The 72,089-nt window shown below is 42.2% G+C and overlaps 1 long non-coding RNA gene across 1 annotated transcript; it reads right to left on the bottom strand.

Moving 5' to 3' along the window:
- Positions 1 to 44,245: 44,245 nt before the first annotated feature.
- LOC143998318 (uncharacterized) lies at positions 44,246 to 46,279 on the bottom strand. The gene is made up of 2 exons (XR_013277847.1): positions 44,867 to 46,279; positions 44,246 to 44,725 (listed from the first exon to the last, which is right to left on the bottom strand). It is a non-coding gene; the product is annotated as an uncharacterized LOC143998318 (long non-coding RNA).
- Between the last annotated feature and the right edge of the window lie 25,810 nt (positions 46,280 to 72,089).

Below are 72,089 nucleotides of genomic sequence, written 5' to 3'. Positions count from 1 at the left end.
TCCCTAATATGGATTTATGATCAAAAAAGGTTGAATTGGCTGTTTTTGCATAAAAAATTTATACATTTTTTGTGTGCTTGCTTAATAATGCAGTGTCTACTTGCTGTGAACTTACAACTTTATTTTTTGTTAATGTCAATGATATCTTTATTATTTGTCTAATTGTAAAACTTTTACCTACAACCTTAAAAGGCTTGCTGCTATATACTATCTTATCTTGTTATTGTGATCTATTTAAAAAAAGGGGGAGGGGATATTTACAATAAATAAAAATAAAGAATAAAACTGGCTTTACACTGGTAGATTGTCGAATGAAAAAATTTTCTATGCATTCGAGGGCTTGACAAATATCATTTGAAAGTAGCTCAAATTTTTGTTTGCTGTTATCATTCAATTGTGGCGTGATTGGAATTTACTGAACAATAACCACATACACTATTTGAAATTTTTTCTTCATGAAAAAATTTCCATCCTGCTCCTTTGACCCCCACTAAGAATGAGAAATGCAAATTAATGTTCATAAAATGAAAAATTAATAAACGAGTGGAGATATTGTAAAGATGTATTTTTATAAATATGTAAAACTGTCAGAATTTATATTTCTGATGAAAAAAAATATTTAATAAATAATGCTTTAAAAGAGAATTGTGGGTTTTTAAAAAAAAAAAACATTCATACTCAGGTAGATTGTGACTGTCACCAGCTCTCTGCTTTGCCCTCCGGTGCTTACTGCAGCACTGGGCTTGGGAGAGGGTGGGAGCAGCTGGCTCGGGCTCTCAAAGGTGCGCTGAGAGGTTGAGACAGCTGCTGGTCATGCATCTGGGCAAATCCTGAGATTATTGTCGGGATCCCTGCAGAGCCTTAACTGGCTCTGTGACATCAGGTCACTTTCAGCTGTATCTGGGTCACAGAGTTGCAGAACTAAGTACACTCCTGTGACCCACAGGAGACATATGGCCAAAAGAGCTTTGGCCATACTTCTCCTTTAATTTACTGATTGTTCATATTTTCTATATGTATAAAAGAGCTGTGACGGTGTAAATAATGACAGTTAGAATGGACAGATGACATCTCCTGGGCCACACAATATGACTGTATAATCTCTGTACAATCATCTTTAAATATAGCTACAGTATAGTCATATAATGTGAGGATCATTTTAATGATGATTCAGTGATTCAATGATTCAGAAAAGCCTTTGTACTACACAATTTAAGGTAAATCTAAATTAGATTGCACAGCCAAACTATATTGTGTGTGGCCAGTGCTGAGAATGGCTATTATACTCAGCCACCATGTGACCCTGGAGCATGTGTGTTATTGCTCTACTTCACTTTTCTTCACTTAAAGTGGTTGGAAACCCACTTTAGCATTTTCAGGCAATCCCTTCTGTTAGATAATGCAATGTCTCCAGTGTGTGCTTTATTAAAAAAAATGCCTCTGTATACCTTATTTCTGAGCACCGTTCGGAGATCACGTTACCGGCCGCCTCTCCCCTCTCCAGATCTGACAGCTACAGTGAGAGGGGCTGAGCATCCCCCACTGACGTCAGTCAGGAAGAGGAGAGGAGAGAAGAGACGACCGGTTGCGTAAGCGTCAAGCGACGCTCAGAAATAAAGTATACAGAGGCATTTGTTTAATAGAGCACACATGCTGGAGACATGGCATTATCTAAACACAGGGGCTTTCCAAGTTATTTCTGCAGCAGGAGGGGAGGGGGAGATGAGAACAGAGTAGAGCTGCAGATGTCAGAGGCATGTAAACTGACCCCGGTGTCAGGCCTCAGCAGCCACGATGAACCGTGGTCAGTTTACAGGGGGAAAGCAGAACCAGACAGAATCAGCCAGGTATTTCAGGTGATACAAAGGGCCAAATGGTGAAATTACACAGTACAAGCACTGCTTCTTTTTTTTTTTTTTTTTTTTTTTTTTTTTTAGGGTAACACTTTAAAGCAGCTCTGTTGTCTGTTTTCAATGATGCAACATACTTACTTGTCCACTAGGTGATGGCTCCTGACCTCACTCTATTGCTGAGTTACAGAACCCAAAGGCTCTTACATATTATAAGGTGGGATAAATTCCTGGTCCCATACTGAACACTATGGTACCCCCATCAGCTTCTATGTCACTATTATGTCCTGCAGTGATGCAACAGTTTGGGAAGGGAACTACAATACACAAAAGAGTGACAATTTTGAAAAAAAAAAACACAATATTTTTTTCTTTTAGCTATAATAAATATCCCCAAATTTTAAAAAAATGAATTTAATTTAGGCCAATATATAATCTTCGACACATTTAAAAAAAAAAAAATCGCAATAAGCGTATATTGATTGGTTTGCGCAAACGATATAGCGTCCCTCAGTGTGTTCTAACTGTCGGGGGGCGGGACTGCCTGGGGGAGGAGACTGATATATACTAGGAACAGACAATCTGTTTCCTATCTCATCAGAATGTGGATTTGTGTGTTGCGGCTGCTGGGCAGGCGCATCGGCTCCTCAGTACCGTGGCAGGCACACATGCCCCCTATACCCCTTAAAGCACCCACTACAGTATAGCTACGGCGATTCTCACAGGGGAGCCATTCTGCCGCCATCAAACAGCAGCCAGTACGCAAGCAGTTAAAAAGAATGAAAAAAAAAAACATTTGCTGAATTGATAACAGATAATAGGTTACAGGAATAGCAGTCCCAGGTCTCATTCCAAGATTCTGTCCATCTCATCGAGTGGTTCAAACCTGCAAACATCACTGTGATCTGCTGAGTTTCAGTGATCATGACTGAGATTTTCCCATTACAGCTCTCTTCCCAGCACACTTTTGTGTCTTGAGGTTTGATTTACTATAGGCAAATAGACTGTTCACTTTGTAAGTGAAGTTGCACCCTGCAAGGGAATTTTTTCCCTAAGCTTAATGAAACTTCACTTTACAAAAAATACCCAATAACGTGCAAGGAAAACAAAAAATGCTTGCACATGATTGGTTAATGGAAGTCAGCAGAGCTTCACTTCGTTCACTAAGCTGGCCATACATTAAACAATTTTCTTTCCTTCAGCTCACTCATTTATTAAGCTTCTGAACTGCTCAGAGTTCAGAAGCTTAATATATCAGTATTAGGGATGGGTGAATGGTTCGGCCTGAGCATGAGTTTGGGCCGAACTTTGGCTGTTTCTTTGAACATCCGAATTATTAGGTCATTCAACCATTTGTTTGGCCCGCTGAACAAACCACAATGCACTGCGCCGCTGCACAGTGCATTGAAAGCCCCAATTGGCTGAAGCAATGAAAGCTTTGCCCAATCAGGGCACAGAGCACTGTCAGAGCCATGATTGGACGCTGTCAGGATGACTGTATTCAATCATGGCTCATTGCTCTTAATCCCGCCCCACACTATAAAAGTATTCTTTTCATAGCAGCCATTTGTAGTGTGATAGCGATGTGGAGAGAGCTAGAACAGGGCTCTATTCAGTGCTATTAGACAGTTAGTGTGCTATAATGTTCTATTCTGATTCTATTGTCAGTGTAGATTATCAGTTTAGTGTGTATCTAGGGATAGTCCAGTGTGAGTGTAGTGCGACCATTCATCTTTACATTAGTGTGAATGTAGGGATTGTTCAGTCAGTGTGAGTGTAGGGACTTTTTAACACAGTATATTTTGTTGTGTTACTGCAAGTTTAACGCCATATATTTCAGTGTGCTACGTGGAATTTATGCAGTACATTTCCATGCGTTACTGCACGCTTAACACAGTATATTTCAGTGGCATTACTGCAATTTAACGCTGTACATTTCAGTGCATTACGTGCCATTTAACGCAGTACATTTCGGGGCGTTACTGCACTCTTAACGCTGTACAGTTCAATGCATTACTGCAAGTTTAACGCCATATAGTTCTGTGCATTATTGTAAATTTAACGCCGTATATTTACTTGCATTACTGCAAGTTTATTGCCATATAGTTCTTGCGTTACTGCAAGTTTAACGCCATATAGTTCTGTGCATTACTGCAAGTTTAACGCCATATATTTCATTGTGTTGCTGCAAGTTTATCTCCATATAGTTATGTGAGTTACTGCAAGTTTAATGCTGTATATTTCATTGAGTTACTGCGCGGTTAACGCCATATATTTCATTGCATTACTGCAAGTTTAACACTGTGCTGTCCTACTATCCCTTTGCTTACAGCCAGTTAACAAAACAGACAGAAATAGCATTGTGTTTTATTTCAAAACTGAATTTACTTCTATCAATAGTTCTGTAAAAGGCGTTCATGTATCTAGAGGCAAGTTTGAAGACCTTCAGTTATCGGCATCAGAACTAAAATGGCTTCTGTAACTGAGGTAAAAGCTTTATGTTGTTCAATAAGAAACTTTATTAATAAAGGCAAGACTTCCTGTTTCTTTCCTGTGAGGAACTGAACTGCAATTTCAACAGGCAACCACCAGGTGTCCTCAAAATTACAATCCTATAGACAAGTCTATAAAAGACAGCACACTCCCTGCCTGGTATAAATATATACCACTACTATATAATCTACGAATTACTGTACTTTTCAAACAGGTGACCCTATCTTTTGGACAAGAACAATCAAATCTGAGATAGGCCTGAGATATACTTTAGCAATTCCTTGTTTATTGATTTTGACCTCTACTTTGCGAATTCTACTGTCATTGCTGGAAATGGTTTTCATGACAAGACTCACTGGCCAATCATTGCGCTTTGCTTGAGGGTCTTTCAACAACACAAGATCTCTCTCTTCAACATTTGGTTTCTCCTCTTTCCAGTTTGTTCTTGTTTGGAGTGATGATAAATACTCTTGCCTCCAATGTTTCCAAAAGGTGTCAGCAAGGTTCCAAACTTGCTTTCACTGACATTTGTAAAGATCTTTTAAGTTGAGCTCACCAGGCTTAGATGATATTCCACAAGTTTTTTGTGGCATAATAATTTCAAGTCTCTCAGGGTCTGTTGAAATGGAAACCAATGGTCTAGAGTTGACTCCAGATAAAAGTATGTATAACGGCACTCTGAGTAAAAACCAAGCCGATATCAGTCTATGTAGAAATAGAAGAGGATCTTCATGCACTTTCAACAGCACGTGAAGAGAGAGCAAACTCTGGAAGTAAAATGAAAAGAAAAAAGGGCACCTCTAAGTGCAGAAGTAAAACTTTATAGCTCCCAAAAGGGTTAAAAACACTTACAAACGGGTGGATGGGTAGAAGCACATCATATTAGTAATATGGCAGGTGGTCCGGCATTCTGGTAGTCCCAAGGAGTGTCAGTGATATCCGCAGGTGTAATTCTATGCAGCATATTCTGAAGTGGCCGACAGATGGAAGCCACAACTGTCCTGCATACTGGGAAGACACCTAGGCTGTCTGAGACAGCATGGAAGTCGAATCTTCAAGCAATGACTAATTGCTTGAAGAAGGAACCAATCAGCAGTTCTGAACACACATCACATGTTGATGACATCACTTCCGGCTTGCTGTCCACGCTGGTTCCTTCCTGCTGACGTCACTTCCTGGATTCGGCTTCCATGCTGTCTCACATAGCCTAGCTGTCTTCCCAGTATCCAGGAGAGTTGTGGCTTCCAACGCCGGACCACCTGCCATATTACTAATATGATGTACTTCTACTCATCCACCCTTTTGTAAGTGTTTTTAACCCTTTTGGGAAATATAAGGTTTTACTTCTGCACTTAGAGGTGCCTTTTTTTCTTTTCAATGGTCTAGAGATCATTATAGCTGTAACTTCAGCCATCAGGGTAGGAAGCACATCATGTGACAGTCAAGTGTTTTTATTTTGCATCAACATTGAGTCTAGAATACACCTAGCCAATACCAATACCAATAGCAATACCAATTTTTCTCTTCCACACTCCTCCCATAAGAGATTAGTGGGGAGCATTGAAGGTCCAAGTGCATCCCTGACAGGGGCGGGCTGGGCCGGGGGGCATGGTGGAAATTTCCCCCCAGGCTGGCGTCTAAATTATGTTTAAACGGCTGCTGGCTGTTTGTTCTTTTTTTTTTTTTTAAATGCCTTGACTGGAGCAGCCTGGGTCACAGAGTTCTTTAAACAGCCTCCCCCGCAGCCGCCGCCGATTGGCTGGCTCGAAGCTGCTGCCCAGCCTGCGCTGCATTGTGGGAGTTGTAGTCCAGCTGCGCTAAAGCTCCTGGAGGTGTGAGTGCAGCAGACTACAACTCCCACCTCCCAGGAGACCCAGAGGCAGGCCAGGTGTGTGTGGCACGTCAGGGGAGGGGACGCCCGGCGTCAAGAACGTCACGTCGCACGTGACCTGCTGGGAGGCGTGGCTAGCTGCAGTCGGCTTAGAAGACAAGACCTGCTTCATCACCCCCACCCCCGAAGAGTGGCAAGGACCTGGCGCAGTGCTCCCAATCAACGCTCCCCAGCCTAAAGTAAGGTATTTCTAAGGGGAGAAGTTAGTCATCATTACAATTAAACATTTTGGCAGTGGCAGCGTGTTTTTTTTTCTAACACCCCCCACCAGCGGACTTAACATCCCCCTCCCCCCACCAGCAGACTTAACACCCCCCCACCAGCGGACTTAACACCCCCCCCATCAGCGGACTTAACACCCCCCTCCCCCCCACCAGCGGACTTAACACCCCCCCTCCCTCCCAACAGCGAACTTAACACCCCCCTCCCCCCACCAGCGGACTTAACACCCTCCCCCTCCCCCCACCAGCAGACTTAACACCCCCCCTCCCCCCCACCAGCGGACTTAACAACCAGCGGACTTAACACCCCCCCACCAGCGAACTTAACACCCCCCCACCAGCGGACTTAACACCCTCCCCCCCACCAGCGGACTTAACACCCTCCCCCCCACCAGCGGACTTAACACCCCCCACCAGCAGATTTAACACCCTCCCCCCCACCAGCGGACTTAACACCCTCCCCCTGCCCCCCACCAGCGGACTTAACACCCTCCCCCCCACCAGTGGACTTAACACCCCCCCCACCAGCGGACTTAACACCCCCCACCAGCGGGCTTAACACCCCCCACCAGCGGACTTAACACCCTCTCCCCTCCCCCCACCAGCGGACTTAACACCCTCCCCCCACCAGCGGACTTAACACCCTCCCCCCACCAGCGGACTTAACACCCTCCCCCTCCCCCCCACCAGCGGACTTAACACTCTCCCCCCACCAGTGGACTTAACACTCTCCCCCCACCAGTGGACTTAACACCCTCCCCCCCACCAGCGGACTTAACACCCTCCCCCCCACCAATAGACTTAACACCCTCCCCCCACCAGTGGACTTAACACCCTCCCCCCCACCAGCAGACTTAACACCCTCCCCCCCACCAGCAGACTTAACACCCCCCACCAGTGGACTTAACACCCTCCCCCTCCCCCCCACCAGCGGACTTAACACCCTCCCCCCCACCAGCGGACTTAACACCCCCCCCACCAGCAGACTTAACATCCTCCCCCTCCCCCCCACCAGCGGACTTAACACCCCCCACCAGCGGACTTAATACCCCCCACCAGCGGACTTAACACCTCTGACCAGCGGACTTAACACCCTCCCCCCACCAGAAGACTTAACACCCTCCCCCCCACCAGCGGACTTAACACCCTCCCCCCACCAGCGGACTTAACACCCTCCCCCTCCCCCCACCAGCGGACTTAACACCCTCCCCTCCCACCCACCAGCAGACTTAACACCCTCCCCCCCACCAGTGGACTTAACACCCTCCCCCCCACCAGCAGACTTAACACCCCCCACCAGTGGACTTAACACCCCCCCACCAGTGGACTTAAACCCCCCTCCCCCCCACCAGCGGACTTAACAAAAAAAAAAATCTGTTAAAATCCAGTATATTTTTCTAGAAAATTATTTATATATATATATATATATATATATTGTGGCAGCACGCAGGTAAAATCACCTGGTTGTATTCAGGATGGGAAATATGTGTGTCCTAGATTCAGGCTTTATGCAGACTTTTACAATTAGAGGGGAAGAGTTAATGAGCCTAGCTGTAGTAAGTGGGCTCATTAAGACCTCTACAAAAAAAAAACAGCATGCATAGGGAGATGCTCCATCCTGGAACCAGTTTTGTGTGTATAGACTGGGGAGTCTGAGATCTGTTCTGTGCGGTGAGTTAACGCCTGTGTGGCAAACCCCTACAATAGAGACAGAACTGGGGCAGCACAAGGCTGCACCCAGTTGTTAGACAGGGAGTCTACGTGTGTAGTTAGAGGTCAAGCTGACCAGGATTTATTTTCTTGTTTTATTTTGTTTGGCTGTTATATGTATCACTGCATGTAGCCTAAATAAACCGGATCTTTTGTTTTTTTGCACCTATACCGCTGTCTGCTGTGCCTGACTTTGTGTTGTGAACCCATCCAGGGGGTCACACACACCCGCTACCGAGCTAACCCCCTCACAGTTGGTGGAGAATTTTGGCAGTTTTTTTTTTTCAATTTTCTTTTAAAAGGCCAGCATGGAGGAGATACTGAGACAGCTGGCTCTAGCAAATGCAAATCAGCAGCAAGCAAATGCAAATCAGCAGCAAACAAATGCGGCTTTACAAAAGAGCCTTGCAGCTCAACAACAAGCCCAGCAGCAGGCAAATGCAAATCAGCAGCAGACAAATGCAACTTTGCAGCAGAGTTTGGAAGCTCAGCAACAAGCCCAGCAGCAGACAAATGCAACTTTGCAGCAGAGTTTGGAAGCTCAGCAACAAGCCCAGCAGCGATCTGAAGCCCGCTTCATAGACCTGTTGCAGAAGCAAGAGCAGAATTTTCAACAGCAAATAGAGACATTGATACAGCAACGTCCGCAGACCAATGAAGCAAGTGGGTACAATAATACCGCATCCTTTGGTGTGAGCCGTTTACTGACAAAAATGACTGGAGAGGATGATCCGGAGGTGTTTTTGACCACATTTGAAAGGACTGCTGAAAGGGAAAAGTGGCCTAAGGAGCAATGGGCTGGACTGGTGGCCCCTCTGTTAACTGGGGAATCGCAGAAAGCTTATTATGACCTAGAGCCTGACCAAGCAAAAGACTATGTGGTGCTAAAAGCAGAAATATTGGCACGGCTGGGTGTCACCCTGGCAGTCCGGGCTCAGCGTGTGCATAACTGGACTTTTCAGGTTGGAAAACCTCCCAGATCTCAAATGTATGATCTCATTCACCTGAGCAGGAAGTGGCTGCAGCCAGAGATTTTGACCGCACCAAACATTGTGGAATGTGTGGTTATGGATCGTTTCCTGAGAGCTCTTCCTACTGCCATCCAAAAATGGGTAAGCCATGGAGACCCAGAAAATGCAGATAAACTTGTGGATCTGGTTGAGAGGTACTTGGCTACAGAGAACTTGACCACCTCTTCCAGGGACTCACGGACTTTCCCCCCTAAGACCAGATCATCCCCAGTGGCGGGTAAGATGACTCCAAGGGGTGAGGGTGGAGAGAGTGAGAGGGTGGGAGTTCTACCTAAGGTCTGGCGGGAGCAGCCCAGGAAGCCCATGCTGCAAGAGGCAGCGAAAAAAATTATTTGCTACCGCTGCCGGCAAGAGGGACATATTGCAGCCAATTGCCCCGTTGTGGATGAGCCTATGCAATGTGACTTTATAAGGGAGAGACGTCAGTCGCTTTCCCATCACAGTTGCATGCACGGCCATTCGGGGACCTGAGAAACATTTATGTAAAATGTGTATTAATGGTAGACATGTTGATGTGTTGCTAGATTCAGGTAGCTTGGTAACATTGATAAAAGCTGAATTAGTTACTACAGAGGTCTCTGGGAAGAGCAGAGTGGCTGTTATTTGTGTGCATGGGGACACCCGAGAGTATCCTGTAACTTCAGTGTTTTTTGAGACCCCCAAAGGTAACCTCTCTCATCAGGTGGGGTTAGTGTCTCAGTTACCACATGATGCTATTGTGGGAAGGGATTTTCCAAAATTCTGGGAACTCTGGGATTGTCCTGAGGCCCCCATTGGTGCCCCTATAGACCAGGAAGATGACCAGAATTCCTCTGGGAGTGGTGAGGACTCTCCTGAATTTCCCTTGTCGGTATTGGCGGGGGAAACTCGAGAAACTGGGGAGGAGCCAACATCCTCAGATGAAAACATGCCGTCTGTGGAGTTTTCGGATCTTGAGGTTCACAGGGAAAATTTTGCCACAGAACAGTTAAAAGACCCCACCCTAATAAAGGCACGGGAAAATGTGGTGAAAGTAGATGGCGAGTTAGTGAACCCAGATAAGACTTGCCCTTATCCTTACTTCACTATGGAAAGGGACCTGCTGTATCGAGTGGCTCAAAGGGCAGAAGAAACCATTGAGCAACTTGTAGTACCCAAACCTTACAGGAAGTTGGTGTTAGAATTGGCTCATGGACACATTCTGGGAGGTCATCTGGGGACAGAGAAAACCAGAGAGAGGGTATTGCAGAGATTCTATTGGCCTGGGGTCATGAAGGAAATAGAAAAGTATTGTTCCTCCTGCTCTGTGTGTCAGAAGTCGGCACCTATGCCACATTTCCGTAACCCACTGGTACCTCTTCCTATCATTGAGGTCCCCTTTGAGAGGATCGCAATGGATTTGGTAGGTCCGATAATGAAGTCCGCTAGGGGGCATCAGTACATTTTGGTTATATTGGACTATGCCACCCGTTATCCGGAAGCAATTCCTCTCCGAAATACCTCGGCCAAAACCATAGCCAAAGAGCTATCCCTTGTTTTTAGCCACGTGGGTATTTGTAAGGAACTGCTTACGGACCAAGGTACACCCTTTATGTCCCGGGTTATGAACGAATTATGCAAGTTGTACAAAGTGAAGCAATTGCGTACATCTGTGTATCACCCCCAAACAGATGGGTTGGTTGAAAGATTCAACAAAACCCTAAAACAAATGTTAAAGAAGGTGGTGGATAGAGATGGAAAGAATTGGGATTGTCTAATACCCTATCTGATGTTTGCCATTAGGGAGGTACCCCAATCCTCTACGGGTTTCTCACCCTTCGAGTTGCTCTATGGGAGACACCCATGCTGCTGGATATCGCCAAGGAAACTTGGGAAAATGAGAGTTCTCCTCACAGGAGTGTGATTGAGCACGTCGCCCTCATGCAAGATAGAATTGCACAGGTAATGCCAATTGTAAAGGAACATTTAACCCAAGCGCAGTTAGCACAGCAGAGAGTGTACAACCGTGGGGCCAAGGCCCGTACTTTTTCCCCGGGGGATAGGGTCTTGGTGCTAGTCCCTACGGTTGAAAGCAAATTTCTGGCCAAATGGCAAGGTCCATATGAAGTAATTGAAAAAATTAGTGAGGTGAACTACAGGGTTAGACAGCCAGGAAGGCGAAAGCCGGAGCAGATCTATCACGTCAATCTGCTGAAAGCCTGGAGGGATAGGGAATCCCTAGTCGCAGAGACTTTGTCACAAGTACAGCCTGATTGCTTAGTTCCTGAGGTTGGCATAGCAGACACCTTATCGAAACCCCAACAACAGGAGGTTAAAGAGTTTGTACTTCGTAACAAAGAGATTTTCTCTGAGCTTCCGGGACAAACATCTGGCGTAGAGCATGACATTATCACCCCGCCAGGAGAAAGGGTAAAACTAAAACCTTATAGAATACCAGAGGCCCGACGGGAGGCAATACGTGGGGAGGTTCAAAGGATGCTGGAATTGGGTGTGATAGAGGAGTCCCAGAGTGACTGGTCCAGTCCTATCGTACTAGTGCCCAAACCTGATGGGAGCTGGCGGTTTTGTAACGATTTTAGACAATTAAATAAAGTTACAAAATTTGACACCTACCCCATGCCACGTATAGATGAGTTGGTTGACCGGCTGGGAACAGCCCGATATATGACAACTCTTGATCTCACCAAAGGGTATTGGCAAATTCCCCTGGCCGAGTCGGCCAAGGAGAAAACTGCGTTTGTAACCCCAGATGGGGCATTCCAATATAAGAGAATGCCGTTTGGGTTACAGAATGCACCGGCAACATTCCAGCGGAAAATGGATAAGATTCTGAGGCCCCATCAGAAATATGCTGCAGCTTACCTGGATGATGTGATTATCCATAGCACAGACTGGGTCTCACATTTGCCGAAAGTACAAGCAGTCCTAGACTCTATCCGGGAAGCTGGGTTTACGGCCAATCCAAAGAAGTGTACCATTGGACAGGAGGAGGCCAAATATCTTGGGTACACTATTGGGAGGGGGGTGATAAAACCCCAAGTCAATAAAGTCGAGGCCATACAGAGTTGGCCACGTCCCAACAGCAAGAAACAGGTACGAGCCTTTCTGGGAATCGCTGGCTATTATCGACGATTCCTTCCCCAATTTGCTTCTCAGGCTGTGCCCCTCACCAACCTGACAAAAGGGAAAGAGTCGGTTATGGTTAAATGGTCCCCAGAGGCTGAAGAAGCATTTCAGTCCTTAAAAACAGCCTTATGTAGCCAGCCAGTGTTGTACTCACCAGACTTCTCTAAGGACTTCGTGGTACAAACTGATACATCAGACGTTGGGTTAGGAGCAGTGTTATCCCAGGTCTGGAACGGGGAAGAGCACCCAGTCATTTACCTCAGCAGGAAGTTGAAGTCCCATGAGGTAAATTACTCCACGATTGAGAAGGAATGTTTAGCAGTGAAGTGGGCTCTAGATTCCCTTCGGTACTATCTGCTAGGTAGGCACTTTGACCTGGTGACTGATCACGCTCCTTTAAAGTGGATGGCTCAAAACAAGGAGACCAATAGAAGGGTAAATAGGTGGTTCCTGGCCCTACAGGAATTTAACTTTACAGTTAAGCATCGCCCTGGTGTTAAAATGGGGAATGTGGATGCTTTGTCTCGGATACATGCGTGTCTGGCTGCTTGTGTTACAACCCCAAGGTTGAAACAAGAGAGGGGGGGGGTATGTGGCAGCACGCAGGTAAAATCACCTGGTTGTATTCAGGATGGGAAATATGTGTGTCCTAGATTCAGGCTTTATGCAGACTTTTACAATTAGAGGGGAAGAGTTAATGAGCCCAGCTGTAGTAAGTGGGCTCATTAAGACCTCTACAAAAAAAACCAGCATGCATAGGGAGATGCTCCATCCTGGAACCAGTTTTGTGTGTATAGACTGGGGAGTCTGAGATCTGTTCTGTGCGGTGAGTTAACGCCTGTGTGGCAAACCCCTACAATAGAGACAGGGACTGGGGCAGCACAAGGCTGCACCCAGTTGTTAGACAGGGAGTCTACGTGTGTAGTTAGAGGTCAAGCTGACCAGGATTTATTTTCTTGTTTTATTTTGTTTGGCTGTTATATGTATCACTGCATGTAGCCTAAATAAACCGGATCTTTTGTTTTTTTGCACCTATACCGCTGTCTGCCGTGCCTGACTTTGTGTTGTGAACCCATCCAGGGGGTCACACACACCCGCTACCGAGCTAACCCTCTCACATATATATATATATATATATATATATATATATATATATATATAATCATTTTTTTTATTTTATTTTTATTTATTTTTTCAGAGACCCTAGGAAATAAAATGGTAGTTGTTGCATTATTTTATGTCACTCTGTATTTGCGCAGCAGTCTTTTAAAAGTAATTAAAAAAAAAAGAAAATACACTGTGGTGAATTAAAAAAAATAAACAGTTTTTTTGTATAATGTGAAAGATGATGTTACGCCGCAATAATCGTGATCTTTATTCTAAGCAAAAAAATTGTGATTCTCATTTTGGCCAGAATCGTGCAACTCTAATGTGCATGATGAAGTTTTACATTTAAAGTGTTACTAAACCCACAACAGTAAAATCAGTCTGTATATGTAGTAATGCATGCGTGTTACACTCTATGTGAACCTAAGGGTTTAAACCTGCGCATTGTGGAAAAAGGCTGTTTGATCCTGTCTTTTCTGATCCTCCCCTTCTTTTACTGTCTCCAATCCCTCTCCTGATAGAACAGAGCATTGGGGGCACTCTGTACATGCTCAGTTTGGTGTGCATTGCTGGAGAGCTTTTTTTTCCTTGGGAGGGTGTATGTGAATGGCACTGGGCCAATCAGCACTGTCCAGACAGAGGATCGATGAAGAATGAAAACTCCTCATAAGCTTTTACCAGACACTGAGGCCCCTTTCACACTGGGGCGGTGCGGGCGTCAGCGGTAAAGTGCCGCTATTTGTAGCGGCGCTTTACCGTCGTTTTAGCGGCGGTCTGCGGGCGCTAGCGGGGTGGTTTTAACCCCCGCTAGCGGCCGAAAAAGGGTTAAAACCGCCCGCATAGCACTGCTGCAGCGGCGCTATGCCGGCGGTATTGCCGCGCTGTCCCATTGATTTCAATGCACCGCTCCTTCACCGCTCCAAAGATGCAGCTAGCAGGACTTTTTTCGCTGTCCTGCCAGCGCACCGCTCCAGTGGGAAAGCCCTCCGGCTTTCACACTGGAGTGAAAGGGGCCGGTTTTTTTCAGGCGCCACACAGGCGCTATTTGTAGCGCTGTAACGCCTGAATACCGCCCCAGTGTGAAAGCAGCCTTATAGAAGTCACAAGATTGCTATATACTGCTGATAAGAAAAGGTATTTAGCAGTTTATATTTACTTTAATAATTGCATTTCCATGTTCTATGCACTGTGGGAGTACAAATATAGTGAATGCAAGTTCTTGGTTTAGTAACACTTTAAAATTCAAGATGGATGATCAAGGAGTGTGCATACTTGACTTTCCTTGATGATCACAGTTTTTTAATTTAATATACGTTTGTAATTATTTTAAATCTCATAAAATCTTACATATAAGGTAAGTATCAATTATATCATTTTCTTCCATGTTTTTTTTTTTTTTTGAAAAGCATTTTTTTCAGTATATGCATTGCCTTTTCTGATTCCTCTTCCTCATTCACTAGTGGTTGTACTAATTTTCGGCATTGCTATCAGGCAGCAAATAAGCATGAAGCTTCTAAAAGCCATTGTGATGCTGTTAGTGCTTATTTCACCATGAAAAAGAATAGAAGCATTGACACATTAATAAATCAGGCTCATACCTTCAAAAGAAAAATGGAGATACTTCAAAATATTGAGGTATTAAACAGAATATTTGATATAGTAAAATTGCTTGGAAAACAGGGTTTGCCATTTCGTGCCCATGGCACTAATGAATCACTGTACAATTTATATAACAGTGAAATAAACCATGGGAACTTTCTAGAAATTGTCCTACTTCTATCGCAGTATGATGTTCCCCTAAAAAATCACCTTGATAAATGCTTTCAGGAAAGTGAAAAAAGAAAACAGCGATTGAAAGACAGAAAAACATCAGGGAAACAGACATCTGGACGTGGATCTCTTATAACATTTTTGTCCAGTAAGACAGTAAAAAAAGTATTTTCAGCAATAGTTCGATGCATGAAAACCTTAATTGTGTCTGAAATAGGAGAGAAACGTTTCAGTATATAGGTTGACTCCACACAGGATGTTGGAATCGTAGATCAAGCAACAGTGATTGTGAGATATGTAAAAGGTGAAGAAATTAAAGAACGGCTTGTGGCGATTCTCCCTGTTAAAGATGCTACTGGGAAAGGATTTTATGAACTTCTGATGTCCTGTTTTGATGTACTTGGTTTAAATTTCCAAAAAATTGCTGGCGAATCATTTGATGCCCCTGTCGAAGACATATATGTCGAAACGCGCCGGGCTAGCTGTTGGCACCCTACATTGCTTTTATTTTCATTTTTATCTAATCTCTTTGTGATCACTAAGTCATAAAATATTTTATATAATTTTTTGACTTTTAAATAAATTTGCCGTTTTATACCGTCTGACCCGCACCATGTGGAGCTCTCTTTTTCCTTTTTCTTTTTTGGCCTAAAACCCTTAACATCTTTCACCCTATTTTGGGGTAACCGGGGTATCGGTGTTGATTGTGCTACGTTCGAGCTGGATAAGAAATCATCCTGATGTTCCATCCGTGAAACACCTCCCTTGGCACACAGTTGGTTGGAGTTTCCTCACCAGTTTGACGGACCCTCATCGATCCACCCTCTGGTCCTAGGTTGGGACCCCAAGCCTTACAGACTCAACCGTCATATGACCGTATGAGTCCAACACAGTTGGTAAGAGTATTTATCTACTTTTCTAATGTCTACAGACAAGCTGTTTTACATGGGCATATCTGTTTAGCAAGACCCTTCTCTTTCCTTGAAACGGCTTAACCATCTCTGCACCAGTTACATCACGGAGGTGCATACCCATTCCAATTGGACTTTGTTTTTTTATTTATATTGATTTTTTCATGTGACCATTTATTTGGAATTTTTTGTGTATGTGTTGATCACATTCACTATTATTGAAGCGCTAAACTATTTTTTACCTTTTGAATCATTTGATGGTGCAGCAAATATGAGGAGTAAGTATGTGGGACTACGTGCACAGATCGCAAAGGTAGTGCCAGATGCAGTCTATATTTGGTGCTATTGTCATATCCTCAACCTGTGTGTCTCAGATTGCTGTCAAGTATTGGAAGCCAAAAAATTTTTTGGTCTCCTAAATCGCTTGGCAACCTTTATTGGAGACTCCTACAAGAGAATGAATATCTGGAAAGATCAACTGGATAAAAGACATGGACAGGAAAAACTTTTAAAGTTACAAAAACTTGGAGAGACAAGATGGTGGGCAAAAGAAAAGGCCCTTAACTGGATTGTTGGTGAGAAACATTCTCTTTTTCTAGACACCATTGAAGTTTTATATGTAATTTCCCACTTGTTTGATTCAAAAACCACTTCTGAGGCCTCATCCCTTTTTCACAATCTTTGTCAGTTTAGGACTATCTTAACAGCAAACATATTTTTGCAGGTTTTTGATGTTATAGGTCCAGTGTCAAAATATCTACAAACCAGTGGCCTTGATTTCATGGTAGCATGGCAAATGATCGACAGTGCAGTTGAGCAACTGAAAAAAATTGATTTCAGCCATCTTAAACAAAAGGCTGAACACTTTTCAAAAAAAACGAATGAATTGATGGATGAAAGTGACGTTCTCAGCTCCTTGGAAGTTGAGACTATGCTTCCAGTTTGAAGAGTGTCACGAAAAAAAACGCTTGGCTGGAGAATCTTCATATGATGAACGACCTAAGGATGAAATACAATACTTTCGAGCTAGTGTGTTTAGACCAATTCTGGACCAAATCATACAAAGCTTAACTGAGCGATTTTCAGAAAATAAGCAATTGATCATGGATTCCAAATGCTTGGATCCTCACACTTTTCAGAAAATTAGGACAGATCCCAAAATTCTAGATGGAGGGGCACTAGAGAGAATTTCTAAGTTAGCCAGAGTAAATGAATGTTCTCTCAAAACTGAATTAATAAGTTTTGCCAACCTATTTCCTAGTCTTACAGGATGTCTTTCTGAAGATGAGACACAGAATGTGGAAATAATTCTTGATGATGAGGAGGATCATGATGATGGTGATGACAGGATTTCCCCTACAGACAAACTAGTTGGGGTACAAAAGGAATCAAAGTGTGGTTCTTGCAAGCAGTGCTTTTTTTGCTGTCATAGGTTGTTGCTAAAATACAACCTTTATTCTGCAGCTTATGAAAATATTTCAATCACCTATGAGTACCTGTTGACCCTTTCTTTTACACAAGTATCATGTGAGCGAGCATTCAGCAAGTTGAAAATCATCAAGAACCGACTTCGAGCCACAATGGGACAAGAACTGCTTGATGCCCTAATGCTCATGTCAGTGGAGAGAGATCTTCTAGAATTGGTCCAGTTTCCTGATGTATTGGAAATTATTCGTCAGAGTTCTTCCTTAATGAGGTCTTTGCTAACTGTTTGAACAAGTATTTAGTTTAAACGTTTTATATAGATATTTCTTTGGCTTCTATATTTTTTTGAAAAAGTTAAGTGGGAAGGTTTATCCATAAGGATTGGCTTCGCCTGCAGCGCAGATGCCCTGTTTAAGGAACACCCTGTTCGTGTGGGGATTCTCTGCCTGTTTCTTACCCCTGACACTGTTTGTGGGGTTCTCGGTTGGATGTCAGTCTAGCGATGGGCCTAGGTGGCTCCTCTACTCTCCTACACTGCTGGAATATGCTGCACAGTCCCCTGGCACGCTCTAATGTGTTTTCTTGTTCTTATTTCTTTTAGGCTGCCGGAGCAGTTGCACAAAAGGTTTATTACATGCCAAATACCATCTTTATCTTTTGCTGAATATGATCCTCCTGAATGTACGGCTACTCATGTGACTATGCACATTGGTTGAACAGTCTGGAACAACTTGGTGACAAGCCAAATGGTAATCAGCACAGAGCACTCCACCATGTTGCCATGCAGTTTTGGTTCTAGGACAGAACTATTCAATGGCTAATTTCCATCTGAAGTGGATTTCTCTGCCATACTCGCAACACAGAGTTAAAGAGGCTATTTTTCCTATGGATGGTCTTTATATATGCCATTGCACTATGACGACAATGCCCTATTGACGGACTTGTTTTCCTTACAGTTTCATGTTTTTAGTTTTGTGACATTTTAAACCCGAGTGTTCTCTGTTAACTTGCACAACGCATTGTCGGTCTAGTTTATGCAATATTACTTGCTCCTGTACTTTGTTTACTTTTGCATTAAAAAGTATTTAAAATTGAATTACCACATTGTATCATATTTTTCTTGCTTCATAATATCAATCATCCGTTATAAAACCAGGTGGGCATGGATGGTGAGCTGATTCGGTGGTTCAATGGGCCACTTGACTGGACTTGCCCCCCAGGCCTAAGGCTGCCAGCCCTCCCCTGATCCCTGAACCAGTAGGTACTTTTGGATCTTGGGATCGAGTCAATTTGTAGTTCCTTGCAGACTCTTACAAAGTTTGTCCCTTGGTCAGATTGGAATTGCATGACAGTATTTTGGAATAGGCCTGGTTTCTCCACCTCCATGGGCACTGGTGTTGTTTATGTGACGTAAGTGTATCAGAAGATACTACTGCATCAGCTTCAGAGACAGAGTCAGATGTATTTTGGCAAGGAATCACTTCTTGTGAAGATGTACCAGCAGTTTCTTCAGAAGATCCACTTCCAGGTATAAGAAAGCCAGTAATTCTTGGTATTCTGCATAGTTTTTCCTCCAACTCCTGCTCCTTCTTTTGTTTCTGTGCGCCACTCAGGGATTTTGACATATTGAGGGCTTACAGGCTCTTCTAAAAATAGATATGACTGACACCTGCATTATAAAAATAAATTATGTTCTGTGCAGTCTCTTATTACCTTATAATAAATGCTTATATGTTGTAGCATTTAGTAGTAAAATGCCCGACTCTCAAACCTCTCCTTTTTCCTCTCATGTTAGCAACAGTCATGTGCAAAATACACATCCAATAGTCCATCTAAAGAGTGAGCAAAAGAGGGTGGCTACATTCCTTCATATAGTACAGTAGGACCATGAAGTAGGAACTTATACACCCTCTAACAGAAAGTCAGATCACAGCACCCACAAAAGGTAGATTTGGAGGAAGCTGAGAGCAAGAGAATTTTTTTTTTTATAGCTAAGAATATAATGTATATACCAGGGGTCTTGAATTAATATTTATGAAGGTCCGCTTGGTAAAACATTCATCCGTCAAAGGTCTGAATATCATGTTTGCACTATAAAACATCTCAGCAGTGTTTACATCGCATTTTCAGACCCCTTCACAGCAGTCCCACGTGTCCTCAGTTTCCTTTCATGTCACAGCACTCCATTACATTGCAGTCTCTTCACATCACAGCGCCTCATTACATTGCAGAAATTTCCACATTATAGTGCCCCTTTGCACATCGCAGTGGCCCTTATCACATCACAGCGCCCCCATTACATTAGAGTCCCCTTCATGTCATAGTGCCTCTTTACACATCACAGCACCTCAATTACATTGCAGCCATTGTCACATAATACATTCACATGTATGTAAAATTATAAACAAAAAATGCAGCGCTGCTGAAACATAACCCCTAATAGATGTCTATAAGAGAAAATGATTCAATCAAATATTAGCCCAAATCAAAATATAAACAATTTTGATATCAAAATATGCACTGTGCAGCACCGTTACAGTGAACACATAAATAAAGTCTCTAGATAAACAGAGCAAAAAGGTGCACCAAATATAGAATAGTCTCTTTTATAGGTGCTCAATATAAATATCCCTTGTGATAATGCAACAACTGATATGTGCAGTAAATAGTAATAGTAAAGATATGTAGTAAATACTCTTAGAGCCGGTTCACACTGCGGGCGATGCGAGGCGACACGACTTGCCTCGCCTCGATCTGACAAGTCGCCCCCGTTCTGTACAATGGAACCGTTCTGAGAGGAGCGACTCGAGTCGCTCCGACTCAGAAAAAAGGTTCCTGTACTACTTTCGGGCGACCTCGGGGCGACTTGCATTGACTTCTATACAGAAGTCATTTGCAAGTTGCCGCTGAGGTCGCGGCAGGTCGCGGCGAGGCAAGTCGGTGTCGCCTCGCATCGCCTGCAGTGTGAACCGGCCCTTACCCTTCACTGTGGACCCACACACACATGAGGTGGTGAATCTATTAAGCATGAGAGACGATCATCTCTGGTAAATCCTCCAAACGATCGTCCAGGTAAGATGGTAAGGCTTCAAATCTCATGTGGAAAGAAGGACATCATAATTTCTCCTGTACTGGATAGCCGACTTCGAAACTGCCGTGCCAATGCCAATGCGGTTAACTGCACCTCAGATTGTGTACGGGGAAAAAAAGCCTCTATATAGAGTAGGTCACTCCGATAAAAGAATATTTATAAAAAAAAAAAATAACAGCATAAGAAATAAAAAAACGGTCATTTGTACAATTAAGTACAGCCCGAATCAATACAAAAGCGTGGTAAATCCAGCCAGCAGGCTATGTACCTGACGTGTTTTGTATAATAATATTTCAACTGGGGCATCATTCACATGTATGTGTTTTGGCGGCCCACATTTGCACAGGCACAGCAGCCCACTCATTTGAAGGGGCTGCCATGCCTGTGTTTCCTGCAGAAAAAAAGGTGCTGGCAGAATTTTTAAAATGCAGTGGCCTTGAAATACATTCTGCTTTTGCACCATATGACTTACCTGCAATTCCTGCACACACAAATGCATGGTGTTTTTAAAAGTGTGGCCTAAACATCCAAAAACACAGCAAGTTTGCAGGTGAAGGAACTGCAGGTAAGTCACATGGTGCAAAAGCAGAATGGACAGACAGTGCTGTATTTCACTGCTTGATGGACATAAGTGTATGCAGCCTAATACATGATGCGTGCACCTTTTTTTCTGCAGGAAACGCAGGCATGGCAGCCCATTCAAATAAATGGGCTACTGTGCCTGCACAAATGTGGGCCACCAAAACACATACATGTGAACCAGCAAGGCCCAAAATAAGCCCCGCAAGCAGTTAAATACAGTAATGCTATATGCTCTGTAATAAAAACTACAACCACAGCCTCACTCAGCCTGGACTGCAGGTCAGCATTTTTAAACTTTCTACACATGGGGAGCCAGGGGTAGAGGAAGAAGACCTGCCTTGTCCTTCTGGCCAGCTCAGCTCCGTTCAAATCTCCACACTAATAGTTTCACTTGACCATCCAGCACTCTGACAGCAATCCGCTCTGCGGTCTGACTCCTCCTACTGAGGCTTTTGCCCCTCTGATCATGTACACTTGTACAGGCAGCAGTTACTGTGTACACATAGCAAGGGGTGATTCCAGAGCATCGGTGGAGCTCAAGGCCCCGCCCACCCGTGGCCCGCTCCTTGATCAAGAAAATGCTGCACTGTGCGTGCTGATGCTGCGGCTGCTTGGGACAGACTGTAAGCGTGGATTTTCAGCGCCGATTATGTGCCGATTTGTGGGCAGCTCTGCTTTAGGCCCCAAACAGTGACAGGGCTCTGGGCAGCTGCCCCGTTTGCCCTCGGGTAATGATGGCCCTGCTTCTAGCAGTTTGTTTAAAGTGACAGTTAGCAATTCCATTAACATTCAGGATGAACCTCTTCAAACTGGAGCTGAATGGTGCTTTAAAAGCTTCAACCAAGCTGTTTGAAGCTTGGCGAAAGCTTTGCAAAAAACTTGCTGAACACACTGCTGGTATACAAGAAACCTGTGTGAACAAGGCCCAATGGCATACTACCAATCTCACGACCTTTATCACCATTCAGACTCTTGCCTGTCTAACATGAACAGTTCTGTCTTGCTCTGGTCACCTTTAAACCCATGTAATGGGTATGGCCCCACTTCAAGTATAATAACTTGTCCCACTTTGAATATAACAAAAGTCATGACTGCTTTTCATCAAACCTTTTATGCATTCATACAAATATCTTTACTTGCATGACTGGCATTTACAATGTATATTTATTCTCGCCTTAAGGTTGTAAGAAGCAAGCTTATTATACACCACCGGGGACTATTTTTTATTCTTCATTTGATCAGATACATATTGTACTGAAGTGAGAAATTCCCATTTATTACTTTATTGTGATAGAACATTGGCATTTTGTCATTTTAATCAAATGCTAGTACCAATAAATCTCTCATAGGAACATTTTCCATCTCATTTGATCTCATAAATCACATAAAGTTGCTCAAAAACTAGCAAACTGCACATTAAAAATATTTTTCTTTTTGTTATATTTTAAGCACGTCTTCTATGAGCTGCTTAGTTTCATTATTTATCATAGGCTGAATCTACAAATCAAGTATAATTAGACTCAGAGAACTGATTGGATTTCTAATTAGGCCACATTGGAAACAATGCACAATCAGTAAATATTCTGACTAGGTACCTTTTAAAGAGCAACTCTTGGGCTTTTTGCTGATGACTAGACACCAATGTCATTAAATTTGTTGGTGGCAAGCAAATTTTAACGTTAACAGCTTCTTTAAATAGAGGCAATTAGTAAGGATCTTGAAATATTTAATCACGTTTGTCCAATTAGTGTGCAATTAAGCAATGGTGTGGCATGGGACAAACAGTCTGTTATTGAGCCTACTGAAGAATGCTGCCTTTGAAATCGTCTTGTTTTCATTTATTGATATGTAAAAAACAGGCTATGGCTGTAATTTCCAATTTGACTAAAACACCATGCAGATGGTCTAACTGAGTTCCTAACAGTGTGCAAAAATGAAATTAAAAGAAGCCACTTACCTGAGTGTGATTCATCTGTAATCTGGGAATATGTTTCACTTAGCATTTAATTACAAGGGTAATTCATGTGAATTAATTGTCTGAGGATTTATTCTATGCAAAACAAAATAATAAAAAAAAAGTCTGAAATGCAACTAACATCTATGCAAGGAAACTAATATAGTTGCTTTTTGTTTCAAGTCTGCATGAGAAAATTTCAAACTAGTCTTAGCTGTTGCTATAGGCAATATCACCTTTATTTTGTTTTTTCTTTCATCAATACAAGACAGTATTGAACTAAATAGAAAACTTGCCATTTTACAGTAATTACCTCCTGTAGAAAATAGTTATATTTGTATATTGTATTTACAGTAATGTATTTCATTTTATTTCATTTTCATTTTATTTTAAACCTCATCCACAGAAAATCATTTTATATATATATATATATATATAACGTTGTTGTGTTAGTAAATCTGTACATATTATCAGAACTACTTTGTGTCTCCTGGTGAATTATACCTTGTTTTCTCAGGACAAATTTGGCTTTCTTTTGGTGATAAATGGTAATGAATATCTTTTGATCTTTTTTTTATTATCAAATGAAATCTTGCCCAAAATAGTAAAAAAAAAAATGTTGCTGTAAATTTTCTTATTATTGCCATAATGTACTACCAAATAATAATCTGAAAAAATGTGCCTGCTCCTGACTATCGCAGTGATACCAAATATATGTATGTTATTTTCTGTTTGTACCCATAGTAGTTTCCTTTTTTTTCATTATATCTAAAACCCACGCCAACATTTTTTAAAAAAATTGCATGAGGGTCCCCCCAAAATCCATACCAGACCCTTATCCGAGCATGCAGCCCGTCAGCTCGGGAAAGGGAGGGGACAAGCGAGCGGCTCCACCTCCTGAACCATACCAGGCCGCATGCCCTCAACATGGGGGTATGGGTGCTTTGGCAGAGCCCCCCCGCCCCAAAGCACCTTACCCCCATGTTGATGGGGACAAGGGCCTCTTTCAGACAACCCTTGCCCGGTGGTTGTCGGGGTCTACGGGCGGGGGCTTATTGGAATCTGGAAGCCCCCTTTAACAAGGGAGCCCCCAGATCCTGCCCCCCATGTAAATGAGTATGGGGTACATTGTTCCCCTACCCATTCACCTGGAAAAAAGTAGTGTAGTTTTAAAAATTACAGTAGACTGTTTTTGACAAGTGTTTATTAGGCAGCTCCGGGGGTCTCTTCCAACTTCTTCACTCTCTTCTCTGCTCCCTCCGGTTCTTCTCCTGCTGTCCGGTGCCTTCTGCCGGGTTCTTTTTGCCCGCTCTTTTGCTAGCTCTTGCCCAGTCTTCTCCGTAGTTTTCTTCCCTCTTCTTCCGATGATGACTCAATGCTCTCTCCCGCTGTAATGCCGTGTGCGCAGTGACTTATATAGGCATGGGCGGGGTCACCAGGTGATGTCATCCAGAGACCCCGCCCCTTATGACATCACAGCCCAGGGAATGACACCATCGTTCACCACCATACCACCATCGTTATTTAAGAAATGCAGGACATCGGCACCGACAGATCAGCGGGACGCAGCATCGGAGGAGGGTCGTTGGCGGAAAAGGAAGAAGAGTGGAAGAAGAAGACAGAGGAAGGAGAAGACCGGAGGATGAAGATGAGGGAGAAAATGGAGGAAGACCAGAGGAATAAGCGGAGAAGAAGAAGATTTTTAATAAAAGACTTATCAAAAACTGTGTACTGTAATTTTTAACACTACACTAATTTTGTTCTAGGTGAATGCGTAGGGGTACGATGTACCCCATACTCATTCACATAGGGGGGCGGGATCTGGAGGCCCCCTTATTAAAGGGGGCTTCCAGATTCCCATAAGCCGCCCGCAGACCCTTGTGCCCATCAACATGGGGGAAAAGGTGCTTTGGGGTGGGGCGAATTCATACTAGACCCAAGGGCCTGGTATGGACCTGGGGGGGACCCCACGCAGTTTTTTTCAAAAAAAAAATTTTTTTAGCCGGTATTTTTTTTTTACATTCAACGGGAAGCCAGCTGACAATCTTAAATATATAGTACCTAATGTCTTTTGTTTATAGAAGAACTTCAGTCAAGACAAAAGAAGCATCAGTAAACCTAACATGAGATCAGGATATGTCATTTTTGTTTGCTGACAAATAGACTCCATGTATACTGGCTTTTAAATTGCTGCTTCTACAGGAGTTTTGCCTTTTGCCTATAGAATCAGCTCAGTGTTAATCTATGTGTCCATACACATGAGGACTATTACAGGCATATTTTGAGCTCAATGGTTAGAGGCAGATAAAAAATCCTTCTGGTTTGCATTTCTGATTGGAGCTTTCTGGCAGAAAAAAATGCAAAACTCTCCTAAACTTGTCTAAACTATATACAAAAAATGCTCTGTATGAGCTTTTTTTTCTGCTAAAGGAACTAGCATTTTTTTACACTCAGTGTGCATGGAGCTTTAAAGGAAACCTGTAAAAAACTTGGAGGTTGCCATTGCTGACCTCTCCTTCTGAATATGATAGTTTCTGGACTGTTATCCTGGCTCTCTGTGTTCAATACTTTGCGCTTTTGCCCAAAACCAAGTATGCAGGGAAAGATTTTTGACTTTCCTGATATGCATATTTGTTCAGTCAATGGTCAATAAACCAATATATGACACTGACAAACATATATACTCCCCTTTCTTGGATATAAGAATCCTAGAAAATACAATAATGTGAACTATGGCTATACTAGAAGTCATACTGGGGGGGAATTCAGTAAAGCAGCTACAACACTTTTCCACCAGCATGGCCCCTCTAAAATGGTCTGCACCTAATTCAGGAAAGCCTTGTATCAATTTTGTAAATATTTCTGACTTGTGCCAGATTCAGTTACAGCTTGAAATCAAAACAATTTACCAAAAACAAGTCAGCAAAATATTTACCAGACTTCATGCGGAGTATGTGAGCATGCAGTTTTTTGTGGTGAGACCAGGCAGGTTTTAAGAAAAACGTTTAGGCCTCATATAGACGTGCAGGACGTGCTGGGCTTGGTTTCAAAAGAGCCCCTAATTTTTCACTTCTTAATAAGTGATTAAACAGTACTGACTGGCATATGCAAGGCTTTGGATATCTTTTTACGCAGGTCTTTTGACTGTTCTTGTCTACCTCCTTATGGCTCAGTGTCTGGCCTGCTTAGTGCATCCATGTGAGAGCTAACAAACTCATTGACTATTTATATACAGACACTAATTGTGATTTAAAGAGCCACAAATGTGGGAAATGTTAAAATTGCCATTTTAACCTGTGTGTGCTACCTTCTATGTCTGTGCCAAGGCCAAACATTCCAGGATATGTAAACTTTTTATCAGGGCCATTTGGGTGATTTCTGTTATCATTATGATTTAAAAAGGATCCAAAAACGATGCGATAATAAATGACTTCATGTGATTGCTATACTTAAAGTGGAGGGCCACCCTGAAAACCAAAAAATTTTAAAATTGACAAAAAAATCTAAAAAAAATAAAATGAGAAAATTTTTTTTTTTTACTTACCAGAAATGCCTGTTGCTAGGCACTTTATCCTAATCTTCCTCTTCCTCCTCCGCGGAGATCTTCTGTCTTCTGTCTTCGTCGCGGCGTCTTCTGGGTAATGGGTCGCGCTGTGTTCTGGGAACTGTGTGTTCCTGAACACAGCGCGTCCCATTCAGAAAGCGCTGCGGGACTCGCGCATGCGCAGTAGTTCCGGGACTTGCGCATGCGCAGTAGGAAACGGGCAGTGAAGCCGTAAGGCTCCGCTGCCTGTTTCCCTTACAGGGAATGGCGGCGCCGGGACCCGAGAGCCGAGGGACGGCTCGGCCTCGGGCGGCCGACATCGCGGGCGCCCTGGACAGGTAAGTGATTTTATTAAGTCAGCAGCTGCAGTGTTTGCAGCTGCTGACTTTTTTTTTTTTTTTTAAACTGGCCCTCCTCTTTAAATAAAGTTTTTTGGCACAAGCAGTCATATTTTCAATATTAATGCCAAAATTTAACCATTTCTGCCAGGGTATGCAAACATTTAAGTACAATTGTATTTTCAGGCTAAGAATATTTCTTAACCAGGTACAGAAAATGCCTGTTGATCAGGCAAGAATTGCAGTGTCCTTGTCATTTCCTATGAGCTGAAAATAAATAGGTGTCAGGGCTGGGCTCAGCCCTTCCTTCCCTGAGCTAGCTGCTTAGCTGTCAGTTAATTACCAGCTCCTATCTCTCCACAATGACTCACCTGTTGATGATATCCTGATTGTCAGTTCTGCTTACTTAAGCCGTCCAGCCCAGATATTCTCTGTCTTCGCCTGGTCAACATCACAGAGGTTCTCTTCTGCATGCCTGTTAAAGACTTGCTTGGCTGACATCCCTTCTGGTTCCAGATCCTGCTTGCTGTTCCACTACGCTGACTTTCTAGTTTCCTGATATCCTGGCCTGTTCTGAAGTACACTGATACCTGGCTTTCTGATGTCCTGGCTTGTCTGACTATCCTTCCTGTTACCAAACTTTGTCTATTTTTCAACTATGTTTGTTCTATTTACTTTTATTATTATTATTATTATTAAACAAGTGTGATTTAACTGTACTTCTGTCTCGGTCTGATTCATGGTTTATGACAGTAGGCAAAAGGCCATGAATTCAGAAGATGCAGTTAATCCACTTCTTGGTAATAGTTTTTCCAGATTGGATGAGCAGTATCACCACATAGATCATTTTGCCACTGCATTACAGAAGCTCCTGAATCGCACGGCTCACCTGAAATCTCACACTGTGGCTGCTCCTGTGCAACCTGTATTGCAGGCCATCCCTCCTGCTGCTCCCGTCCCTGTGCAGGCACCCGCCTTGAGTATTACCTCTGTGAGAGGTATGTCTGGTTTCACTCTGCTTCCCCAGTGATTTGGGTGTGATCCAGTTCAATGCAGAGGGTTTCTCAACCAGGTTGAGTTATACGTTGAGTTGCTGCCCGAAGGCATTTCCCGTGGACAGAAGCAAAGTAGGTTTCATGATATCTTTGCTTTCTGAGAGAGGCTTGGCCTGGGCAAACCCTCTATGGGAGATGCAAAAACCCATTGTCCTGAGTTACCCAGAGTTTGTGGCTTCCTTTAAAGGGGTATTTGACATTCCCACATGCTCCACTTCTGCTGCCAAAAGCCTCATGTCCATCAAACGGGGTATGAGAACTGTTGCCGATTACGCCATTGAATTCCGTACTCTGGCAGCAGAGGTTGCGTGGAACAATGAGGCCCTCTTGGTTGATTTTCTCATGGTCTTTCCAATACCATCAAAGATGAAATGGCAGCCTGAGACATACCCATTGAGTTAAAGAGGTTGATCTTGTTTTCCATTGTTATTGACTCCAGACTCCAAGAGAGACCTACCTTTAAGGAGTGCTTGCAGAACCCTCCTGTACCTTTGGCTCCGAGCTTTGCAGTCCCACCCTTGCCTCCCTCACCTCCCATGCCTCCTGGTACCGAGTCAGTCAGTGAAGGTGAACCCATGCACTTGAGCTTCAACGTCTCTCTGCGGATGAGAGAGCCTTTAGGAGGAGGGAGAAATTGTGCCTTTATTGTGGCCAGGCAGGTCACTTTTTGAAGACTTGTCCTACCTGTCCAGGGAATGCCCGATCCTTGAAGTACTGTCACAAACAGACCTTATGTGGCGTTGTTTTGTCCCCAGTTATCTAGAAGGATAAGCACCTGGTTCTAGTTACCCTTTCTTGGGCAGAGTCATCTGTCAAGATACAGGCTCAAATCGTGCTCGATTCCACTGCAGCTAGGTGCCACTCCACTTGCCATTGAGGCTCTTGACGGGAGAATTCAAGAGCCTGCCCATGTGACTCATGAAGCTGCTCCATTGTCCATGGCCATAGGGGCTCTTCGCCATGAGGTAATCTAGTTCAAAGTTATTTCCTCACCTAAATTTTTGCTGGTTATTGGTTATACTTGGTTACAGAGGCAAAATCCCTCTTTCGATTGGCTTTGTGTGGAGGTTCTGACCTGGTGCCCACAATGCAGTAAGACATGCTTTCAGAAGGTGGCTAAGGTCCCGTGCACCTCTTCACTCCCCTCCCTGCCAGAGGAGTGATTTTAGCGATATCTTTGACAAAGGTCAAGCAGGTTTGCCTCCACACTGGTTGTATGATTGCGCAATTGACTTTCAACCTGGTGCCATACTTTCTCAAGGTTTCATCCACAAAATCCTTGTCTTCTGCTGGTGCTGATTTCTTTGTGAAGAAGAGTGGTAAACTGAGACCTTGTATTGATTTATAGGGGGTCTCAATTTCAGGATTAAGAATACTTATCTGATTCTGTTGATTACAGAGTTATTTGACCGCCACAAGGGAGCAACGGTTTTCACAAAGCTTGATTTAAGAGGGGCATACAATCTTGTGAGGATTAAGCAGAGCAGCGAATGGAAGACTGTGTTTTAATACCAGAACAGGCCATCATGAGCACCTCGTAATGCCATTTGGCCTTTGTAATGCTCCAGCAGTTTTCCAGGAATTTATTAACAATGTCCTCTGAAATTTGTTGCAGTTATGTGTGGTTGTTTATCTCGACGATATCCTCATACAAGTCCCTAGACAGCCACCACATAGATGTCTATCGTGTGCTTCAGAAACTAAAAGAGAACAATCTCTATTGTAAATTGGAGAAGTGCGAGTTCCATCATGAACAGGTTAAATTCCTGGGTTATTTCATTTCCACTGTTGGTTTTTCGATGGACCCAGATTAACTTTCAGCAGTCCTACAGTGACCTTGACCCATGGGGTTATGTCCAGTGCAACATTTTCTTGGCTCTGCCAATTATTATCGTAAGTTTATTCGTAACTTTTCGTCTCTGGTCAAGCCCCTGACTGATATGACCAGAAAGGACGGTAACTCACAGAGTTGGTGTCCGGAGTCCATTAAGGCCTTTGAGAGTCTCAAGGCTTTCTGCTCCTGTGTTGGCACATCCTGATCCTACATTACCCTTTATCTTTGAGGTTGATGCTTCTGAGACTGGAGTTTTGGCGCCCTTCTGTCTCAACATCCTACCTCCTGAGAGCGCTATGCAACCTTGTGGCTACTTTTCCAAGAAATTGTCACCTGCGGAATGCAATTATGAGATTGGGGACAGAGAGCTCTTAGTGATCATTTTAGCCCTGAAAGAATGGAGACCTCTCCTCAAAGGTACCACTGTGCAGGTTCTCATCCTTACTGACTATAAGAATCTCACATTCTTGTATGAGGGTAAACGCCTCTCTCCCAGAAGGGCACAGTGGGCTCTTTTCTTGTCTAGTTTAAATTACATTGTCTCATTCTTACCTGGTACTAAGAATGTAAGGGCTGGTGCTTTGTCACCACAATTTTTCTCCACTTCCAAAATGGAGTCAGTTCCGGTTCCTGTGATTCCTCTTGATCGTATTCTGGCTATGGTTCGCACCAGTCTCACTTCTCCTTAGGTGACAAAATTCTTGCCGCTCAGGTCCATGCTCATCCTGAGAAACCTTGTGACTGCTGCTTTGTCCCTGAGAGTCTCCTAACTGCAGTGCTCCGAACTTACCATTCTTCCTGGTCACCCTGGGAAGAATCAACTCTTGGGCCATTTCTCAACAATTCTGGTGACCTAGTCTATGTGCTGATGTAGCCGTGCTGCCATGTCCTTACCCTGTACAGGTTGTGAACCACAAGGAGTATAATGTACAGTCAGGACTCAAGTCATGCGGGAACGCATGGGAACGGAGTTCCTGTACTTTTTCCACAACAGGAACTCAGTTCCCATTAGCAGCCGCATCCTGCAAGACTTTGAAGTATGCGAGCTGTGTGGCAGGTGCTACACCAGCAGCAGCCGACACAGCTGGCAATAGTAAGTGCCACACACCAGGGGTGGACTGACCATTGAGGCATTGCCAGTAGGGGGCCCCATGACGGCTTCCTCTTCGATCTACCTGTCAATCACAGCTAGCTGATGGATAGATCAGGTCCCTGCTGCTAAGAGATTGTATTTAGTCAGACCTCTCGTGATGCACTCCTCCCCAACGGCCCCTCCTGATTTTCTGTCTCCTCACCCCCCCAGTCTCCTGTATACTTGCTCTGTCTGTCCCGCTGAATCCCCCCTCCTCTATCTTCAGTGCCATGATGAGAAAACCCAGAGGAGGAGCACAGCTATTCTGCTCACAGGACATGCAGAGAGAGAGGTGAGCTGAGGGAGGAACATCAGTTTGGGGTGGTAAGTTGAGCACAATACCTGGCAAAGTTTAATGGCAGGAGGGAAGTTTATGTGGAAATATGTGAAGAGTTGAAATAGCAGCGAGTGTGTGTTGGAGTCCTGCAGAGTTTGCAGCCCCCCAAGCTAACATACATCTCCTAAGCAGGAACATATCACTATCTCCTTAAGCATTCTGTCCAGATAATGTGCAGTTAATTTATGACCTTTGCGTTTAACCCTGTGTTATCCAAACTCTGTTCAATGAAAAGTGTAAACTCGCCACATAAACACTCTGTATACAAAATAACATTCCTCAATAAAGATCAGAACATGATGTTCACATTTGCATGGAAGCACAATTGAATGAATGCTGATTATTCAGAGAATTACCGTTTTTTTTTGAGGATTGTTTTGTTTTTGTTTTTTCATACTAACAGTTAAGCTTCATACATACAATACAAAAATTGAATGAAAAATACCACTTTTGAAGTGTTCATGCATATGAGCGTATCATTTTTAATTTTTTTGGTGGGGGAGTGGATATTGGGTGGGAGTTACCACACTTTTTTCCCCAGGACTTGACCCCTGAGTACAGTCCATTGTTGACTCCGGTAGGTTCCGTTGGCGCATACAGTACCTGGAGAGGTTACGGTCCAGAGGGACGCTCTTGAGTCTCCTCCTCGGACGTACATGCCCCTGTCCTCCTCCATGATTTCCATAGACATTTTCCCCTCAAGCCTGATGGTCCTCCGAGGGGGGGGGGTCGTTGAGGGGGGTGTACTATCAGGGCTGGGCTTAGCCCTTCCTTCTCTGAGCTGGCCGCTCAGCTGTCGGTTAATTGCCAGCTCCTATCTCTCCACAGTGACTTACCTGTTGATATCCTGCTTGTCAGTTCTGCTTACTTAAGCCGTCCAGCCCAGATATTCTCTTCCTTAGCCTGGTCAACATCACAGAGACTCTCTCCTGCCTGCCTGTTACAGACTTGCTTGGCTGACGTCCCTTCTTGTTCCAGATCCTGCTTGCTGTTCCTCTACGCTGAATCTCTGGTTTCCTGATATCCTGGCCTGTTCTGAAGTACGCTGATCCCTGGCTTCCTGACACCCTGGCTTGTCTGACTATCCGTTCTGGTTACCGAACTTTGGCTATGTTTTGACTATGTTTGTTCTTTTTAATTTTATTATTATTATTAATATTAAACAAGTATGATTTGACTGTACTTCTGTCTTGGTCTGATTCATGGTTTCTGAGAATAGGTAACTCACTGTCCTCTAGTCTTCCCCAATATTTAAATGTCATAGAACAAAGGAACTAGAGTCTAAACAAAGTATTTATTTGGTCATGTTGATACCACATAACAATCCAACGTATCAAGCTGTAGTGACAGGAAAGGATCTAACCAGACTGGAGTTTTCTATAAAAACAAAACAAAATGCAAGCTAAACGGGTTTATCAGCAGGTAGTCTCAACTACTAGCTGCTGAAGTTACTATACCAAAGTACTCCTACATTGGTGGTCTATGCCCCTGTCAGAAACCATGAATCAGACTGAGACAGAAGTACAGTAAAAGCACACTTGTTTAATAATAATAAAAAAAGGTAAACAGAATAAACATAGTCAAAACATAGCCAGAGTTCAGGAACCGGAATGGATAGTCAGACAAGCCAAAATGTCAGGGAGCCAGAGATGAGCGTAGCAGAACAGCAAGCAGGATCTGGAGCCAGAAGGAATGTCAGCCAAGCAAGTCTTTTAACAGGAACACAGGAGAGTATCTCTAGAGAGGTGACAGTAGGTGAAGGCCATGTATTCAGAAGATGCAGCCAATCCACTTGTTAGTAATATTTTTTCCAGATTGGATGAGCAGGATCACCACATGGATCAGTTTGCCATGGCTTTACAAATGCTTCTGAGTTGCACGTCTCACCTGGAATCTCCCACTGTGGCTGCTCCGGTACTACGTGTGTTGCAGACCATCCAGTCCAGATGATCTCTGTCTTTGCCTTGGTCACGTCTCTACAGATGCTCTCCTGTGTTCCTGTTAAAGACTTGCTTGGCTGACATTCCTTCTGGCTCCAGATCCAGAAGTGGTTGTAAATCTAAGTAAAGCATGCTCAATACCATAGTGCTTGTGCAGTGTGTAGCACCCTCTAATGTGCTAGAAGTGTAAATAGTTTTTTTTTTTATGTACAGAGTAGGTAAGTTGGCAGGCTTGGCTAGCAGCCAAGCCTGTGTGTTTTTCTGGGTCAGGGGAGTGACTCAGGGAGGGCTGGATGACTCACGGGCAGCATCTCTATAACTTCCCCCTACTTCTAGAAACATGCAGAAGATTCTAGAAGGATGAGAGTGGAGGGGAGGATGACAGATGATTTGGCAGGGGGCAGGCCCCCTGAGATACTCAGGGTCAGCCCAGCTGGGTGCAGTGGAGTTTTGGTGGAAATCAGAGATGGAGTGTTAGGCTGTCGGTTGTCCTTGAGGTGCCCTCTAGTCTGAGGGGGGTGACCTCAGGCCGGAGCTCAGGTGCTGAAGGGACCCTCTTCACGACACAGAGGTGTCCTGACCAGGAGGTATGGGAGCAAGTTTGAGGACAGTAGAAAAACACGGCCGAGCAATTCTCCAGGAAGGAAGACAGCCAGGAAGGCTGGTGAGTGTACATTTAGAGAACTGAGAGTCATACCTGAGAGGACTGGGTGCAAGCAGTCTGGGATGGATGCAGAGTCAGTCTGGGAGGACTGCGGAGTCTTAGCAAAGATAGCTAGTGAAAGGGGTAGCTGCAGCTAGGCTGGCTGGCTGTGCCTGAAGAGGTGGTGCTGGGATCAATAGCTTCAGGAGTAGGACAGCTGAGCACTGGGACTTCTTTTTTTTGCTACACAACCAAAGGGGCCCACGATCCTTGCCTGCAAAGAGCATTTGCTATGGTCTGATTGCGCTTTTGTCAGACCATCCTTACAGTGAGGCCTGGAACGGAAAAGACAGAAAAGAAAAAGTAGTGCAGGGCCGGGCATGACAGTGTGTTTAGGGGAGACAATGCATGAGTTAATATGAAGAGCTAAGAGGGGAGGGGACAGTGAGTAATGTCCAAGGGGGAGTGGTACTATATAAGGAGGAGGCAGGACTGGGCTGGGGAACAGAAAGTTGTGGAGAAAGAAAGGAGGAGGCAGTTTTTTCCACCCGCCCTCCCTATATATTGTCTTTGTTTGTTGGTTTATGTGTTTTCCTTCTTTCAGGAGCATGGCAGATGGTCGTCATGGCAGCTGTAGATTGGCGGTGTTTTGGTCTTTGACGGTAGCAGTAAACATATGTGATGGAAAGGGGTGGGGGGCTCATCAGTAGTATGTGCCCCCTCAGGTGTATTCCAGCAAAAGGTTAGCTAGAATACTGTAATGGTTGCACTGCAGGAAGGGGGTTGTCTCCAAGCTGATTATCCGCTGGAGGCCTATCATGTGGAAAAAGGTCCCGCAGTGTATTGGTGGAATATGTGTTGAAGTTCGGGGGTGCCGTCAAAGACCAACAGACTGGAGTTAAACAAGTTGTTACGGATGTGATATTTTGGTATATATTTGATATTGGCGTTATTTATATGGTGTTAATAATAAATGAGCTTCTATGGCCATTTATACTCCAAAATTTAGGTGTGGTCTCATCATTTTAGAAGGGTAAGAAATGGAGATGTTGGAGTACAGGAGGTATAGCCGTAAGAGGCAAGTTGGGTACCTCTGAACTACACTGGTCAAGTGCCAGCTAGTCCTGGGAATTGCTCTTCTACATGCAAAATTGTGCTGGAGGTAGAAGGAGAAGTGTATATATAGGCTGTACATAGTTTGTATCCCTGAAGAGTTTTGAGTTTGATCAAGTGGGCATCCCATAATACCCTCAACCCTATCCAAGTTAAATTCCCCTAATAAAATACAAGAACAGAGCTGCAAGGACTGTTTTCCAACTACAGTGTGCTGTGTAAAATGTGTGTGCCTGGCTGTGCAGGGTGGGAGTAGTGCTACATGAAATTTGTCCAATTCTATTTTGTAAAATACCGTATTTATCGGTGTATAACACACACTTTTTTCCCCCTAAAATCAGGGGGAAATCGGGGGTGCGTGTTATACGCCGATCCCCCACTGTTTCTAACCCTTTCTGCCTTCTCTATGGCTTCCGAGTATTTTCAGCCGCACTCGGCCGTTCTCGGCTATCTTTGGCCATTCTTGGCTATTTTCGGACGTTCTCGGCTATTTTCGGCTGCACTCGGCCATTCTCGGCGGCTTTTGGAAAGCTGAAAGTCGCCGATAATGGCCAAGTGTGGGCGAAAATAGCCGAGAACGGCCGAAAATAGCAGAGAACGGCCAAGTTCGGCAGAAAATACCAGAAAGCCGGCAAGAATACCGAGCGCCACCGAGATACACATGACTTCCGCTCTGTATCTCGGTGGCACCATTTTTAAATGGCAAAGACACTGACAAGACTGCAAATGACTGACAAGGCTGCAAATGATTGGCAAGGCTAAATGTAAGGCTGAAAATGACTGACAAGGCTGCAATGGAAGGCTGCAAATGACCGACAAGGCTGCAATGCAAGGCTGCAAATGACTGACAAGGCTGCAATGCAAGGCTGCAAATGACTGACAAGGCTGCAATGCAAGGCTACAAATGACTGACAAGGCTGCAAATGACTGACAAGGCTGCAATGCAAGGCTGCAAATTACATTGACAAGGCTGCATTGATGGGCATTTAAATGTAAGTTTTTTCCTTAAACTTCCCTCCTAAAAGTATTTTTTTTTAAATTCCCTCCTAAACTTGGGGTGTGTGTTATACACCGATAAATACGGTACCTGGTTGATTCTACCTGTTCCTGTGTTTCCTCTGTGTACTGATCATGGCAATCATGGTTGCTGATCTATGATACCGTGGTCAGTTTATGTGCCTCCATCGACTGTTTCCCTCTAGTGCCAGCTAAGACTCTGTATCATTACATCCTGTCAGAAGAGTGATTACCATCAGGGAGCAAAGCATACAGGGAATTTATGTAAAGAGGGGAAAGAACTACGCTAAGCCAAAAACTGAAAAAATTAACTAGAAAAATGATGCTAATAATAGCTGCTAGCACTTAAACAAAGTCTACAGCAGTGAATACAAAAATTGGTGCAGTGCTAAATAATATAACTAGATATAGAAACATCTAGAAATCACCAATACACAGTGATATGTGAAAATAAATATGGGCCCACTATGTCACATGGATTGTATAAAAACACAATACCAGGACCAGTGGAATACGTCACTAATGGTAAGTGAAACTAGAAAAAATAGTGAACACACTATAACATATAAGTGATATGTTCAAATATAAACATAAACATATACAAATAAAAAGGTAAATAGAGTAAGCATAGTCAAAGCATAGCTAGAGTCCAGTACCTGGATCGAGTAGTCAGACAGGCCAGAGTTCTATAACCAGATCGGGTAATCAGCCAGGCCAGAAGTCAGGGATCCAAGTGGAAGAACAGCAAGCAGGATAAGGAGCCAGAAGGGATGTCAGCAAGCCAGTCTTTAAACAGGAACGCAGGAGATGGTTTCTTGTGATGTGACCAAGGCGAAGGCAGAGATGAAGTGAGCTGGAAGGCCTTACGTAGGCGGGTCAGATGAGCAGGATCAGGGACAGCTGGGTAACTGTGGAGAGAGATGAGAGCTGGCAATTAGCTGACAGCTGAGCAGCCAGCCCAGAGAAGGAAGGGCTAAGCCAGGCTTGACACTCCCACACTAAACATAAACACTGGCTAGGCACACAGTTAACCCTTTGATTGCCCCTGATGTTAGCTCCTTCCCAGCCAGTGTCATAAGTGCAGTGACAATGAATATTTTTAGCACTGATCACTGTATTAGTGTCGCTGGTCCCCAAAAATTGTCAAAAGTGTCAGTTAGTGTCGCCATTAACCTTACTAGTAGAATAAATAAATAAACATATCCCATAGTTTGCAACCAATCATTATACGCTTATTGGGATTTTTTATTAAATATATATATAGAATAGAATACATATTGGACTAAATTTCTGAAGAAATTTGATTTTTTAAATTTTTTGGGGATAGGTTTCATAGCAGAAAGTAAAAAATATTGTCTTTTATTTTCAAAATTGTCTGTATTTTTTTGTTAGCACAAAAAATAAAAAACGCTGAGGTAATCATAAAGCACCAAAAGAAAGCTCTATTTGTGGGGAAAAAAGGATATACATTTTATTTGGGTACAACTTTACATGACGGCGCAATTGCCAGTTAAAGTAGCGCAGTGCCATAGTGCAAAAAATGGCCTGGTCAAGAAGGGGGTAAATCTTCCGGAGGTTAAGTGGTTAAGCAAAACCAGTGCTTTAATAACAAAAGCAACCCTGCACATATAAATAATGATAACATATAATAATACATAAAATTAAATTACAGTGTTTCCAAAACAAACATTTTTATACAGTCCTTGTGTCCACAATTAAGTGTGCATAAACTTCAAGTCCCTGCAAAAAAAATTCATAATTTGGTGCAAAATATCTTTCTTCCAACCACTAGGTTTCACTATTGTGCAGCAAAACACATATAAAATGGACATTAACCAGATAATAGAACCCTAAGATATCAATAGATTATGGTACGGGGCAAATAAAAACACAGCCACGAGTTGTCTCTCCTTCCCTCAGGTCCACTCTCTAGGCTCTGTAGTGTGGATCTCTCCAATAAATATTATAGGAAAAACCAAAAGGCTATGTAGTAGTTATTAAAACCAAATTATTAATATAAACATAAGCTTACAGTGGTGTGAAAAAGTGTTTGCCCCCTTCCTCATTTCCTGTTCCTTTGCATGTTTGTCACACTTAAGTGTTTCGGAACATCAAACCAATTTAAACAATAGTCAAGGACAACACAAGTAAACACAAAATGCAATTTGTAAATGAAGGTGTTTATTATTAAAGGTGAAAAAAAATCCAAACCATCATGGCCCTGTGTGAAAAAGTGATTGCCCCCTAAACCTAATAACTGGTTGGGCCACCCTTAGCAGCAACAACTGCAACCAAGCGTTTGCGATAACGTGCAATGAGGCTTTTACAGCGTCCTGGAGGAATTTTGGCCCACTCATCTTTGCAGAATTGTCCTAATTCAGTTACATTAGAGGGTTTTCGAGCATGAACGGCCTTTTTAAGGTCATACCACAACATCTCAATAGGATTCAGGTCAGGACTTTGGCTAGGCCACTCCAAAGTCTTCATTTTGTTTTTCTTCAGCCATTCGGTGGTGGACTTGCTGGTGTGTCTAGGATCATTGTCCTGCTGCAGAACCCAAGATCGTTTCAGCTTGAGTACACGAACAGATGGTCGGACATTCTCCTTCAGGATCTCTTGGTAGACAGCAGAATTCATAGTTCCTTTTATCACGGCAAGTCTTCCAGGTCCTGAAGCAGCAAAATAGCCCCAGACCATCACACTACCACCACCATATTTTACTGTTGGTATAATGTTCTTTTTATGAAATGCAGTGTTCCTTCTACGCCAGATATACTTGGACACACACCTTCCAAAGAGTTCCACTTTTGTCTCATCGGTCCACAGAATGTTGTCCCAAAAGTCTTGGGGATCATCAAGATGTGTTGTGGAGAAATTGAGACGAGCTTTGATGTTCTTTTTGCTCAGCAGTGGTTTTCTCCTTGGAACTCTGCCATGCAGGCCATTTTTGCCCAGTCTTTTTCCTGATGGTGGAGGCATGAACGCTGACCTTAACTGAGGCAAGTGAGGCCTGCAGTTCCATGGACGTTGTTGTGGGGTCTTTTGTGACCTCTTGGATGAGTCGTCGCTGCGCTCTTGGGGTAATTTTGGGCGGCCGGCCACTCCTGGGAAGGTTCACCACTGTTCCATGTCTTCGCCATTTGTGGATAATCGCTCCCACTGTGGTTCGCTGGATTCCCAAAGCTTTGGAAATGGCTTTATAACCCTTTCCAGACTGATAGATCTCAATTACTTTCTTTCTCAATTGTTCCTGAATTTCTTTGGGTCTCGGCATGATGTGTAGCTTTTAAGGATCTTCTGGTGGACCTTACTGTGTCAAGCAGCTCCTATTTAAGTGATGCCTTGATTGTGAACAGGTGTGGCAATAATCAGGCCTGGGTGTGGCTAGAGAAATTGAACTCAGGTGTGGACAACCACAGTTATAGTATGTTTTAACAAGGGGGGCAATCACTTTTTCACACAGGGCCATGATGGTTTGGATTTTTTTTCACCTTTAATAATAAACACCTTCATTTACAAATTGCATTTTGTGTTTACTTGTGTTGTCCTTGACTATTGTTTAAATTGGTTTGATGTTCTGAAACACTTAAGTGTGACAAACATGCAAAGGAACAGGAAATGAGAAAGGGGGCAAACACTTTTTCACACCACTGTACATGAGTCTAAAGTACAACAACTTTTACAAAAAGTGAGATCATTGTAGACAGCTATAGGCGCAAATATTTCTTCCCAACACTAGGCTTCATATTCATGCATGAAACCCCATGTGAAATGGGATCCCATCCGATAATAGGACCCTTATTAATATGTCATTATCAGGCATGATCTAATAAAAACACAGACATCAGGTGTCTCTCTCTTTGCCTCAGGTCTGCCCACTAGGTCTCCTCTTAAATTTTATTACCATTCCACAGGAGCCTCCTGAATTGGTGAAATGTTCATGGTACCTCCACCTCCCAAGTTTGCAACAGACCCAGCAGGGAAATCTCTTCTGAATACACAAAGCTTCAATAAGTTTCCATGTAGATGGACTCTCTGCTACAACATCATAAACTGGAGAGTTTTCAAAAGGTTGCTTTTCCAATTGGTATCAGTAATCCTCCCACTTGGGTTACAATGTACTTTGAGTTCTTGGCCAGTTCCCTGTCCTCAGGCCTTAGGGGTAACAGGTTCACAGCAGTTTCATCCTTAAATTCCTGACGGTGCTCTAAATCTGTTGAGCAGATATAATTAAAGCACTCACAAGCTCTGTACACCTAAGGGTAGTATGGTGTTGCGGGTGTGGTTTGCAGATCCAATTGTCTCACACTCTGAAAAAACTTGGGACTCAAAATTGGGACCTTGGTCAGATAATATTCACTTCAGACATCCATAGGGTTGCACATTGAGTCTAAAACAGCTTGACCGTGGTGCCTGCAGTCTGATCACGAGTAGTACCCAAAATAGAGAACTTGGAAAAGTGATCCACAAACACAAGGGCATAGCAAAACCCAAAGGAAGTCTTAGCTACTGTTAAAAAGTCCATAGAAGTTCAAAAGGTTCAGAAGAGGAAATCATTAAAGGAGTGGTCAGTTCATCAGGCATCTTGTGTAGGGCACAGCGCAGACATTCTTGACATGCCTGTTCTACCCAATCTATCTTTCTTGGGCAGTAGAAATATGACCTGACATAAGCCTCAATGCCAGTGATTCTCAACCAGGGTTCCGTGAAACCCTAGGGTTCCTCCAGAGGTTGCTAGGGGTTCCTTCAGCATTGGGCAATTTCTGCCTCTCAGATAACTTCCCACTCACACCATTGATCTTTTTAGCTGTAAGGAGGTAATTCTTCCCAGTGACCACAAGTGTAAGGACCATGCTTCCCACTGACCATCACACTAATTTATCATGAGTTGTAGATTTCAATTTTTTTTAGCAGGGGTTCCCCGAGTCCAGAGAACAATTTCAAGGGTTCCTCTGTGTTGAAAAGGTTGAGAAAGGCTGCTCTATCCAATCCACATCAAACTGCCCTATGGAGGAATGCAGAACCTGTATAACCTCCAATGCATGTGACTGAGGCACTACTATCTGGTACATGTCTCATTGTTCGTTGGGGATTACGAACACACCGATACAACACTACTCCTGTATCTCTGGTCCACATCCCCATGTGTTTGCTCTACAAGGTAGCAGATAGAGCATCTATATTTGTATGCAACCTTCCTGGCTTTTGATGCATCTTATCATTAAAACTGGCTAATTAAGCCCCCTATTGCTGCTTCAGGGCTCCCAGTTTGGCTGATTCTACATATGCCAGGGCTTGTTGACAGTATAGATGTCCACTTGCCCTCTTGTGAGGTATTCTGAAAATTTCTCACTTACCAACTGAGTTCAAAACCAACAGTTCTAGCTTGAAGGAGCTATAATTTGTGGGATTGTGTCCTGTAGGCTGCAAACTATGGCAGGCATAAGCAATAGCCCACTCAATCCAATCTTGTTCTTTAGCAAGCACATCACCTAGTCCTTGAAACTGCTTTCAGTTTCATATAGTTAGCATCCAGTGCCTTGAAAAAGTATTCATATCCCTTGAAATTTTCCACATTTTGTCATGTTACAACCAAAACTGTAAATTTATTTTATTGGGATTTTATGTGATAGTTCAACACAAAGTGGCACATAATTGTGAAGTGGAGGGACAATGATAAATGTTTTTCAACTTTCTTTTACAAATAAATATCTGAAGTGTGGTGTGCATTTGTATGCATCCCCTTTTACTCTGATACCCCTAAATAAAATCTAGTGGAACCAATTACCTTCAGAAGTCACCACAACCCTTGCCTGGTGGTTGTGGGGGTCTGCAGATGGGGGGGCTTATCAGAATCTGGAAGCCCCCTTTAATAAGGGGGCCCCCAGATTCCGGCCCCCCCTATGTGAATAGGTATCGGTTACATTGTACCCCTACACATTCACCAAAAAAGTCTCAAAAAAGTAAAAATGAGACAGTTTTGGACAATTCCTTTATTTAAAAAAAAAAAAAGAAAAGAAAAAAAGTGTGCCACATTGTCCATCCATCTTCAATCACACTGCCCAAGACCCGAGCAAAAAAAAAAGAAAAAACTCTGCCTCCATGAGACTGCAGCCTTTTCATGATAACATATAACTGTTATATAGCTGAGGGTGGGGTCACCGGGTGACCCCATCCCCCTCTGACATCATGTGTCAGCTATATAACAGCTGGCATTGTGAAAAGGCTGCAGTTGTGGGGATGCCTCCCATCCTTTTTTTTTTCTTTCTCGGGTCACCGACGCTGTGATTGAAGATGGATTTACATCACGGGCCACTTTTATTTATTTTATTTATTTATTTTACTTATGTTTTAATAAAGTAATTGTCAAAAACTGTCTCCTGTCATTTTTATTTTTGGACACTTTTTTGGTGAATTTGTAGGGGGACAACATACTCGATACCCATTCACATAGGGTGGGCAGGATCTGATTGTTAAATGGGGCTTCCAGATTCCAAATGTCCCCCGTCCGCAGACCCCCACAACCACTGGGCAAGGGTTGTGAGGAAGAGACCCTTGTCCCCATCAATAAAAAATAACAAACATGTTATACTTGCCTCCTCTGTGCAGTTGGTTTTGGACAGAGCAGCCCGGATCCTCCTTTTCTCGGGTCCTTCTTTGTTGCTCCTAGCCCCTCCCTCCTATTGAGTACCCCCACAGTCAGCAGCTTCCTATGGGGGCACTGGAGCCGAGTCACAGCTCTGTGTGTCCATTCAAACACAGAGCCCTGACCTGACCCTGCCAACTCTCTCCGCTGATTGGCTGACTGACTTTGACTGACAGCCAAGGGACACACCGTTGCTGTGTTTCAGCCCATCAGGAGTAGTGTCCCGGATGGCTTAGACATTCTTGGACATCGCTGGTTAGAGATGGGGCTCAGGTAGGTAAATAGGGGGGGGGGGATGCTGAGGAGGGCTGTTAAACACAAAAGGTTTTTTATCTTAATGTATAGAATGCATTAAGATAAAAAAAAATGTCCGCCTTTGAAACTTCTTTAATACCTACTTGCTACATCTGTTACCGCACCCATAATTGCTCACCTTCTGGTAGAGCGATCCTGATGACCGTGACCTGGCACTAGCATGCAGCAAAACCGATCTCCACCCTCAGGAGTTCTGGTGAAGACTGGTTAACACTTAGACCCCATGCCTCTGTGACCCTGCATCATCCGTCAGGAGAATATGCTTATGTTGGTTTCTATATGAGCCTTTCGACTGCTTAGCCACTGGCCTCCGAGTCTGACACTTCAATCGTGGCAGACAGTTCCTCTTAAACACACTCTGCTTGGCCATTGTTATTAATTACAAGATATACTCTAGAGTGGAAAGGGTTTAAATCAAATTAATGCTACTTTAATATAAATGTTCACATATACACACACACCTGAAGGATTTGTCATACAATAATCATTCTTCTTTATTTTCACTTTTTTAGAGAAAATTATTTTATGATTAAAAAATTATAATCCAAGAGCTATTTGATTTTGATGAAGACAATAGAATTCTCTTGAATGACCGAATTGGTTTATGCACTGACAAAACTCTGTGGGCTTTTCCTGTGCTCTGCTACTTAAAGTAGAAGTTCAGTCTAAAACTAAAATCTCTAAATCTACTGGCAGCCACAATCTAAGATTAACTTATCTAGCCCTGTAAAGCAAAAATCGCAATACATACCTTTCCTGAAGCTGCTCTGGTATGCTCCTAAGCTGAGCAATCAGCAGTGGCTTCTCTGTGTAGGTGGATGAAGAGGAAGCAGCTGACAATGGAAGCTCAATAGTAACTCTATAGGTGACATCACTTCCCAGGCATTTCCCAGCCATTGTCCACTGTCCCCTGGACACAGCTTCAGGCCAGGAGACCAGACTGGAGTAGCTTCAGAAGAGGTATGTATAGCGATTTTTGCATTACAGGGCTAGATAGATTAGATTGTGGCTGCAAGTAGATTTAAACATTTTAGTTTTAGGCTACACTTCTACTTTCAGGTCATGAAATGAATAAAAGAACATCCAAACTATATCACTGAAAGGTTGCCAACATCCCTTGTATGACCAATTCAAAAAGAAAGGAATACCCCCCAATAGGGTCGGACTTTAGAGGCAACAAAGTACAAGAATTACAAAATAGATAATTTTATTAAAACCAATATACATATATACAAATATACAAATCACAAAATGTCAAACCAAATACAAATTGGATGAGACTTGAAGTTGTATTCCCACAGAATCCAGACAGTCTGACACGTTTCGGGACACAGATGTCCCTTCGTCAGGGGCAGTAGTCGGGAGGGATCACACTGTATGAAATCAAAATACATCTATAAATAACAAAATGGCAATTAAGTGCATTACATTCTAGGACATACATCATGAGAATATTGCATAAGGGCATGTCATCAAGAAGTCATCGTGTGAAAGTGCTGCTGGGATGGGGGCATGAAAACCAACGCAAAAGTGCACCAAAGATGTAATAGAGCGACAACACATACCAAGTGGGCCACCAGGTATTCACACAAGTCTCACACATGGGGCAAAGGTTAGCACGCATATGGCTGTACAGGGCTTCTTTTATAAGGTGGCTCAAAATCTAACATCTAAGAGAAAAAAGAAAAAAAAATTGAATTCTATATTATTAATTAATGTAGAAAAGAGGATAAATTGCAAACTCAAGAAAAAAAAACCATCCGAAAGACTGGGAAGGAGAATTCATATTGTGGGCATAATACAAAGCATACCTCAGTAATCGAGAATATATGACCCAAGGGGCCGCAGTAGTCATGAATGTGGAGCCAAAAAAGAAGTCCAGCAGAAAATCTGCAAAGAAAAATATTCTAAGCCACTCAAAGTTGTCAGTCGCCATTAAATCAAAAAAGAAAAAGTTAATTTGTAAACACATGAGTAATAACAAAAAAATAATAAACTCATGGCAGGCTCAATGTCATACCTGTAGGTAAGCAAGCTACAGGAGGGAGCTCTATTAACCAGGTCGTTTGGCATCACAGGCATGCAGCGTCACACACTGCGGCGGCGGAGCATGTCCCGCTGATGCCTGCTTTTAAAGACAGGCATGGATGCGGCGGACGGCATGATGATTTCACCACGCCCCGCACTATCACCTGCCCGGTGCCACCACGCTGGAAGTAAACAGAGCCGAACACCCATTGTAGAGGAAAGACAGCGCAGATATGCATGGTTGCCACAGCAACCAGTGAGCATGGAAAACGCAACGAGCGGCCGCTTTTCACACCACACTTTCAGATATTTAATTTTTTTAAACTTTTGAAAACCATTTATCATTTTTCTTCCACTTCACAATTATGTGTCACTTTGTGTTGGTCTATCACATAAAATCACAAATTGAATACATTTACATTTTTGGTTGTAACATTACAAATGTGGAAAATTTCAAGGGGTATGAATACTTTTTTGATGCACTGTAGATTAGGAAAAAAGGTACTTAGATTTTTTTAATTAAAATAATTACAGTGCCATCATCCATATACAGAAATAGAAGGGACAATAAAAATTAAACAGCGTGTGTTTAGTTTCACTTCAACTCTACCTTTTACAAAAAAATAATAATAAATGCACATATATTTGCTGGAAAAAATGTGCATTTATTATTTTTTGCAAATCAGCCTGCAAAAGACAGTATTCGAGCACTTAGACAGGTATAAAATAGAGACAAAACCGGGTTTATCTTCAATAAATCCATATTCATATTTAAAGTGTATTATAGTAGAGACAATAGCCACAAATATTAGTCATTGTCATGAAAGTATTGAGTCAATTTGGTTATGTAGCAATATAAAAGGGAGTGGCAAGGCAGGTTTTTGTCTTGAAGTAAACATTATAGTGTATTATTTGAGATAAAATAGCTACTAATATTGTACATTGTCAGTACAGTGCAGCTCTAGATGGTGGTGGGACTAAAAGGAAATATGCCTAAAGGGAGAGGTAGAGTTGCTGCTACATGGAGGTTGTAGGTGGTGAGCCTTGCTGATGTGATCTCCTTCTCTCCCTCCTCTATCTCTTCCTCCATCTACTCAAACCTCTACTCTTCCTCCCTCACTTCTTCCTTCTCCAATGTAACTATGGCACTAAAGGAAGCTTTGGGGAGCTGGGTCCCCTCCGCACCAGTGGCTCATTATGTGGGAGGTAGTGAAGTGGCTGACAAATCCTTTCTTATCTTGCCCATCACAGGTGCAGAGAAGCTGGTTTTATGCAAGTGCTGCTAATGGACCATTTTCTTCCTCCTTTTATGCTAAGTCTACCATAATCCCACAAGCTGGCTATGGGATGTCAGAGGAATTACAGGCTACTGCTATCCCTAGGGCTGGTCTACGTAGCTTTGCAGTGTGGTCCTTTTTTTACATATCTTCTGCTGTGCTGATAAAGAAAATATATATCTAACTTACCCCCATGCTCAGCATCTTGATGCCAGTTTGGACTGATGCACTCTAATCTAAGGTTACCATATTTTCAAGATAAAGCCCGGGGTGCGCAAGCTCAGACCAGGGATGCTTTGTGATTGGTAGGGATGCTGTATAGCAGCCACACCAGAAACAAATAAGAGCAGAGGAGGCAGGGCCAGGGTGTCTGCAGGTAATGGGGTTCGGATCATGTAGTATGGAACTCTAATGTATGAACTGACTCTTGCACAGTGTGATTTGGGTTGAAGGTTGTGCACTACAATGCACTATGGTGCCAGGCTCCAAGGGACAAATCCATGGAAGCCTGTTTCCAAGGGAAGAAATAGAACGCTGGATAGCCGTACTCCAAAAAAGTTCACCTTTATTAAAAAATGGGGACAAGGGACAGAGGGACAGACCATTCACAACAGTGACTGCCCCAGAGAAATTAGTAACCTTACTCTTATCACTCAAAGTCAAAAGTTATAATCGAGAAAAAAAGAGAAAATACACCAGGAAAATAGCTATGGTGTAAAGAGCTATCAAACAGATGTAGCGGATATTAGCCCTTAAAAAGAAAAAATTGTGTATAACAGGTGGGGCACATAAAACAAAATGTACCTCAGCACTGCAATTCAAAGCACTCAAGTATAGTTTGCTAAAGTAGATATAAACCCAACTACTAACATCTCATAAGTTTTAAAATGAATCTTGGAAAGCTTATTTTTATTTTAAGTGCTAGCTCTCATGAAACTAACAGTTGATGATATCAAGGTCTTTGTCTGGGTATTTTGCATTATGGGGTGCCTACGTTCCACCCTGTCTCTCAAAATCTCTTGCTTATAAATCTCCATCACATGCTTTCCTAAACAAAACTCTGTGCTGCTGTGATGATGCACATTGCCCAAAAATATTCCACCTTTGTCACCATTTAACGTGGACCCTCTATGAAAATAGAAAGGCCCTTATCTCCAAAAGCCAAATATCTCCATTTAGAGATATGTATTTAAGATTTTTTGGACATTTGCACTCTATTGGGTAGATTTCCCTTTACTTCCAAAACAGGAAGAGAAATTCCCTACAAAGTGAGGAAATCCTGGGTTGTCAACAGGGTCAGCAATATTAGTATCCCCATTGGAAGACATCCCCTCTATTCCTGTTCTGGTGATTCTGTTGACAACCCAAAATTAGTAATTTTATTTTACTTCAATTTTCAGTGATATTAACAATAATTTAGTGTAAACAGGCCAAATGGAGAAGGTGAATCTCCTTAAAGGGGACCTAGACAGTAATAACCTGACATACACAAAAAAAAAAAATACTTACCTTAGCCCCAGCATCTGATGCTTACAGGGAGCCCCGGTGATGTCACTGTGCGTTTTTGTGGGACTCTGAGACTCCAGCTATTCCTGGAGGCGGTGAGGTCACATATACCTATTGGAAGCAAGAAAAGCCAGGCCTAACGTACATTTTAAAAGACAGACAAAAATCATAACATAAAGTAGAGCAGGGGCACATGAGACTTCAATTGTGCTGTAAGGTAAGCCAAGTATTTTTTTATAAAAAAGGTAATTGTTTGAAAGAACAGCAGATGCCTGTATTATCACCCAGGTAGGGTGTGCTGGATCCCTTTAAGGTCACTGATATCATTATGTATGCAGTCAGTGAAAGCATGTCAATTATTTAAAAATATATATATTCTATTAGTTAAAGTGATTCTAAAGGTTTAAATTTTTTTTTTTAATAATAGCAAACATATCATACTTACCTGCTCTGTGCAATGGTTTTGCACAGTGTAGCCCCGATCCTCTTCTTTTTGGGCCCCCCCACCAGCAGCCCTGGCTCCTCCCCCCTGCCGAGTGCCTCCAATAGCAAGCCGCTTTCCCCGAGGGGTAACCGAGCAGGCTCGCTCCCGAGCCATGTTCTTTTGAATGGGCATTGTCCATTCACACGGCTTGGCCCCACCTCCCGCTCTCTCCTCATTGGCTCACTGGCTGTGATTAACAGCAGCAGGAGCAAATGGGCTCCTGCTGCTGTGGGAGCCAATGAGGAGACAGAGACCTGGGGGAGTCACTGTTCTCATGCACAGTGCTGCATCAAGATGGGGTTCAGGTAAGTATAAGGGGAAGCTGGGGTGGGGAGCTCCACTCAGAAAGTTTTTTTTACCTTAATGTATTAAGGTAAAAATTAACTCTAGAACCACTTGAAGGCATTTGTTTCAAATCTCCCTTTCCATGTCTATTCTTTCAGATTTTAGACTGTCAGAGACCCCTTTAGCCAGGGACAAGGTTTTTTTTTTTTTCATGCATTGTGGGTCTGGCGTGATCTTGTAGCTATAAATTCAGAGTTTTGTTGAAATGTGAAAATGGAAGCTACAAACCCAAAGTGGCTCCAAACCCAAGCTTCATCCCTAATCCGTAGGCTTGTGGGTTTCTGTGGTACTAAATTCATTTTTTTAACATGTACAGGCTTACTTTAGGCTTATTATAGGCTTACCTGTAGGTAAAGTGAATATCTCCTAAACTTGCACTTTTGTTTAGGAGATATTTACACTGAATGCAACCAGTGACGTCACTGGCACATGCGCACTGGTCCGGCATACCAGATGTAAGCAGAGATTATTTTAAAGAACTGACATTTACTAAAGAAAAAAAGTTAAATTTGTGGCAAACAACATTTGCCTCTTGGCTTCCTAAAAAAAAAAAAAAAAAAAAAAAAAAAAACAGCATACAGACTCTAAAGGTCACTTAAAATACACAGCAGAGGTCTGCTATGTATTTTGGGGGACCTTTGCAGGGATTTGTATGCATTTTTTTTTTTTAAAGAAGCAGGCAATAAAATTTAATTTGCCAGCAATTTAAACTGTATCCATTTTTTCTGTTTCATACCTAATTCTGGAATGAAATTTAAGGAGGTACCCCACTCTTAAAAAAAAAAAAAAGTGTGAGTTCTCCCAGGAAATCTATACCATGCCCTTCCTGTCTAGTATAGATTTTAAGGAAAATAACCATGCTAAAAAATTGAAAAATAAATAAAAATGTGTGTCCTAAAAATCTCTAAAACCCTAGAGAATAAAATGGCACTGCAATACTTTCTGTCACACCGTATTTGCGCAGCTGTCTTACAAGCACACTTTTTTTTTTAGAAAAAATACACTTTTTTGCATAAAAAATAAGATAACAGTAAAGTTAGGCCGCGTACACACGGGCGGATTGTCTGCCCAACTAAGTTCGGCAGACAATCCGACAGACAGTCCGTTCAAAATTAGCATGAACGGACTTGACCACACACGATGAGCAGACAGTCCGCTGAAAGCGTGCGTGATGACGTGTACAGCACGTATGACGGGACTAGAAAAACGACGTCCTATACACTGCAATGCAACCTTCGGCCGTGTAAACCCTTTCTGAGCATGCGCCATACTTAGTCCGTCCAACTTGCCTACACACGAGCGGACTGTCCGCTGAAACCAAGTTTGGACGGACAAAACCACGTTTGAACGGACTGTCTTACGGAAATTCCGTAAGACTTTGTTCGTCAGACTGTCCGCTGAAAAAGTCCGCTGAAGCCCACACACGAGCGGATTGTCCGCTGAAACACTGTTCAGCGGACTAAGTTGGGCAGACAGTCTGCCCGTGTGTACGCGGCCTTAGATAATGTTACGCCGAGTAAATTGATACCCAACATGTCATGCTTCAAAATTGCACCCGCTCATGGAATGGCGACAAACTTTTACCCTTAAAAATTCTACAGGTTGTATGTTTTGAGTTAAAGAGGAAATCTAGGGCTAGAATTATTGCGCTCACTCTGAAAATCACAGTGATATCTCACATGTGTGGTATGAACACCATTTTCATATGCGGACGCTACTCACGTACGCGATCGATTCTGTACGCAAGCTCAGCGGGACGGGGCATGTTAACATTTTTTTTCTTATTTATTTTACTATTTCTTTTTACACTGTTCTTTTAATATTTTTTTTTACTTTTATTCCCATTACAAGGAATGTAAACATCCCTTGTAATAGAAAAAAAGCATGACAGGACCTTTTAAATATGAGATGTGGGGTCAAAAAGACCTCAGATCTCATATTTACACTAAAATGCAAAACAAAAATATTTTGTCGTTTGAAAAAAAAAAAACGTCCTTTTAAGAGCTATGCCCTGCAATGGTATAGAGATGGGTGGCCATCTTCCCCTCAGTCATCTCCATACCTAACAGGGAGCAGAACCTGATCGCCTCTGCTACCAATGGCTCTGGTAAGCGGCGGAGGACACCGGAGAGCGGGGGAGCCCTCTCCCGCCAGTGATAAAAGTGATCTTGCGGCGATTCCACCAGAGAGACCACTTTTATCTAAAACCGAACCACTCGCTGAAGAAGAGGATACAGGGGTTATGCCGGCTAGCTGCTGCCATAACAACGATATCCCTCTTCAAAGTGCCAACAACATATATCATCAGGAGTCAGTCCGGAAGTGGTTCAATTAAAAAAATATAGTAGAAAATATGAATTCATTTTTCCACAGAATGTATTTTCTGTGACCAGGTTATCATCTTTACCTCTTAAATTCAATATTATAACAAATATAGTAGAAAATAGGAATTTATTTGCTTGGTTCAGCCCTAATCATAATATATAGCATGTATTTTCTGTAACCAGGTTATCTTAACATCTTAAATTCAACATTATAACAAATATAGTAGAAAATTTGAATTCATTTGCTTTGATCATCCCTAATTATAATATATAGCATGTATTTTCTGTAACCAGGTTATCTTAACATCTTAAATTCAACATTATAACAAATATAGTAGAAAATTTGAATTCATTTGCTTTGATCATCCCTAATTATAATATATAGCATGTATTTTCTGTAACCAGGCTATCATCTTAACATCTTAAATTCAACATTATGACAAATATAGTAGAAAATATGAATTAATTATAGTAGAAATTATTATTAATTATTATTAACCAATTAATTATTAATAATTGTATTATATTTGGAAAGTAAATGTAAACCAGGGTACTGTTATAGACGGTTCAGCTAGTAGTGTTAATAAAATAAGCGTTTATCATCACAGTCGATCTAAACATTTTATCACTCTGCAGTTCTGCGCTAAAGCAAAGGGGGGCAGTAAGTAACTTGAAGAAAAGTTCCATCCAGTGTGAAGGGAAAAGACCTTGACAGCTTAAAGAGAAACGACAGGAAGCTTTTCTAGAGAAAGTGCTTCCACTATTGTTCTCTTTGACTGAATTGGATGCTCCATTCATGTCAAAGGCAGTTGCCTAATGATCTCTGTACAATACAATTTTTTTTTTTTTTTAAATACTTTTGCATGGTAGCCTATAAGAGACTGTTGAATTGATCTGTTTTTAATGAAGCGCATATATTAAAAACAATTTGTGACATTTTTAACAGTAAAGCTTTTGATGATTTCCCTGCATGCCTTGATGCCATATTTTTGAATCACTCTAGATCAGCATTTGTTCTGATTCATATGTAGGGATCGAGTAAATGATACAAGACGTTGCAAGTTCTAATTTCCTCTGTACAAACAACAGTGGGTGGAGTCGAGCAAAGTATGCCTTGTGTATGCTCTGATGAGATACGTCAAATTCTTCCTCCCTCCTCTTGATTTATGTCACCTGTGTAATGAGGAGTGCTAAATGAGAAAAGAATTGCTTGTCTATGTAAACCAGCTGAGGACAGGAAATTAAAGATGAATATTTTAAATTAATTCTCACAGACACTGACAGGAGTGACAGAAAACATCAAGACTTGTAATTTGTGAGCTATAGATCATGTTTGTAAAATACCTATTTCCAGTCTATGTGTTTGTAAAAATATATAACATTAAATAATCAAAATGGAAATAGTTGATTCATATGACCTTTATACTAGCTGATCAAGGCCTTTATAATTATAAAGAAATATATTTATAAGATCAAAATGAGAGATGAAGTCTTTTATTATTTGTTTTTAGCATGAGTAAATGCGTTATATATGTGTACGTAAGTATTTAATCATTTTCAGTGGTTTGTTCACATATTTTTAAAGATAACATCCTTATTCTGGTGACAGCTTCTGTCGTGCTAACAATCATGAAAAGCACTGCAAATGTTACAAATAATATTAGAAAGCCTAAAGCATGTATTGCAATGTTAACAATACACATGCAACTATAGCAATAGAATTTTTGACATACATATCAATGGAACAATTTGCATCAAGAAAGGCCAACAGTAAGGACATGTATAGTCAGCAGCAGGGGCGTTGATAGGTCTACAAAAGATCTGGAGCTAAAACCCATAGCAGAGAAGTAGAGAAATTCATACGCTTGGGTGGGCATGCACATGTATACAGGCATACTCCACTTTTAAGTACGCAATGGTGTTTATTTACTAAAGCTGGAAAGTACAAAATCAGGCTTTATTACCAAAGCTTAAAGTTTCTATGCAGAAGTGAGTCTGACTTTCCAGCTTTAGTAAATAAACCCCATTGTGTACTTAAAAGTGGGGTATGCCTGTATAATATATGTGTGTATGTGTGTGTGTATATATATATATATATATATATATATATGTGTGTGTGTGTGTGTGTATATATATATATATATATATATATATATATATATATATATATATATATATATATATATATATATATATATATATATATATATGCACGTGGATCCCATGGTTTGTTATTGATATATACTGTATATAAAATTAAACAATATTTACACAACATATCTCACTTCAGATTTTTTAATTTCTACTAATGAGATCTGTACCCACATATGTGTCTGAGAAATATAGAAACCCAACTGTTGGCCACCATTACTATATATAAATTTAATAAATTTGATATCTGGTAAGAAAATAAAGCAAGAGTCATGGTGCAGGAGGAGATAATAGAGGCTGCGGACATGGTGCAGGAGAGCAATAACAGGAGGTAATCAGAGGATGCAGAGGGGTCTTACGCGGCCGTTATGAGAGGTGCGTGACACCGTCGAGACCTCACTGCTGCTTTACATTTAAAAATGGTGCCCTGCGCATGCCCTGACCGCTGCACCCGGTAAGAGACTTGGGGCTATGGACCCCAGATTCGGGGCTATAGCTCCAGAAGCCACCCCCTAGCGACACCACTGGTCAGCAGAAAATGAGATGTAGGATCCAAAGAAAAGCCCTGCGCACAATGTTGGTGCTATATAAATCCAGTATAATAATACCCTTCTCTTCAAAGAAGCCTATCCTGCTTCTAACTAACACTGTTTTACTTCCTCCATCAGCTCATCTCCCCACAGCTATTACCTTTTGTATCAATTGCCCCTTCCTTTTTAGATTGTAAGCTCTAACGAGCAGGGCCCTCTGATTCCTCTTGCACCAAATTGTAATGTAGCTGGAATGTCTGCCCTCATGTTGTAAAGCGCCACGCAAACTGTTGGCGCTATATAAAACCTGTATAATAATAATAATAAAAATTTTTTAAAATCATCATATACATTTGTAACCTTTAGGTAATCATTTATGAAAGAATATCACTATGCTGTGTTAGTACTTTATGTAAATAGGTTTAAGTAATAACCAGGTTAATAAATGAAAATAAACACATTTATTTATGCAATATTAAAACAAACATTAAAAATAATCCTCTGCTACAAAATGTACTGATGAATTTTCTTTCGTTTCTTATATCATATAGTAAACTCCAACCCTGCAGGCTTATAGCACCGTTTATTAAATACCAAAAATGGCCACCTTGCATATACAGACATAGGTATTTAATATTTATTTCTGGCCAGATAAGCTAGTTTACAATTACCTCCACTGCAAACCTGTATTTCAAGCAAAGTAGTGGAGTCTCATGGCTATCACCCGATCCCTGTAGGAGACCATATGTACCAGAAACATGGTTTGCCTCTCCAGCCGGCAAAGTCTGCTCTCGAGCTGAGCCTGTTATTCAGGTGTGCCACTCCTCCATAAGTGCTCTGCTGGGTATAGTGGTTTCACAGAAAGAGTTCTATTTACACTTGAGCTGGTAATCTGTTGACAAATGAATGGCTGAATGAAGAAAGTGTTCAATGGTGCAGCAATGCAATATGCAGGTATCACCAAGGGGTTCACATCAACAGCATATCGCTTCCCCCCAGGTTTGCAGGCAGATCAGTCTTGTTCAGAGGGTCTGTTATCTGAGGATTAAAGTGACACTTAACTCACACTTTTTTTTTAAATAAAATAAATGCTATATGTTTAACCATAAGTAGAATATACCTTCTATCCCTCGCCTCCTTTATTTAATCTCTGAATCGAAAGGTTTTTTTTCTAATATTCTCAGATTTCCTGTTAGTGGGTGGCTACTGTTGTCCTCCATTACCCCCTTGTGTATGTAAAAGTAGACACCCTTTCCTGTTTGCCCCCGATATGGACTACACATCTACCTTTGCTCTCCATGCCCCCCTTGTGGTTGTGAAGGTAGCCACCCTTTCTTGCTTGCCCCTAAGTTGGACTACACATCTACCTACAGATGCATTCAGCATTATGGGAATTGTAGTAAGCATAGAGACCACATCTGACCACAAATAATGGCACTGCTCATTCTACATTTGTAACAGTGAGGTGCATCAGCGTGCACATGACTTTACCCATTACATGCAAGCTTCTACCAATCATGTTTTGCAGTCGATGTAAACTAAATTCAAGCATTTTACTTATTATTATTTGAAGATCCTAAGTGGTATGGAAAATTAAAGAAGTCTCATATGGAACAAGATAAACTGCTTACCCACACTCTCTACCTGACCTTCCCCCCCAATATCCCCCCTCTCCATCGCCCCCTGTATCCCCTACCCCCCTCTAGAAGACTGACTTTCCCCCCCCCTCCAAAAAAAAGACTAGCTTACCTTGATGGACTGACATCCTTCCTTGCTCCTTAAACTCATCAAGACAGATGATAACACTTCTCTTTACATGATCTCACATACAGCGAGCCAGGACACAGACACTACGGATCATTTTCTGAAGTGAATATGTGATCGATACTATTATTAACTCCGATCCCATACTTTGAGAGATAGGGCTCGATAAGCTCCCGTATTCTGCATTGTTGTAATCACCAGTAATTAGTGGAGCTTCAGAAAAGTTGTTTGAATATTAATACGACTTGATTGTTCCATATGTTTGGTCAGATTTATCCTGTAATAGTATGCGAATACGCACAATGTCTATTCATTTATTTCACATTTTGCATTTCTGTATTTGCTTCTTTTAATACTAATAAAAAATTTCATGGAAAAAAAAAAAAGATAAACTGTATTTTTTCAAATGATAGCAGAAGCATTTAAAGGTATAACTGATGTATCCTGGGCCCATGGGCATAGTATAAGGGGTTGCAAGGGTCACAATCGCAACCCCGCACCTAGCTCCAGGGGGCTCCTACAGCCTCCCTGTAATATCATCATATCCTCCACAAAATCCAGCTCTGATCTTCCCTAGGGCCCCACAGGCAAGCTCCAGTACTGGGCTTATACTTTGCCTTCCACAGTCCACACCCCTCTGTTCCCATTGACTGGGTAGAAGCAGTGAGCCATTTCCCGAATGTAGAGGAGCACAAGGTGAGAACAGCCCAGGATGGGGACGTTTCTGTGCTGTGTGCTGGTAACATGCAATGGTAACCAAGCTCAATGAGGCAAGAAGAGGCAATCCAAAGACATGCAGGTAGGCTAATTGGCTTCTGTACAAAATTGGCCCTAGTATATGAATAGGGACCTTGGATTGTGGGCTCTTTGAGGGTAGGGACCGATGTGAGTGTGCAATATACAGGGACAATTGTAGACACTCAGGTTGAACTGGATGGACTGGTGTCTTTATTCAACCTTACTAACTATGAAATAACTATGAAATAACTATGAAGAGGAGAGTACTGACCTGTAGCAACAATGGGACTCAATGTCACTGGTGAGGTATGACACTGCTCAGTGTCTGCTAGTCACCAGCTGGGATTCTCTGTACCCCCCCCCCCCCCCCACCCAGGGATGTCTACTTACCCTACTTCCCTGACAACTAGGGAAAAGACATGCACCTCCGGGAGGTGACCTTCCCCTAACACCTGACAACACTGACAGGGAAACCTTCAGAAATTGCTAAAAAAAAGGGCTGCAGGCTCCAGATTTTGTGTCACATGGCTTTGCCCTCCCAGATCTATGTTGCCCCCCCCCCCCCAAGCCCCCTGACCACCCCCTCCACCCTGCATGCTATGCCCAGATGCTGAGCTTCTTTCCCATTACAGTCCTCTATACTGTTTCTCCTCCGCAGGGCTGAAATCACATCACTTTACAACACAGCCAGTTAGCCATGATCTGCACAGGGTGTATATGCCTACTGCAACTACACTGGCGCTCCGATCAGAGAATTTCACAAGTCAGAAGACTATATAAAAGCCAAACACACCCTGTGAAGACTGACAGACTGTGTATAAAGGAATGTGATTTCAGCCCTGTGTAGTGGGGGGGAGCTGGGATGGGAAAGGAGCTATGCCACGTGACCTGCCATGGGTCTCTGTCCTCTGATTCTTCAGTGGTGATCCTTGTCCTCTGATGTTAAGAGGAACTCTGGGAACTCAAAACTCTTAAGCCACTTTGAGTATCTTGGCGTGTGGTGGATGTATCTGTACACATGTTGGAAGTAATGGGAGAGGAGGGCCCAGGTCAACGTTTGCATCGGGGCCCACAAGCTTCAAGCTACGCCTTTGCTTGGGCCGATATGCCCATCAACAAGAGTTAGCATCCTACCTATTTTTGTTGGCCAAGAGCACAATTGCTCAGGCCTGAAAAAACTCATGGTACCATTTCCAGGACATTAGAGACTGCTTGACTGCTTTGATGCTTTACCGCTTCAGCCCCAGAAGATTTTACCCCCTTCCTGAGTAGAGCACTTTTTGTGATTCGGCACTGTATCGTTTTAGCTGACAATTGTACAGTTGTGCGACGTGGCCCCCTTAACAAAATTGATGTCCATTTTTTCCACAAAGAGAGCTTTCTTTTGGTGGTATTTGATCGCCTCTGCGGTTTTTATTTTTTGTACTATAAACAAAAAAATAGTGGCAAAAAAACGCAATATTTTTTCAAATAATGGGGAAAGGGAAAAGGGAAAATATATAATATTGTATCAATTATGCTCGTTTTATTTAATTTAATGTAACAATCATGAAGTCATAGATTCATGTAGCTGCAATACTTTATCAATTGTCTATTTTGTCATTACCATTAGTTGTTTTTATGTATATAATTGAGGTGCGCCTTTATAACTTATTTTGTATCGGTCACCATGAGTGATTAAAGAATTATTTTTTTATATTAATGATATGTATGTCTGCGCACCTCTTTAAATATATCTAATCATGCTTTGCTAGACAAATAAATATTAAATCTTTTCAATAGCCATCTTGTTTGTTTTTTAACCCCGTAATTCATATAAAGTCCAGTTAAGCTCTTGTTTTTAATTTGTGCAATATTTTTTCCTTTTTGCTATAATAAATTTCCCCCAAAAATATATCAAAAACATTTTTTTTTCCTTAGTTTAGGCCGATATGTAGTCTTCTTGGTTTGCGCAAAAGTTATAGCGTCTACAAAATAGGGGATAGTTTTATGGCATTTTTATTATAATTTATTTTTTTACTAGTAATGGTGATGATCTGCGATTTTTATCAGGACTGGGACATTGTGGCGGACGCATCGGACAATTTTGACACATTTTTGGGACCATTGGCATTTTTACAGCGATCAATGCTATAAAAATGCATTGATTACTGTAATGTCACTGGCAGGGAAGGAGTTAACACTGGGGGTGATCAAGGTGTTAATGTGTTCCCTAGTGTGTATTCTAACTGAAGGGAGGAGTGGACTGTGTAGGGGAAGAGATAGATCACTGTTCATACTCTGTAGTGGAAGAAATATTTTCACCAATGGAGATTGATAAAAAGAGTGCACAATTACTTTTTTACAAAATTTATTAACAATTATACTTACTCATAAAAATTCTATGTTTGGAGAGACCCACCAATCCCAGGCAAGTGTGACAATGGTTACAAAATGTATGCTGTTTTACATGAGCCTGTATCTAGGGTTGGGGAATCAATAATTTTAGACAATGAATTGAATAAATAAAGGTTAAAGAAAGCACCATCTTTTCGCCTTCTCTATTGATTTTTTCTGAAATTATAGGGAAATAAAAACTCATTTTTGCTTATCTGTACTCATGTGATATAACTGTGTGATAGTTTACATTTTAAAGTGTATGTTACCCTAAATATTGATTTTTTTTTATGTGTGTGTTCACTTTTATTTTATAAATCAGGGATGGAATTTACTAAAGGCAAATATACTGTGCACTGCCAATGTACCCGAAAGTGCACTTCAAGGAAGCTCTGAAATAAAGTGCACTTGCGGGTGCACAGACTATTTGCCTTTAGTAAATCAACCCCATAGTCTCTATCATTTTCATTTACTTTACCATTCGAAGTACCTGGTTGACAGCACAAAACACAGAAGCCGAACTGTCTTTCCTTGGTCTGTTTTCCTCCTTTGGTTGGCCATTCAGAGATACAGGATACTGTGCAGGCAGACAGCATGGCTTATTGGGTAGTTTGTTCAACCACCAATTCCCCCCAAGCAATTACAGCCTGCCTCTGGCACACACCCCCTCCCAATTAAAGCCTGTCTATTGAACACACCCCCTGCTCAAGCACAGTCTGCAACTAGCCTCAAGCTAAACAGACTATGGAATACAGACATACTGAGTGTCTGCACAGTATCCTGTAACTCTGTCCCCAACTATCGAGAAGAAGAGATGCATGATCACATAACAGAACTTTTACCCTTATAAAAAGGTATGAAAGATAATTCCCGAAACAAAGCAAAAGCAGTTATGGTGTCTGCATAGTTATACCTGTATTAGATGTTCCCTCTCTCCCCTGTCACCTGAAGTTGAGGTCTCTGCTCTTGCATTTCCAAGTCTGCACAACACTCTCTCCCACTCTCTCTCTCTCTCTCTCTCTCTCTCTCTCTCTCTCTCTCTCTCTCTCTCTCTATGTATATGTACCACCGGTACTCCTGAAGAGTACGCGCTATGTCTGTAAATTTTGTTTTTTCCCAAGACTATAGTTGAGTCTTGGGGTTAATTGTTCTAAATTGTGGTTTTGGAATCAGTTTAGCTGGGCTGTACTAATGTTCTGCCTGGTCATAGGTGTAGGTGACACCTTTGACAGGCATTGGAACGCAGTCTGGTTGGACGCATTGGGTACCAATCTCTCTCTCAGAGCCAATCAGCAGGTGTGTTGTCTCACTGTGTATTCCGGGAGAGGGTACTTAACCACTTACAGACCGGACCATTTTGCTGGTCAAAGACCAGACCACTTTTTGCGATTCGGCACTGCGTCGCTTTAACTGCGCTTTGATTCATTCGTTGGCTGCTAAGTCAATAAACTAGGATTTATCCGACAGTGGAAATATCCAGTTGCGAGTGGCTATTCCCTGGATTACCTAGAGAGAGACATTTATTAAGTGTCAGCAGTTTCAAAGTGCCTGAGCTTCCATACCTATACCCTCTATTCCCAACTGACGACTGTGTTTCTGTTCAACGTTTTAAGTAAATAAAAATTCATAAAGGAATTCAAGTGTCGTTCTCTGCAGTTATTGGGCCATCAACCTCTGGAACCCCTAGACAAGAACAACGAGTTACAAGGCTGAGGAGGTAAACGGTAAGCCCAAGAAAACCAGCCGCTCCTTCGGGGGGGGTATGTGCTATACATATATATATATATATATATATATATATATATATATATATATATAAGGTAGAGGAGTGGTTTATATTTTAACTGATAAATTGATTGAATCATATGCAAATGTATACACCCTAACAGTGCATGCAGAATATAACTTGTTTGGTTATTTGGTTGGTTTGGTTGTTTTGGTATATTCAGCTTATTTGATTAAGCTTGGAAAAAAAAAAAAAACCTGGAAGCTGATTGGTTTCTATGCAGAGCTGCACCAGACTTAGCACGCTCCAGTTTTAGTAAATCAACCCTATGACATTTATGGAGTTATAACCTGCAACAACAGTGGCGGACTGCAGGAAAAGGTGAGTATATGTGGGGTGGGGGTTAGGTGAATGTGCACAGTGACATTATTATTAAAGTTTAACTAAAATTGCAAAATGTGTCTTACCCACTTCAGCCCCGAAAGGATTTACCCCCTTAATGACCAAGTCTTTTTTTGCGATACGGCACTGCGTCACTTTAACTGACAATTGCGCAGCGTACACAAACAAAACTGATGTCCTATTTTCCCACAAATAGAGCTTTCTTTTGGTGATATTTGATCACCTCTGCCGTTTTTTATGTGCACTATAAACAAAAAAAAGGCCGACAATTTAGAAACAAGGTAATAATATTTTTTTACTTTTTGCTTTAATAAATATCCCAAAAAATAAATAAAAAGAACAAATGTCTTCATCAGTTTAAGCCAGTATCTATTTTTCTTTCTTGGTAAACAAAAAATGCAAAAAGCGTATATTGCATAAATGACACTGGCAGGGAAGGGGTTAACACTAGGGGGTGATTAAGGGGCTAAGTGTTCCCTAGGGGGTGTTTCTAACTGTGGGGGGAGGTTACTGACTGGGTACTGGGTTCCTGATCACTAGGAACAGCAGATATCTCTCTTCTTCCCTGTCAGAATAGGGATCTGTTTGTTTAGATTGACAGTTTCCCATTCTGGCTCTCTGTAGAGCGATCGCGGGTGGCCCGCGGACATCACGGCAGCCGGCAAAGCGCATCGGCTCTGGCGACGTGCCGCGGGGGCACGCACACGCCTGTTATTGCTTTTAAAGCGGCTGACGTATAGCTATGGTAACTTGCGCCGGCCGAGCCAACCTGCCGCAGTATAATGATGGCGGCTGGTTGGCAAGAGGTTAACTATCAACATACTGTATATTTAACTCTATTCTGCCATTATTGTGATTCCCACACCCCTGCCCCACCAAGTAACCACTACCCAGAACCAGACGCATTGTGGATTGCTATATCAGTTCACCATATGCAGCCTTCCTATTGGTCTATGACCAATAATAACCACCCTGATGATGTCCTCCCTGGGCTCTCTGCATGCTGTAAGCCCCTATACATTTGTTTCCATTGCCTCTTCTGTGCCTGAAATTACAGCTTTGTGTGATGTAATAGAGAATCCTACTTTCTTGCATGCATGACGGCTGTTAAAAATTGGTAATTCTCTACACTGCAGATATGCTTTAACTCAGTCAGCCTAAAAATTAACTCTTTCCATCATATTTATTTATCTATGTTTAAAGACCAAATTATAGTAGCTGCTCTGGAATCTGACAGCAGATAGTCATTTGACTTAATGCCAAGGCATTTGGTCACATGGTCTCTGCTGAAGGATACAGTCAAAGTTTAAATAGACCGATCCTTCCATTTATGAGAGATCCAGTGATACTGTGGATGAACTGTATCTTTACATTTTACATTCAAGCTGTGTTATAAATTAGACATATGTGCCTAATGGGGGAGAAAATTTACTAGAAACTGGTGTACACAGAATCTAATGCAGCTGTGTGTAGTAACCAATCAGCTTCTAAGTTTTAATGTCAAAGCTTAAAGGCTAAGCCCATCCTTTTTTTCCCTAAATTCCAGCTCCCTTATGTACCAATATACCATTACTGTACCTCTGTTGCAGAAAAATAAAAGTTTTCTTTGATCTTTACAGCAAGGCCTTACCTTAGCCCTTGGTGAGTTCCATAGAAAAGTTCATGCCTTCCTAATGTGTAGATTTAGGATGTAAAAAGCAGTAAGACACAGGAAGCAGTTCACCAGCTGACCTCATTAGTACAAACACCCTGCACCCATCAACTATGTTTAGACAGCATACTAAGCATCCTTCCAGACATGCCGTTGCCTGGCTTTTCAATGTAGGCTGCCAAAGCTGCTATGTTTGCATTGCATCCCCAGTGTCTCTCCAGACGGAACTGGACCACATGCTAAACTCTTTGGGCTACATGCGGCCTGCGGGCTGTGGGTTGGACACCCCTGATGTAGTGCAAGGGCCTGCCTGGTTGAATACAGTGAATGGATAGATACTGTAGGTGGGTCCTCCTATTTCATAGTTAGAGTTTGTACAATCACATTGTATAGTTTATGGCCACCTTTATACATGTACATAGAGTAGGAGGGAGTGGACAGAGGCACCCATTCACATCTCTGTACTTGTTTTGGAGCAGCCCTTTTTTGGCTTTTCTGCTCATCGCATGGCATATTATCCCAAATAATAGTAGAAAATACAGGAGGTGTCCCATTGATTGGTTTGTTGTATCTGCCTAATATACATGTCTGATTTTATGGTAATGAAGATGTAAGGACAACAATCTGGTTGTTTTGTTGACATATTTTTTGAAGAAGCATACTTTTATTTTGTAAAAGATAATTAAAAGTCAATATAATTGACAGCATTATTTACCCATAAAGCTAAGATGATCAAGTCAAATGACAGTGTGCATCAACATGTGTATAACAGTTAAGCATTTTAGGAATATTAATTGCAATAGCTGCATTACTTTTTGATTGATTAACAATTTGCTGACAAACTGAAAAACATTTCGAACTATTAAAAAATAGCAATAATAAAAGATGTAAGACTTGTATTGAAAGATTGCAACAGGTGCTGCACATAAAATTATGTTGTGAAGGCATTATTAAAATGTACATATTAAAGACTTGGATTACAGTAATGGATTAAGTTTAATTGTGACAACTGGAAATATCACTTTGTGGAACTAGATCTTATAATTAAATATTGCAAATTTGGGCCACTACTTCCAACAGTAAAAAGCTCAAACAATCGTTGAAAATGCGTGTCTCAGTCTGTCCAAAAGTGTCAGCCTCAAACCATATCACTATGGCAGATGACAGCTTTGTCAGTACACATTAGTATGTAGAACATTGAAGATGTCACCTATAATGTAACAACACTTAAATGTCAGGATGCCCCATGCAGTCACCATGTTACTGGTAGAAATGTAAAGCGTTCAATGAAAATATATATGCAAAGATCATAGTAGTGGATTAAACAGCATTGCCCAGAGTGTATTTTTTTTTTTTATCTACCTTTCCATCTAAAGGACTTCTTTGGCACGGATTAAAGAGATTTCAAATTAATAATTCATATGGCAGTCAAACGATGTAACATGGAAATGTAAAGGTTTTGAATGAGCTTGCATTGTTCCCATTTTTTTTATTTCCATTTGCTTATACCAATCCAAATGAGTTGACAGTTGTATATATTTAAATATTACTATAGCTTTATTTTAAACTCAGTATAATAGATGACATGCTTAGCTCAGTTTTATGGCATGAAGGAGATGCTTATATATTGCCCACAAAGGCTGTATTTACCATAATAAAACTTGTGGGCCAGTGCGTAAGGGTGACAGAGTTAGAAAGGACAGCACAAAGGCTACAAGCCGTACTGTAGTAAAGGTTATACTTTACTAATATTCATGATAAATAGCTTTTGCTAAAATAATGATGCAAAGGCGGGGCATGTAGAAAACATTATAATTCAGGTGTACTAAGGGCAGCATGATTTATAATAATGCCCATAGCCAACCATGCTTGTTGGCTGCATTATGCAATTAGAAGAAGGAGGATCTGCACAGCCACACTCAAATATAATTGCCTTTCTTGTATAAAATAACAAAAGGTTCAAACAACAGCAGGGTATAGTTTTGATAACTGACGCGTTTCACACTCTCAATGGTGCTTAGTCATAGCTACACAACCACAAAGTTTTGCCACAAATATATACTAATGCAACATGAATCATGTAATCAATTAGAATGAATTGATTAAATTAAGTTAATTAATTAGATAGAAAACAAGAGTGATTAGATATAAGAAGCACACATATATCCAGGAGAAAAACACGGAAGAATGCCATAAATGTATATAACAAAAAAGCAAAATTTAAGTAAATCAAAAAATCTAAAACATTCCAATTATATAAACACAACTGCAGGATAAATGAGCATGTATAGTGCTTTAAAAATATTTCTATATAATAGTAAGAAACATAAAGTGCATTTGTGTGTAGATAATAAATATACGTGTGTAGTAGTAAATACCAAAAATGCTAAATATATAGGGAGTATGTATATGAGTAATGCCCTGTACACACGGTCGGACGTTCCAATGACAAAATCCGTCAGATTTTTTCCAATGGATTTTGGCCCAAACTTGTCTTGCATACACACAGTCGCACAAAGTTGTCGGAAAATCCGATCGTTCTGAATGAGGTGACGTACAACACGACTATAAAGAGGCCAGTAGCCAATAGCTTTTGTCTCGTAATTTATTCTGAGCATGCGTGGTACTTTGTGCGTCGGAATTGTCTGCACACCGATCGGATTTTGTTGTCGGAAAATTTTAGATCCAGATCTCAAAGTTTGTGTGTCAGAAGTTCTAACGGAGCCCACATACGATCGGAATATCTGACAACACAGTCTGATCGCACAGTTTCCGTCGGAAAGTCCAACCGTGTGTACAGGGCATAATACATAAATATAAAAACATACATTTTAATGACTGAATATATATGAAGAACATAATGTAATGTAATATAACTATTCATTTAAACTAGGCAGCATGAATGGGCAATGTGTATATATATATATATATCCAATCCAATCCATTTTCTGTTTTGGTCAGTTTTGTTCTATATATAGTTTATATATATATATATATATATATATATATATATATATATATATATATATAAACTATATATAGAACAAAACTGACCAAAACAGAAAATGGATTGGATTTTCAAAGGAAGAAAGCAAGAGAAAAGACCATCTAAAGATCCGTGTTTTCATAAACCCCAACCATTGTTATAAAGGGCACAAAAGGTACATAGCAATCATTTCAATGGCCCCAATCTTAGTCAAAAAAGATACCAAAAAATACCAAAAGATACCGACAAAATAATGCCTGATCTATATCCTATATTGAAAACAATTGAATAAGTCGATCTATGAGATCGACCAATATATTGGTAAATGTATATGGGTACATTCGTCCATAAATAGGTCAGTCCTTCAGGACCCATACCATGTCCACAACAGCTTAAATGTCGAAGACAGGAATAGGAATGCATGTGCGTGCAGGGACTTAATATATAGAAATTTCTCCCAAATAACATGGATCTATAGATTGTATACCGTCCACTAAATAAAATGTCCTGGATTGATGGTAGGTCCCGTGGTCAACATAACACAAGGTCACTGTCAACTACATTATCTATATCACTATATTATTCACTCACCTTACTAACTATGTAACTACACACTTGGGGGAGTGACCGGATGTGAGGGGGCGCGGTATGCGGAGTGAGGATGTGGATGGGCTGAGGTGAGCGTGATGCCGCCACGCTGATTCTCCCCCGCCGGATCTGTAAACAGCGGGCTGTCGGAAAGCTCGATGAGTATCTGGGGGAGGAGTCCGGCCGGAGTGTTCCAGGAGAGTTGAAGGGCCGGTATATGCCGAAGACGGCCGAAAGCGCCCGAAGAGATACCGACGCAAGCCGAGGCCGGCCGAGGACATTCCGGCCAGTGCAGGAGGGAGACGCCGATACACGCCAGCTCTGGTACCCGTGACTACCCCCCGTGGGGGAAAATAGGCTAGGTGTAGCCCCCCCTGAAGTGAGGAAAAACAAAACGGCCGGTGTACTGGAGGCGTCCGGTCAGCAGACTATAATAGCTGATTCACCTGATATTTGGGGATGAAGGCAGCAGGATATTGGTCCCCCTTATTGTGCTTTGTTATGCCCTTCTCTTTTTTCAGCTGTGAAAGATTCAGGAGCTATAGCTTTTACTGAAGGAACTGTAGGGGTATACATGCTCGTGTTGCTATCGATCAGTCTGCTATTCGTCTTGGTATCTTTTTTGGATGATAAGATTTCTTTTACAACTTGTTGAATGATATCCTAATGACATACTCTAAATGGTTTGCCTCCCTAATTGTATATTTATCCGAATGACCTATAAAGGTAGTAACGGACAACACAGTTAAGAATCTTTAAGAAGAGAGAAAAAAAAAAAAAAGGAACAGTAAAAAAAAAAAAAAAAGGATACGGAAACCAGGTTATATTCTGGTAGTAGGTTCCAGCAAGCAGCAGCCTGTAAGAGCATTTTTTTTTCTCTCCCCCCTTCCTTTTCTCCTCTATACAGCACGGAATTATAGTTACGCTTGAAAGGCCTTGATAGGGTCTTAATACCTAGGTCTCATCTTTTTTGGCTTTACCTGGGGTAATTGCTGTATATAGCATCAGTGTCTTCCCCCCTTATTTTTAATTTTTTATTTTTTTTCCTTCCCTCCTCCCTTCATACATAAGTTAATAAGTTAAAATGTCAAGGCGACGAGGTGAGTAACAGCCGCATCAGGAGGGCACGGGGACACAACACCTCCGCTCGTCCAAAGAAAAGGAAAAAAGTACTCAGGCAGCAATGTCAGCCGCAGCAAAATTAGAGCGGTTTGTGCATACCCCGGCCCAATCACCAACTAAGGGGGGGCAGATGGTACAAAGTAAAATCCAGCATGGGGGTCCCGCTGATAGAAAAAGCCAAGGCCATTCGGCTTCCCTGGCCACGCCAGCATCGGGGTGTAAGAGTAAAAGTAATAAGAGCCAGGGGGGTATTCAAGGTGACCTGGAGCCAGATGTGAGTGAAAGTCCACCAGTGGAGGAGGCCCCAACACTGAAGGATGTCCTATTAGCGGTAAACGCATGTAAACTGTCACTGGGAGACCTGGCAGTTCAGTTAACGGGAATGAAGGAGGAAATATCACTAGTTCGTCAAGACATTCAAAAAGTAGTTGAAAGAACAACGGCGCTGGAAACGAGAATGAGTCAATTGGAAGATGACTTATATCCAACCCAGGCGGAGGTTAAGAATATGAAAAAGCAATTGGACAGCTATGCTATTAAAATGGATGAATTAGAAAATAGATCCCGTAGGGATAATATCAGGATGTTGGGGTTACCTGAGAAAAGCGAAGGCCCTGACGCTATAAAATTTTTGGAGTCTTGGTTTGTAGATATGTTCGGAAAGGAAGGTTTCTCACCTTTTTTCTCGATAGAACTAGCCCATCGGTTTCCCTTTAGAGCCCCGCTGCCCGGAGGGCGTCCCAGACCCATGCTGCTGAAGCTCTTTAATTACAAGGACAAGGTGACACTAATGCGCAAGGCGAGGGAGTTGGGAGACATCTCCTTTAAAGGTTCAAAGATTTCACTCTATCCAGATTACTCTCCCGAACTGCAGAGACGTAGAGCGTAATTCCGGACAATTAAAGCCACCCTGCATTCATATAAAGTACCGTATGCACTTTTATATCCAGCAAGACTGTGGGTGATGACCCCGGATGGGGTACAGATTTTTGACTCTGCAGATGGGGCATTACATTGGCTGGAAGCTAATAAGGCGTCCTTACAGAATAGTCAGGGGGAAAGGGAGGGTAGATAGCAAGGGAGGGGGGTGGTTATAAAGCTGATTGACAAATACTTAGTCGGATTTGGAAGTTAAGTGATGGTAGGATGGGGGAGAGACAACGGGGCGGTGTCTGTGTGTGTGGGCAATAGGTGGGTTATGGATGTTTCGGTCACGTTAAACTCCCGTAGGGAGCACCTTGATAGGTGGAGGAAAGGGAGGGAGAGGGTGGTATTAAATGGGAGGGTAGGGTGGGTTGTGGGACGAGGGGGGTCTGGGGGGGAGGGTGCGGGATGGAGGGGAAAAGTGTTTAGAAAAAGAAATCACGTGAAGGGAAAATTAGAATATAGCACGATAAAAGCACAAGAGAACAAGATAAATAATTCTAAGTATTACTACAGGGTATCACATATAAGGGTTAAATTTAATCTTAAGCCACTAACGCACAAAGTATGGAAAATTCAATGGATGATGAAATTGGGGTTGGAGCACTTTTTGAATATTGGTACACTGGTAGGCTCTATATATTACAAGTATTATCTATATTTGCATCATTTAGCTGCGTGGCATTCTCCACTTGTTAGCCTGTTTTCTTTACTGCTTGATTGCGCAGATGACACAGGCTAAAATTCTCAATATTGGGTCCTGGAATGTGAGGGGCCTGGGCACCTCGGTTAAAAAGGCGTCAGTTTTTGCTATGTTGGAGAGATTGGACGTTGGACTGGCCTGCTTGCAGGAGACTCACTTAACCAATACGTCTAAACTTCAACTAAATAATAGGAAATATCAACAGCAGTACCACTCAGTTTACTCCTCTTATTCTAGGGGGGTGAGTGTAATAATCAAAGAGGGGGTGAGTTTCTCCTGCAGACAGGTCAGCATAGACGAGTCGGGCCGATATGTTTTTTTGTACGGTAAATTAGAGGGTAGCTACTGCATTTTGGCAAATATACCCCCACCGTTTAAAATGGAAGTCGTATATAAATTGATGGAATTTATTGGGGATAAAGAAGGTATCCCGATTATAGCGTTGGGAGACTTCAATGAAGTTCTTGACGTAAATATTGATAGGTTCCCCCCCAAGGTGCGGCCCCGGGATGCGGGAGAAACCAGGCTGAGCTGCTTTTTGAAGGAAATAGGGCTAATGGACCTGTGGAGGGAGCGATACCCGAGAGTCAAACAATACTCATGCCTGTCAGGATCCTATGGTACCCTTTCTAGGATAGACATGGCTATAGGAAATGCAGAAATGGCACAAAATATTAGGGATATAGAATATATGCCTAGAGGGATCTCAGACCATTCCCTGGTAAGGGTAGCGTTAAACACAGGGGTGAAAGAAATTCAAGTGGGCTGGAAGATCAGTCCATTTTGGCTGGAACTCATGAAGGATGAAGTGGAGGTTAAACTAAGACTACGAGAGTTTATAAGTTTTAATGCAGGCACCGCACCAACTAGCGTAATCTGGGATACCTTAAAGGCCTTTCTTAGGGGTATATTGATCCAGCAGGTAGCAAGAATGAAGCGAAAATCTAGGTTGTGGGAGGAGAGTATTAGGAAGGAACTGTTAGAGGCAGAAAATGACTATGTAAATGATCCAACCCCAGTGAAACAAAAAATATGGTTAAATAAACAACAAGGTTATAAAACAGCAATTATAAAAAAAGAAGAAAGTAAACGAATATTTTTGAAACAGCGTTATTTTGGAGAAGGAGAGGGCGTGGGTAGATTGCTAGCACAGCTGGTTAAGACAAATTCCCCCCCCCCTCAGTCATTTCCAGTATTAGAACCTCAAAGGGGGTATCACCTCGTAGGGGAGAGGAGATAATAGAAACTTTTGGAAACTTTTACAGGGAGCTGTACCGGTCACAAGGAATAGGGGAGGAAGGGGAAATGGATAGATTCCTGGAAGGCCTAGAAATGGCGACTCTTACCCGGGAGGAAAGGGAAGCATTAGACGCCCCGATAACCATTAATGAGTTACAACAGGCAGTGGCTGGGATGCCTAATCAAAAGGCCCCAGGTCTGGACGGGCTCCCGGTAGAAATATATAAATATTATGGAGAATTGCTGTTCCCAGAGTTGTTTAAGACACTGACGGATATAGTGGAGGGGGGACAACTACCTGTATCAATGACTGAGGCAACTATTATAGTGATCCCCAAAGCGGATAAGGACCCGCTGGAAGCGGCCTCATATAGGCCAATCTCGTTATTGAATTCGGACGAAAAAATCTTAGCCAAGGTACTCTCAAACAGGTTGAATCAAGTCATTGCTAAGTTAGTACACCCAGACCAAACGGGATTTATCTTGGGAAGATCCACCAGTATGAATATTAGAAGGACTTTTTTAAATATGCAGATTCCCTCAGAGAACATGGGGACAAGGGCTATAATGTCTTTGGATGTAACAAAGGCTTTCGATAGCCTAGAGTGGAAGTATCTTTGGTGGGTGCTGGAGAAAATAGGAATGGGTCCCTCCTTTATCGGCTGGATCAAAAGGATGTATAATGCCCCCAGTGCCAGGGTAAGGGTCAATGGTAGATACTCTGAAAAGATCGAAATGAGCAGAGGGACAAGGCAAGGTTGCCCTTTGTCTCCTCTGCTCTTTGCGCTGGCCATAGAGCCATTAGCAATAGCGATTAGGGCTAATCCGGGGATTAAGGGATTCCAAAGAAGGGGAGAGAGACAGGAAAAGATTGCATTATACGCGGACGACATTTTACTTTTCTTGGGAGACACTGGTCCATCCCTGGAGCAGGCCGTTACCCTAGTAGAGGGTTTTGGAAAATTTTCAGGGCTGGCTATAAACTGGGGGAAGTCCGAGCTACTCCGAGTCGACTCCCCGGATGCTGCGGCTGCGCTGGGGAGGTTACAGGTGAGGGTGGTAGACGCTATGAAGTATCTTGGTAAATATTTGACAGTGAACCCCGATCAGTATATTAATAAAAATCTAATTCTACTTTTGAATAAATGTAAGTGTAAGCGCGACGTCTGGAGTAAACTGCCGTTATCAGTGATGGGGCGCTGCAGCCTGATTAAGATGATTTGGATGCCACAGCTGCTATATGTTTTACATAACGCACCGGTGTGGATATGTAAAAAATGGTTTAAAAAATTGGAGACCCTCTTCCGGGAGCTTATTTGGAGGAAAGGCACGGCCCGGATACGACTCCAGACGTTGCAGCTACCAATAGACAGAGGAGGACTGGCGGTGCCACACCCTAGGAATTACTACCTGGCGGCGCAGCTGCAGCATTTGGCGGGTTGCGCCTCGGAGCAGGGTAGAAATTTAAAAGGAGGGATTAGAATGATAGGAGCCCCACATGAATTTATCGCAGAGGCCCTGGAGGCAGATTCCTTTCAGTATAATAACTCGGTAACTAAAATGTTAGGTAAGATATGGAAAGTGGTGAAATTAAAAATGGGTTATACAGGACTTCCAGAATTTACACCTCTCTGGGATAATAAAAATTTACCGGAATTATCTATAATAGATAAGGTTAAAACGTGGGAACGGAATGGTATAACTAAATTGATCCAACTTTATGACGGCGGGGCCTTAAGGACATTTTCGGATCTAAAAAAGATCTACGATATACCACAACAATCATTTTTAGCTACCTACAGGTGAGACACGCCCTAGCAGCACAGTTTGGGGTAAATACGCCACAGTGGGATAAAACACCTTTACTCTCGAACCTACTTACAACAGATAGGGCAAGTGGGTGTATCTCAGGTATATATAAACAGCTAGGTATGAACCCCAACAAGGAAATTGATCATCTGAATTTGAAGAGGAAGTGGGAAGAGGATATAGGGGAAATATCAGATATGCAGTGGAGGAGAATAATGGAGTTGGGGCCGGTGACGTCAGTCTCCCCCTCACAAAAGATCTCACAGCTGATGTTGGTACACAGGGCTTACTATACGCCTAAGAGATTATGTTTGTTCGGTAGGAGAATAGACGACAGGTGCCCTAGATGTCGGGGACAGGG

This window comes from Lithobates pipiens, unplaced genomic scaffold, assembly GCF_037356315.1.
Source record: "Lithobates pipiens isolate NorthernLeopardFrog02 unplaced genomic scaffold, aLitPip1_a1.2 Scaffold_19, whole genome shotgun sequence".
NCBI lineage: Eukaryota > Metazoa > Chordata > Amphibia > Anura > Ranidae > Lithobates > Lithobates pipiens.
The sequence above is the reverse complement of the archived record's forward strand: the minus strand, read 5'-3'. Positions and strand labels throughout refer to the sequence as shown.